This window comes from Trifolium pratense, linkage group LG4, assembly GCF_020283565.1.
Source record: "Trifolium pratense cultivar HEN17-A07 linkage group LG4, ARS_RC_1.1, whole genome shotgun sequence".
Lineage (NCBI taxonomy): Eukaryota > Viridiplantae > Streptophyta > Magnoliopsida > Fabales > Fabaceae > Trifolium > Trifolium pratense.
The window spans coordinates 19,569-91,446 of record NC_060062.1 but is presented as its reverse complement, the minus strand read 5'-3'; the positions used below and the strand labels follow the sequence as shown (position 1 = coordinate 91,446).

At 31.9% G+C, this 71,878-nt stretch overlaps 6 protein-coding genes, 1 long non-coding RNA gene and 1 pseudogene across 9 annotated transcripts; 1 reads left to right on the top strand and 7 right to left on the bottom strand.

Moving 5' to 3' along the window:
* Positions 1 to 1,269: 1,269 nt before the first annotated feature.
* LOC123919581 lies at positions 1,270 to 1,926 on the bottom strand. The gene is made up of 3 exons (XM_045971532.1): positions 1,859 to 1,926; positions 1,639 to 1,723; positions 1,270 to 1,535 (listed from the first exon to the last, which is right to left on the bottom strand). The coding sequence occupies exons 2-3, from the start codon at positions 1,708 to 1,710 to the stop codon at positions 1,275 to 1,277; spliced, it is 333 nt and encodes a 110-aa protein (XP_045827488.1). The 5' UTR covers positions 1,711 to 1,723; positions 1,859 to 1,926; the 3' UTR covers positions 1,270 to 1,274.
* Positions 1,927 to 4,867: 2,941 nt separating this feature from the next.
* On the bottom strand, positions 4,868 to 9,458 carry LOC123920486 (CCR4-NOT transcription complex subunit 9-like). The gene is made up of 9 exons (XM_045972750.1): positions 9,282 to 9,458; positions 8,463 to 8,534; positions 7,143 to 7,232; positions 6,933 to 6,975; positions 5,907 to 6,013; positions 5,571 to 5,666; positions 5,247 to 5,437; positions 5,098 to 5,167; positions 4,868 to 4,964 (listed from the first exon to the last, which is right to left on the bottom strand). Exons 1-9 carry the CDS (start codon positions 9,456 to 9,458, stop codon positions 4,896 to 4,898), a joined length of 915 nt encoding a protein of 304 aa, XP_045828706.1. The 3' UTR covers positions 4,868 to 4,895.
* An 8,972-nt stretch (positions 9,459 to 18,430) lies between these two features.
* Positions 18,431 to 28,178, bottom strand: LOC123920485. The gene is made up of 18 exons (XM_045972749.1): positions 28,101 to 28,178; positions 27,247 to 27,309; positions 26,816 to 26,905; positions 26,613 to 26,652; positions 25,984 to 26,090; positions 25,409 to 25,504; positions 25,088 to 25,278; positions 24,920 to 24,992; positions 24,468 to 24,580; positions 21,822 to 21,957; positions 20,816 to 20,878; positions 20,095 to 20,172; positions 19,841 to 19,883; positions 19,471 to 19,577; positions 19,094 to 19,189; positions 18,809 to 18,999; positions 18,645 to 18,714; positions 18,431 to 18,550 (listed from the first exon to the last, which is right to left on the bottom strand). The coding sequence occupies exons 1-18, from the start codon at positions 28,176 to 28,178 to the stop codon at positions 18,431 to 18,433; spliced, it is 1,755 nt and encodes a 584-aa protein (XP_045828705.1).
* Positions 28,179 to 31,367: 3,189 nt separating this feature from the next.
* On the top strand, positions 31,368 to 38,090 carry LOC123921683 (receptor-like protein kinase). 2 transcript variants are annotated; one of them, XM_045974327.1, is made up of 3 exons: positions 34,265 to 34,558; positions 34,740 to 36,940; positions 37,112 to 38,090. In XM_045974327.1, the coding sequence occupies exons 2-3, from the start codon at positions 35,080 to 35,082 to the stop codon at positions 37,747 to 37,749; spliced, it is 2,499 nt and encodes an 832-aa protein (XP_045830283.1). In that variant the 5' UTR covers positions 34,265 to 34,558; positions 34,740 to 35,079; the 3' UTR covers positions 37,750 to 38,090. The 2 variants fall into 2 exon arrangements, with proteins under 2 accessions (XP_045830282.1, XP_045830283.1); XM_045974326.1 differs by having other exon boundaries at positions 31,368 to 36,940.
* A 1,517-nt stretch (positions 38,091 to 39,607) lies between these two features.
* LOC123921684 lies at positions 39,608 to 41,360 on the bottom strand (annotated as a pseudogene).
* Positions 41,361 to 43,546: 2,186 nt separating this feature from the next.
* On the bottom strand, positions 43,547 to 46,945 carry LOC123882337 (receptor-like protein 36). Its single transcript, XM_045931184.1, has 2 exons — positions 45,289 to 46,945; positions 43,547 to 45,117 (listed from the first exon to the last, which is right to left on the bottom strand). Exons 1-2 carry the CDS (start codon positions 46,874 to 46,876, stop codon positions 43,709 to 43,711), a joined length of 2,997 nt encoding a protein of 998 aa, XP_045787140.1. The 5' UTR covers positions 46,877 to 46,945; the 3' UTR covers positions 43,547 to 43,708.
* A 1,192-nt stretch (positions 46,946 to 48,137) lies between these two features.
* On the bottom strand, positions 48,138 to 50,173 carry LOC123923446. Its single transcript, XR_006814403.1, has 6 exons — positions 50,114 to 50,173; positions 49,804 to 49,973; positions 49,441 to 49,591; positions 49,261 to 49,328; positions 48,920 to 49,182; positions 48,138 to 48,565 (listed from the first exon to the last, which is right to left on the bottom strand). It is a non-coding gene; the product is annotated as an uncharacterized LOC123923446 (long non-coding RNA).
* A 978-nt stretch (positions 50,174 to 51,151) lies between these two features.
* On the bottom strand, positions 51,152 to 67,970 carry LOC123881506 (uncharacterized protein At3g06530). Of its 2 annotated transcripts, none has more exons than XM_045930212.1 (39): positions 67,618 to 67,970; positions 67,304 to 67,517; positions 67,118 to 67,213; positions 66,901 to 67,018; positions 66,641 to 66,814; positions 65,188 to 65,355; positions 64,994 to 65,049; positions 64,805 to 64,894; positions 64,567 to 64,715; positions 64,176 to 64,258; positions 63,949 to 64,077; positions 63,752 to 63,826; positions 62,729 to 62,897; positions 61,438 to 61,577; positions 61,186 to 61,278; positions 60,578 to 60,761; positions 60,225 to 60,319; positions 59,986 to 60,129; positions 59,510 to 59,651; positions 59,193 to 59,326; positions 58,893 to 58,974; positions 58,645 to 58,807; positions 58,077 to 58,152; positions 57,716 to 57,883; positions 57,570 to 57,635; positions 57,380 to 57,484; positions 57,081 to 57,170; positions 56,174 to 56,358; positions 55,890 to 56,088; positions 55,595 to 55,780; positions 55,313 to 55,408; positions 55,146 to 55,213; positions 54,726 to 55,068; positions 54,076 to 54,291; positions 53,041 to 53,703; positions 52,549 to 52,952; positions 52,031 to 52,283; positions 51,701 to 51,871; positions 51,152 to 51,557 (listed from the first exon to the last, which is right to left on the bottom strand). In XM_045930212.1, exons 1-39 carry the CDS (start codon positions 67,775 to 67,777, stop codon positions 51,327 to 51,329), a joined length of 6,378 nt encoding a protein of 2,125 aa, XP_045786168.1. In that variant the 5' UTR covers positions 67,778 to 67,970; the 3' UTR covers positions 51,152 to 51,326. The 2 variants fall into 2 exon arrangements, with proteins under 2 accessions (XP_045786168.1, XP_045786169.1); XM_045930213.1 differs by having other exon boundaries at positions 57,722 to 57,883; positions 67,618 to 67,924.
* Positions 67,971 to 71,878: the final 3,908 nt, after the last annotated feature.

Sequence of the window (71,878 nt, the reverse complement as noted above, 5' to 3'; positions counted from 1 at the left end):
TTTTTATAACAATTTAGATGGTTAATATATTTTAATCAGCATGTGGTTAATTATATTCAGCATACTGTTGACTACACACACACAGTTTCACTAAAAATATCTCAGGTTCACTCTACAACACACGTGTACTAACTCATTCTAATTTCTAATCTATATAAAAAACATTTTTTTAATCGGTTAAAACCAATCTAGAGTTAACTATCACTACTTCAAACATACAATAATATTATTTTTATAATCATGTTGAAGTAGGATCAAATTTTGGCTCTTTATAAATAACCATCATTAAAATAAAAATTACTTAAATCAACTACTCCAAGTCTCCAATATTAATTTTTTAAATCCTATAAATCATTTTGGACCATAAAAAAGTAACTTAATTTACTTCACTAAAGATGCTCTTACACAACATAGTAGCACAGTACTCTATGAATAAAAAAAATGTGAATTATTTGCTTATAACTATTTTTTAAACAGCCTACTAATATCTCTCTCTTGTAGTCATATGTATGCATAGTCTATTCATAGACGACACTCCCGCGTTTTGTGCAGAAATAGGCCTGTGTGTCTACTTCTGGCCCATATATAGTATGCAATAAGACAAATAAAATGGATTTAGGTGAAGAAGATTCAAAAGATCTTGCTAAAAAGATTAATCCTCTGTACTACTATAAATAGAACTTGCCAGTGTCAGAGAAAGTAGCTTGTTTCCAACGCAAGCAATACAGATTTCAGGTTCACGCTGGTCTGGCTGAGCATGTACTACCTGACAATGTGTATGCTTTAGTCATCCATTTCAACTTTTACTAGCTGACATACTTGGCAGAGATGGAAGAGTGCAGACGAAGGTAGAAGATGAAGGTGCAAAAGGTAGATTTCACTTTCACGGACTAAAAGTAAATTTAAAATATTTATAAGGACTAAATATACAAAAAAAAAAAGAGATAATTACACTCACCTCTCCCGAGATTTATGTAAATATATTATGTGGTCGACCTATTTGTAACGACCGGCTATAAATTTGAGAAGAAGAAATGAGGCTTGAGTTTCATAATGTCAATTTCATAACTTGTCACAATATTACAAGAGAATATATAATATTATTTAATGGAATAAAATACTAATATAAAAAGTCCAATAACATAGGTCTAATTATCTAATATTCATCACCACTAGATTCAAAGCAATAACATGGGTGATCACTTCTTCTTAACACATGAAGAAGAAATAAAAAAACACTCAAACTAAAGTTTATTTATGCTAGATTATATCAACTAACGTGGGTGACTTCTACGTAAAATTTGAACTTGTAACACATTGTTGCCATCCGGAGCATTGAAAATAACCCTATCTTTGAACTTCAATTTGTTTTCTTTCACAAACTTCTTCCAGCAAGAATAAACATACTTGTCTTCATTATTTTTGGTGGACGTAATGATTGGAGACTTAAACACTTTTCCAGTAGCAATATCCAAAAGATGAATGGTAGATTCAGAGTTTGATAAACAATTTCTGGAGTATTCCCTTGGAAAATTCTATAATAAGAAAGCAACAAAAGAGTTTTATTAGTATCTACTCAAATATATATGAGCAAAATTAACATTAACGATTAGTAAAAAAAACAATTAAAATAAATACCAGAACATTTCTACCACTAGCCATTGAGGTTGTCACCGTTATTTCCCAATTGAATGAAAATTGAAATTGCATCTGAATAGAACTACTGCATATAGTTTAGATAGTGTAAAAATAATGAGGATATAGAAATAATACACACAAACATATAAATTTAAGACATCTTGGAACAAAATAATTAAGAACAAACCACATAAAAGATTATAAAAAAAAAATGAAGAACCTCAAAGAAGGGTATGGGATTGGAGACGAAGAAATGGCAATATAAGATATGGATGCAAGGAAAATAAAGATATAACAATGGTAATATATATTTCAGATTATCACCCCCTTTACCATGTATATGTATATATAGTAAAGTTGATACTAATGAAATTACCCCTTTGGCCTTTATTTCAATATAATTATGTGTCAAAAAAAATAAAATATAATTACTAATTAGCTACCTGATACTTGGCTTTGCTATACGATATTTTGTTTTGATTTGCAATATATATAATTTTCTATATTATTATTCTTTTGTCTTTATAAATATTTAAATTTATTTTTTAGTGTGTATGAATTTTTTAAAATTTTGTTAAAAATCGTAAATTTTTGTGGGAGAAATTCTTATAATATAATGAACATAAATATAAAAACTCATTAAAAAATGTGAAGAGTGCACATAAAATGCTTACAAAATCGGGACTAAAATTGTGACTTCATGTATTTTAGTAGACCAAACCTTAATGAATTTTTTTTATAAGGACTAAAACGAAACTTGATATATTTATAGGGCTCAAAAACTCATTTAACTCATACTAATATAACCACGAATTTGAGTTGTCAGATAAAATACTGCCTAATTTTTTTTGTTTAAATTAAAAGTTTCTTCAAAAACTTGTTCAAAAATAGTTTCTTAAAAATAAAAAAAGTATAATGTGATTTAATACAAACAAATACATTAATGGACTATGTTCGTAATTTTTTTTTGAATGACTTATTGTAAGTATAGATTGTTGATTATTATGTTAGCTTTTTTCATTATCAGGACTTACCCTAGAATCTCAAACTCTTTAACTCTTAGCTCAATCAGCTTAACCAGTTAAGTTATCCATCTCACCCATATTCTTAGTTGAGCTACCTAAGACTATGTTCGTCATTTATATATAAAAATAACATAGTACACTATTTGTCATTTATAATTACAAACAAACACATTTTTAATAATATTTTTTTGGAAGAAACATTTTTAATAATATTCATAGATAGGATAACTGTTTGACACTGATACATTCAAGGGTTCTTTTCTTTTAGGTTTAGCGATAACATTTTCTCTCTCAAACGGTAGCTATGTAGGCACTTCTCAATCCCTAGTTTGCACCCATACAGCCGCTGTTCAAATCCTTTATGGGTTTTCTCTTCACCTATGTATGCTAGGGATATTTCCTCTTAGTTGTGATTATGCTTTTCTCAATGGTGAAAATGTCTCAACCGCTCGTAATCTGCAGCTTGAAAACCCGTACCTACGGATAAAATCCGCCACAGGCATAAGACAAATAATTTAATGGATATTCTTGGATAAAATAAATAGATATTTTAATTAGGAAAATGCTTATGCGTACGACATATAAATTTGTCGAATCCGACGAGTGATTAATAACCATTCATTTTCTGCCTCTTAATTGGATCTTTCGTCCATTCATGCTGGTACATGGTAACGGTTGTGGTATGCATATAGCCATAATAATAAAGTAATTCTTCTTTGTTTTGAGGGAGAAAAAAATGGTTGAATATGTTTTTAATCCTTATATTTTGGCTTATAATTAAGATTAGTCCCTATGTTTTTCTTATGGTGAAAAATAATTGTACAATTTTTTCCATCATCAAAATTGGTCCTTGCCGTCTATTTTCTGCTTAGTCACGTGCCAAACGGAATGTTGATGTGACACATTGTGGGTAATATGCATGAAGTCTTAGGTTCAATTAAACCTGATTGACTCCATTTTAAATTATTATCTCCGTCTCTAAATATAAAACTCTTTTTAAGATTTTTTTTCTTGTCCCTTTTTATAAGATATCTTTCAAAAAATTAAAATTATTAATTATTTCTTTACCAATATATTTTTAATTATAGTGCATCTTTTTCTACATTTTAGAATAAATACTCTAAAGAAAACATAATGCATTATATCTTTTGATGAATAAAATTATAAAAATAATATCAATTATCAATAAATTAAATATCACAATTAACTTTTTTAATCTCCATAATTTTAACAAAGGAATCTTACATTTAGATACAGAAGTTGTAGAAAAAATGACATATTCATTGCTTTTATTGTAGTACGTATTTTACTAGCTCCTTATTTTTGTTTGAAAGAATACAATAAACATTATAAACATTATATATGTGAATTGAAAAGCTATAAGTAGTACTAATAAAAGTAGCGCTCGTGAAGATCCGACGAAATGGCATGTCGTGCCATATAGCATTGCTGTTTTAAATTGATACGTGGATGCGGGTTTAATACTACTCGTATATGCATATATCCAGACCCGTTAATAAATTAATAAAATTATTTAAAAATTTATACTTAAATATAAATTCTAGTATTTTTAACTTGTAAAAACAATAGTCATTTCATATTGTTAGATTTTCTTTTTAATCTTTTGAGACAACTTTTTTTTTTTTGGGTATAATGAGACTTCTTATTTTTCTGTCAATGCAACTTATTATATTATATTTGATAAAAATTCGATTTAGCAAATATTTATGTCTTTTAAAGAAGCTAAAAACATTTTTTTCCATCAATAAATTTTATTAAAAAAAGTCATCCATGAATATGTGTAATTATTCGTGGGTATTTCAATATCCGTGGATTACCCGTTTAGCAGATACCTGCGTGAATATGGAGAGGAAATAAATATTATATTTATCCAAATGAGCGGACATAGAAATCATACTATCCACCCTAATGGATATCCATTTACATCTCTACTACCATCTATTCTCATGTGCGACATAGGAAAAAAAATTAAAAAAATTAAAACAAAAACAATTTTGAAGAGTTTTCCGATATGAATATTCATACCGGAACATTCATCCAAAAGAAATGAAATTTGTTCAATTTGCTTTCCTAATATGAGGGTATCCTTCAGCCAAAACCCAAAAATGCCAAGGTTACTTCTGTTGTTTTACAAGAAGCACCACCACACAATTGTTGATCCTAGCTAGAGTTCCGGTACTCTAGTTTTCTTAGTTTACACCATCCAACATCTCATTTGCAATTGTTGATCCTAATATTTTCATACAATTGCTCCATCCACCTCCAAGTAGTTGGATCTTCCTGAAAACAATATCAAATAATGTAAACAAATTAAAAATGTGAATTACCTCATAAACTCATATGATAAGCATTTATATCATTAATCTGTTTATCCAAACAAATCATAATTATATTAATTATAAGAATTACTTACACGAAGGGAATTAATGAAAGCCGGGTTTGTAAACACACCCGGAAGAGAGCTTGTTAATGCAATTCCAGCCCTACTTTAATATGGAAGAATTTTTATTAAAAACTTTAAAAGCACTTAAGATTATGAAATATTGAAATTGCTCAACCAACCTGCGATTTTGAGACAAACGAGAATAACATGGAATTATAAGCTTCAAAAGCTGAGTTGAAGGTTGTCTCTCATGACTTTCCAACACCATGTCTAGAATTCGACGTACGGCAAGAAAACGGTCTGTTGTAGCACAAACATAAGCTAAACCATCATCATCCAGCAAAATCTTTTGAAGAATGAAAGTCGCAACCTGCATATATATATATATATATATACAACTTTCATTATGACATATTATATATAGTTGGTAAAAAGAAAATAGCAACTAAGTCCAATTCATATATATAATTAAACAATATATCCTGAAATAAGGGGTTACTCACATTTTTTGACAATTCGTTGCCAATTTCCATGCTGCGCAAGCATAATGGAATGATCTCAGTTGAAAGAAGAAAAAGTATAACTTCTTTGCTACTATCCTGTGAATAGTTGAGAAATATTATACTCATAATATGAGAATTATTGATACTCATAACTGTGAAACTTAAATAGATAGAATTCTTTAATATGAAAATGTTGTGTAATAAGCATGAAGTTAGAAGTTTAACATTATTAAAAAAAGTGAAACTTGAATAATATATAAGTGACGGGAGAAATAAATTTAATGTCTTTAAGATTTTAGATTAAAATTTGAAGTTCAACAAAGATGTAATTAATACCTTCACCAAGGCACCAATGACTCCGAGACTCGCAACCCTCAAATAGTGAAACTGTGGTAAGGTATTTATCATTTCAAGGAAAGGGTACACATAGTGAGGTATGCAAGCTGCAAATAAGAAAAGTAAGTGTAAATAATGGAAAAACTAATACACTTTTTTTTCCCCTCTTAAATGAGAAATATCCATGACGAAATAATACCAAACTTTTATTATATTATGTATTTGAAAAAATAAACACTAATATACATTTTAATTCAGCCACTTCTGAGTTGTCTGATCAAGATTAGAGGGTCAAGATTTTAACATTGGAATTTATAGTTAAAAGATTTAAAAGTACATCAAAATTTAGACCGTTTGATCTTAATCACACGACTCTGGAATGTGGCTGACTGCACCTAGTTCAACAAATACATCCTATTATGTAGACTTCTAGAGTAGTCTTTCACATTGATATTAAATACCAATGTAATTAATCGTCAATGCCTCCATAACATGCTCACAATAAAAACTATTATTCTAAACATGACATCGTATCTTGGGGGCTAGACTTGAAAAAAAGATCTCCAGAAAAGAGCTTCTATTGTATGAGAGCACAAAAGAGCTTCAATTCATTACGGTAACATTTGCTAATATCTCAGGACTATGCATGAGAGCAGTATTCACTAATGAAAATAATACTGAATAATCTAATGAAAATTTGAATGATGATAATATATCCAATCAATGACCATGATAATGTTCTTGATGCGTCAAAATGTTAAAAAAAAATAAAGGACTAAATTGTTACAATAAAAAGATAAAGGGTCAAAGTGTTATAATAAAATAAGATAAAGAACATGTAGTGTAATTTTGCCTTAATTAATAGTTAGGTCCAAATTTTAAGGTCGGCCATAGGCCACCAAAATTATATAAACGGGGCTGATGACATCAAGTTCTATCACTATCAAATGAACGTTTGTGAATGGCAAAGTACATAAGTGAATCGGAATTCAGAGTAATTAAAACGTATAAGAAATTTCACATTACCAGTGATGAGTGACATTCTTGTATTAGGGTGAGATGCGAGACACTATAATAAAAACATGAGAGAAAAGTGTTAGCGAAATTAAATTCATGTTTTACTTATATGAACTCATTTAATTCTAACATGATTGACTATAAGGTATTTTGGTGTATAATGAAAGTGTGCTTATGTTAAAAACAATGTCAAAACTTGTTAGGACAAACTCATTTCACCTGAAGTAGTGCAAGAACATTGCACACTCGAATTGATTGAGCGGGAGAAAGAGTTGGTGGTGAAAGATTACGATATATTGAAATTATTTCCTGAAAAGAGAAAAAAAGTTTAAACACATCGTAAGAGAGAGAAAGACTTTTCAAGTAATTTACACCCCCAACCTATCACATTCAAGAAGCAAATAATATTAGTAACATGGTAGAGTACTTTGAGAAACTTTAGAGTAAACTATTTGGAATAAGTTTTAAATTTTATCATATATCATATTCATATCATTGTCAAAAAAAAATATATCACAGTCATATACTTCTGACTCTCCCTCATAAGTCATACCCAAAAGAAACCAAAAAATCAATTAACTTCCCCCGCGATTCTGACAACGGCGATGAGAGGTTGCAACCGATACTATATATTGGTTAAAACATATTTTGGCAGACACAAGAGCTCGTGCAGATGGAGCAGACACGACGGAGGAGTGGCGGAGGAGCGATATGTTTTTGGTTACGGCAGAGGAGCGACGTGTTTTTGGTTACGGCAGAGGAACGAATTGCAGAGAAGAAGGAATGAAATTGATTTCTCTCTCTCTCTCTCTTTATTTTTTATTTTCCTTATAGGATTGTTGTTTTTCTCTTTCTACCCGCCGAACCGGTTACCGGGTAAAGTGAATTAAAAAAAGTGATGATGTGGACCGATAGAAAGCGGTGTGTCAAAAAGAGTGTGTTGATGAGTGTGACCATATTATTACTCAAAAAAATATTGTGTTTATGTTGAAAAATATATGTTTGGAAAAGTATAAACATAAATTTGAAAAACATAAATTGTTTTGTAGTTCCGTTTTTCCTGTTCTCTGTTCGTCTTGTGTAGAGACCGATTATTATATTATGATATATTTTTCCGTTCAAAAAATAGATAAATTGGTGAAAGATTTACGTGGTAGAAAAAAGCATATAAAAAGAGAGAGATAAATTCATAATCTAAACAATTTTTTTTAAAGAAGTTAATTTAGTCTACTTAAATTAATCTAAATAAATATTACAATCAAAGGAAGAAATTTGTAGAAATACTAAAGCAAAGAAAGCCAACTAACAAATATTTATTATATAAGTCTGTATTTAAATAATTGTGAGTAATTTATTCAACACTATTCAATAAAAGTTAATCACATTTGTAAGTGATGCCTACAAACTAATTTTTACTCAACTTACAGATTTCCAAGTGGCTAATATTTACTGAATGTTGGTTAAATTAGCAATATTTCTTCGAAAGCAACCTAATTATAAGAAAACCTTAATATATAATGCAAGTCACATATAGCATACCTGCAAAAGTACTGCGATAGTACCAAAAGAATTCCACAATAAAGGTGCAAGTTCATGAAATAACTCTTTCCGCTGAAATATAAGAAAATAAAAATAAATAAACAATCAAGAATTTCAATTAATCAAAAACACAACATAAAGAATGTTAATTAGAATTACAATAAAACATGGTTAAGTATAGTATAAGGGGTTAGTCTCACAATGCAATGTAACACAATTTAAACCTATGTTGATTATCCGTGGATTTTTGTGAAAAATATTAAAAATAGAAGAAAAAAAACTAAAAGATACGACAACGGTTAATTTTCCCACGGCTAGATTTGTTATTCTAGATAATAAAATACTGTGATACATGCATCACATGATAACCAAAATTTTAAAATGGAATTGATGTCGTCAATATCATTGTAGTTAATGATCTCAATCATTAAAGAAAATCAAACAATTGTGATATCGAGATCCCAATTTACCGAAGTAACAACATGAAACATCTAATTTTTATCGCACGACTTATAATGCCTAATTGTAGTGAATCCTTTCTAGGTTATTTCTCTCCCATATATCGTATCACCTTTTATGACATAACTATGACTAGAATCTCATCTTAATTCTCCAAAATACCGGAAAATTACAAAAAAACATTTGATTAAATCTAATAAAAAGGGCTAATATCACTATGCAATATATCATAGTTCAAATCTATGTTTGACATAGGAGCACATTAAATTTAATGCTAGACAACAACTCTAAGATTTTGATTACTTGTGTGTTCGAAGATGTTAAAAATAAACAAAAATTAAAAGATAGATTGATTAGAACCTTGGAGAGCACACAAATAGCATTTTCTCTGAGATTGGGATTGCTGAGTTCAATAACAAGGCGTTCCATGTACGCCGTCCAATCGATAGTGGAGCTAGATTGGGCAGAAACACAGAGAGGAGCTACAAACGATACACCGTTCGTCATTGAGAGCGATTGAGAAGGCAAATTGTCCATCAATCGGGTGTGAGTGATATGATACAATAAAAATTCGGTTTTATTAACTTTATATGGTAAAAGATACAATAAAAGATACTTGAACTCTGACCAAAATATTTTTTAATTTTTTTATATAGATTTTTTATTCTTTTTTAATTTAGGATGACCTATTTATAAAATATATTTTATATTTTTTTTGCAAATAGACGAAATTACAATAGCTATTGAAAACTCACACACAAGTGGAGGAGTCGGAGTTGAAACCGTTGAGAATAATGTCTAAATATCTTTTTGAAGATTTTAGATTTAAATATATTTTATATTTCAAATAAAATATATTAGGGTTTAAGATTAATATTCTTATTTTAAATATTTAAGATTTATTTAGAATTTATAGGAATAGTTTTTTATTTAAAATAAAATATATTTATAGATATATTTAGGATTTGTTCACGCTGGCCTGGTGGGCATGTATAGGTTGCAGTAAGTTACTAGCTGACAACGTCCATTTCAACTTTTACTAGCTGACATATAGGCCAACGCAGTTCAGACTATGGAACTTGGCAGAGATGGAAGAGTGCAGACGAAGCTGCAAAAAGTATATTTCAGATGAAGGTGCAAAAGGTAGTAGATTTCACTTTCAGGGACTACAAATAAATTTAAAATATTTATAGGACTAAATAAATATACTAACAAAAAAATAGTGGGAAATACCATCTTTTACTAGTAAAAGAAAGGTTGGGTTGCTCACAATCAAGCATTGTGATGATATGACACTCTATAAGAAAAGTTTACAATCTCTATTAAAAAACTTTTTCATCATCTCCTTTAATTAAATCATTTTAATTATCTTTAATTAAATCAATTTAATTTTAATTATCAAATTATCACTATATAACTTCTTACAAGGGACCAACTAACTAAAATGAAAAATTAAATTAAAAGGGACCAACTAATATATAAGATTTATATAACCACAAAATATTCATGACTATTGGAATTCTTTCAATACTAATAAAAAAAAGTGTGTCTAATACTATTGGAATTCTCTTCATTGTATAGTTAATAGTTAATTGGTTCCTAAATGAAAAATGAAAAATTTAATTAAAAGGGACCAACTAATATATAAGACTTATATAACCACAAAATATATTTTTTCAATACTAATAAAAAAAAATGTGTGTCTAAGACTATTGGAATTCTTTTCATTGCATAGTTAATTGGTCCCTAAATGAAAAATGAAAAATTTAATTAAAAGGGACCAACTAATATATAAGACTTATATAACCACAAAATATATTCTTTCAATACTAATAAAAACAAACGTTTGTCTAAGACTATTGGAATTCTCTTCATTGCATAGTTAATTGGTTCCTATATAAATGTGTCAATCCTTCTAGGCATTTCTTCACCTTTCACACCTGATAAATATTTTGATCAAGCATCTAAGAGTGTTACCACAATATGTCTGCTTCTCAGGATGGTGCCAACAAGTAAGTGTATTGCTTTTGCATTTCATACATTCATGTGCACTGTTTTTGTTTGCAATAGATTTAAGCTATTCTTTTCCTTACAGGGCAAGGAAAGCTGGAGATCATGCCGCATATAGTCTTTTAAACAAAGCAATGCGACAAATGATAGTAGTATTAAAGTGTGCATTGCTCGAATGTGGGACAATTTGCATGTATATGACAAAAAACAGTTGATTAGTATTGACATGGTGTTGATTGATGAAGAGGTATCACTTTGTATGGTATTTTCGTAAAAATTCTGTTTCTAAGTATAGTATCTTATAATAACTTATTGGTTTTCTTTACGGTACAATTGTATCCATGCAACGCTACCTAAGTCATTTGTAGCTGAGTTCAGGGAAAAAAAGTGCAACGAGGAAAGATATATGTCATCACGAAATTTGAGGTGTCGTCCAATAAAAAAAGGTATGCGGTGGTTGAAAAAAACTCTTCAATGTTGCATTTCAATGGTACTAGTGACCCAAATACACTAATTAGCGTTTTCCTTCCGAGATAATTAATTCCATGTCAACTTTCAACCAAACATCATGCCAAAATAGAAAAGATATTTAATGTATATTAAAATATTAAAGTGTATGGGAAAATACTTATATGTAAAAATATTTGCTTCTTATCTATATTAAATTCATATTATAAATTAGCATCAATTTTTTTCTATGTAGTCCAATTACATTAACGAGAGAGTACATTTTTAAAATAAAAAAAATGGTTATGAACAAACAAAAGAAGAATACGAAAAGGTGTTGACAAAGTTATAGTTTAACAGACAAATATTAATATATTACTCCTCCCGTTCTTTTTTAATTGTCGTTTGAGAATCATGCGCATTATTAATATATAAAAATAAATATTAGCATGTAAGATGTTGTTCTATTTTTCTCGACGAATATTTTCAAATTATAAATTTTCATAATTTTTTATAATAGATAATTAAATATATTAGTGATCAAAGTTGTGCATTGACATGTGTTCAGTAATCTAAAACGACACTTAAGAAAGGAACGAAAGGAATATTAGGTTAAACATTTTTACTCGAATTCGAACACAAAAACTTCAAAATTTATGTGAATTTCAATGGTATATACTACCTCCGTACCTAATTATAAGACGCTGTTTGACAAAAATATACTATTCAATTATCTTGTTTTGACCGTATTTTTTTTTAATAATATATAAATGTAAATATTAGCATATAAGATGTTGTTCAATTTGTTTTGATGAGTATGTTCAAAATATTAAACTTTTATAATTTTTACTAATAAACAATTAAAGATATTAGTGATCAAAATTGTGCATTGACGTACGTGCAGTGGTCCAACAAGGTCTTATAATTAGTGACGGAAGTAGTATTATTTTGTGTATATAAAAAGAAAGTGAAAGGTTATATATGACGTTTGAGTGTGTTGCATTTTGTTTTGTTGATAGTATGATTGTGTTGTATACTCCTTCCGCACCAATATATAAGAACTCATTGACTAATGCATATATGTCGATACATAATTTTGATTACGAATATCTTTAATTGTCTATTAGTAAAAATTATAGAAATTTGATATTTTGAAAATATTAATAGAAATAAATCAAACAATATGTTATATCAGTTATATGATAATATTTATATTTATATACTTTTAGAAAAATATAGTCAAAACAAGACATATTAATAATACATTTATTCAAAGTAGTACAGTATATCTTATAAAATGGGACGAGGAGAGAGTATATTATTAGAAAGAGAGACAACCACTTGTTTAATTAATTATATACACTTGTTTAATTATTTAATTAGAATGAGTTGCCAAACTCCTTTAGTTAATTATATACACTTATTAACTCACTTGGGTTGGTCTAGTGATGTTGGCTTGAGTTTTTGGAATATGCTCCTCTCAAGGTCTCAGGTTCGACCCCCCTAGTGCCAATTTTGGTGGGCTAAGTCCATACAGAGAAAAAATCTCTGGCTTTAAATGGGCTCTCGCAAGTGGGCAGTGAGATTGGTCTCATTGGATTAGTCGGTCATAGAGCCGGATACCAAGTTTTAAAAAAAAATTATATACACTTATTTAATTAGAATGAATTGCCAAACTCAAATAATTTATTACGATGAGTTGAAAATTCAGCCTCCTCTACTAAACAACCTTATTTTTTATTTATCAGAACTAAACAACCTTATTGGTACAATTTATATATTTTTTTTAAATCTTTATATATATGAGTAAAAAAAAAATCTTTATATATAATAACATTATTTTATGAATTTATTTTATTTGGTCCAATTATTCTGATAACTACTTGGTATGCACGCATATATGTATCCAAAAAAAAAAAAAAAAAACTTGGTAGGCACGCATAACTATACTACTTCACCTTGCTTCCCAAGAAGTTCTACTTCATTATATAATCACAATTCATTCATCTATTTTTCATCAATCTCTTTAGCCCAAACCCCAATTCAACAAAATGAAGAGAGAGGGTAAACAACATGGTATGGTGAGGACATATCAGATCCTACCAAACCCAATACCCGGTACCCGATTCATCAATCGGTTCGATTCACCTCCAACAGCTGGACTCTTCACAAAGGTACCTTCCAAGCCCACCAACCATTCCAAATTTACGGGTAAATGTTGCACGTCACGGTGCACCGGTTGCCGCCTCCATCCGGTCTCCAAGTCAAAAAACAAATCCAAAGGTAATTCCAAGCATATCCAGTTCATGGATCAATCCGATTCGAAGCTAGACGGGTTGTCCGCGACCAGGACCTTGAACCATATTAGTAATTGCTATATGGATGATGCGGAGGTGGAAGATGAAAAGGTTGACCATATTGATAATTATGTAAATTATTCATGCACTATAGATGAAAAAGAAGTGAAGATTCCATTGCCTGTTGAACAAATTAAAGAAGAAAAATATGAAGATGAAGATTGGTGTTTGGTGTAACGTTGTTCATGATTTGATTTTATATTGTTTATTTATCTCCACTTACAATTGCTTGAAAGGAGGGAGGGTTAATTTAATCCAAAATTAAGATCCAAAATTATATGTATGTCATCTTCTATTGACAATATTATGGTCATGAATAAAAAATTGGAATTATTTTTTTGGATACATAAACTGGAATTTGTTAATATATAACTTTTGTTGTTGTAGGAATAACAATAAAACAATCCTTTGAAATAAATATTACTCCTAATCGTCTCTTTCTCTTCAACAGCCGCCACTCTCCAACTTTAATTTTCTTGAGTTTTTTTTCTCTTCTTGTTAATGATAAATAATTGAGAAAAAACTGAATTGCACTATATTGACATTTTTGCGTTCAACTTTACTAAAAAATTCTCTGATAAACAAACAAAAAAAAATATCTTCCTTAGAAAAAAACATTAATAATAGGTAATTTTACTAAAGTTATTGTATAACTATGAATATAATTTTATATTTGATATCGGACTTTTTAGAAAAAAGAATTGATAAATACGATAACAATAACATGTCTATTATTAGTCCATAGAAGAAAAAATAATTGAAATCGGTTATGAGATTTATTTTATGCTTAATTGCAAATAATTGGAAACACAAATTAATAGTGTGACTTTTGATTATCTACAAAAGAAACGGCACACTAAAATGAAAAGAATAAAACTCCATGTGTTATTGTGGTTTTTGCATAAAGAGTTCTAATTTCTTATGCTATAAATTAACCTTTGCATAGTTAATTTGTAAAAATATAATGCAATGATAATTAAATACTCATTACGATTAAATCTTATGACTGTTGGAATACTTCTCAATGTAACCACGGTCCTTATGTAACTAATATCTATTCACTTGTATCACATACTTTTTGTTTAGTCATGCTCTCTCATTTTTTGTATTGCTCTTATGTCTCGATTTTGTTGATGTGCAGCCTCTAATAAGGCTTCATACAAATATATGCAATAATAATGCATAAAATTTTAAATTAGAAAACTTCTCATATTTTCTTATTCTTTTTTGACCAATAATATATTGAAGAGGAGTTAAATAAGTTATTTTAATATCTATCATTTAACTATATGATATTATTATATTTATAATAATTATTATTTTTTATTTATAAAAATATTTTAATTATATATTTAATGGAACCCGTGCAACGCACGGGTTTACCGCTAGTTAAAAATAAACACAAGATATGTTATATAAAATAATACGCGGTTGACCTATTTGTAATTGTAACCACAGGCGATCATTAATAATAGAGACACTATCTCCCTCCCAAAATAATTGTCATATTTTACTACTGCACACTTATCGATGCATAATTTTGATGATTAATATCTTTAGTTGTGTATTACTAAAAATTATGAAAAATTTATATTTCGATAGTACCCATCGAGACAAATCTAACAATATCCCATATGGTAATATTTATCTTTATACATTAATAAAAAAATATGGTCAAAATGGGAATGAATTCTCTTAAGTGTGATTTACACTTGAGAGAATAAAGTGTAATCTAACACCATCTAAATTCATTTTCTCTAAATTTTTATATGTTTTTCTCTCTTGATCAATGGTAACAAACCACACTTTATTCTCTCAAGTGTAAATTACACTTGAGAGAATCCATTCCCGGTCAAAATAGCTTGCATGAATAGTGCACATGGTCAAATTGTGACAATTATTTTGAGAGGTAAGGAGTATGTAAATTTAAGAAAAAGAAAGGAAGCTTGAGTTTCATAATGTCAATTTCATAACTTGTAACAATATTAAGAGAGAATATATAATATTATTTAATGGACTAAAATACTAATATAAAAAGTTCAATAACATAGGCCCAATTATCTAACATTCATCAACGCTAGATTCGAAGCAATAAAACATGGGTGACTTCTAAGTAACACATGAAGAAAAAATAAAACAACACTCAATCTAAAGTTTATTTATTCATGCTAGATATATAATATAACTAACATGAATGACTTCTACGTAAAATTTGAACTTCTAACACATTGTTCCCATCCGGAGCATTGAAAATAACCCTATCTTTGAACTTCAATTTGTTTTCTTTCACAAACTTCTTCCAACAAGAATAAACATACTTGTCTTCATTATTTTTGGTGGACGTAAAGATTGGAGGCTTAAACACTTTTTCGGTAGCAATATCCAAAAGATGAATGATAGATTTAGAGTTTGATAAACAATTTATGGAGTATTCTCTTGGAAAATTCTATAATGACAAAGCAATGAAGAAATTTTAATATCTGCTAAAATATATATAATAGCAAAATCAAAATTAACATTAACAATTAGTACAAAACAATTAAAATAAATACGAGGACATTTCTACCCTTAGCGGTTGAGGTTGTCACGGTCATTTCCCACTTGAATGAAAATTGAAATTGCATTTGAATAGAACTACTGCATATAATTTAGATAGCGGAAAAATAATGAGGATATAGAAATAATACACACATATAATGGAAAAAAATTAATAACAACAAACTACATAAAAGATTATAAAAAAAAATTAAGAACCTCAAAGACGGGTAATGGGAGACGAAGAAAATGGTAATGATGCAAGGCAAATAATGTATCAGGTTATTGGTCCCAGTCAGTCATGTATATATATAGTAAAGTTGATACTAATGAAATTACCCTTTTGGCCTTTATTTCACTATAATTACTTATTAGTCCCATATTTTGTTTTGATTTGCAATATATATAATTTTTATATTATTATTCTTTAGTCTTTATAAATGTATGCTGAACTGGCATTAGAGTAGTTAGAAATTAGTCAGCATTGAAGTAGAGTCCTGCAATGCTGAGCCAAAAGTAGGCCTGAGGATCGGTCGGTTTCGGTCGGGTTCGGGCCGAAAATCACTAAATCGATAAAAATCGCAACCATTTAATTTGGACCCAATTTCGACCGTCTATATCTTCAGTTTGTTCGGGTTCGGGTCATACGGGTGGCGGGTTGAACGGGTCGGTTATTACGGGTTATATCAAAACTTCGTTTACATCTAAAACTCATCCATTCTCCAAAAATTCCTAATTTTCGAATAGTTTAATACCTCGTCACAATGCAACAAAAGATAGACGAAGTAAATTAAAAAACAAAGAGGGTTAGATGCAGTTGCTTTCTTTCAATATGTAGATCTAAACACAATAAAATATCAAGTAAAAGAGACGTAGAAATTAAAATAGATCTAGAATATATATATTAGAATATTTTTCCCACCTTCTTCATCACCATATTATTAATTATAAGCTTTGTAAAATATAACATTTTTATTTTATATCAAAGATGGATAAAAATAACAAAGAGAAGAGTATATGAGATCGAGAGGGAGAGAAGGAAAAAAATTAATTTGCATCTAATGGTTGTTCGGTCGGTTTCGGTTATGGAGAAATTGAATTTTAGAGACCCGCACCCGCCCGTATGCAACCGTTCATGCCCGGTTTTTCGCAATTTGTTGACCCGTGACCCGACCCGCACCCGACCGAATGCTTCAATATGTTGTCGGTTATATCGGTTTCGAGTCGGGTCTCGGGTTCATGCTCACCGCTAGCCAAAAGTTAGTTTTTGCAATAATTCAACATTCATTCAAAAGAAATGAAATGTTGAATTTGCTTTCCTAATGGTCCTAGCTAGAGTTCCGGTACTCTAATTTTCTTAGTTTACACCATCCAAAACAGCTTAATACATAAGCAGAAACCTATGTTGCATGGGTACTCCATTTTAGACCGAGTACCGGTACCGGGTACGTACCGGGTACCGGTACGCGTATGGTACTCCCCCGGTACGTACCGACGCCGTACCTAATTTTTTTGTTTGTTTTTTGCAATGGGTACACGCGTGGTACACCTGTGGTACGCACGTGGTACACCAATCCAAAAAAACACGATTTTTTTTTCTCCTTTTTCTTTTATTATTAGTTTTCTTTTTATAGGAAGATTTACGATTTTTATTTGTTTATAATATATAGTTGATATTCGTAGAGATGAATGAGATTTATTTAATATATAGTTGATATTCTTGAAATTGCTAGTCTTACTCGCGGTGAACCTAACTAGAGGTCACTCTTTTTAGTGATGATGAAGAGGGAAATAATTGACTCTTTTTGAGCTAATTGGTTTTTAATTTCATATTTTGATGTTTCGAACAATTTAAATTACATTTAAAGTGTGGTGTGATCTTTTTTATGTTTAATTATTTGTTTTAACAATATAACTATATTATTTGATATATATAATTATATTTAAAAAAAATTATAGGGACGTACCCGTACCTTAATTTTTCTAAAAATAACGTACCCCGTACCGGTACCGGTACCGGGTACCGGTACCGTACCCGCACCCGGGCAACATACAGAAACCAAACAACATCTTGAAATTCAAACTAGATAAAACAGCTTAATACATAAGCATTTATTAACTTGTCTCAAGTTTTCAAATAGAAAGATAAGTAGCAAGAAATCAAACACATAATTTATCCACAATATCATCCATTTGTACTTCAGTTCGTGCTGACTGAACATGATTCTTCCTAATATTTTCATACAATTGCTCCATCCACCTCCAAGTTGTTGGATCTTCCTGAAAACAATATCAAATAATGTAAACAAATTAAAAATGTGAATTACCTCATAAACTCATATAATAAGTGTTTATCCAAACAAGAATTACTTACACGAAGGGAGTTAATGAAAGCGGGGTTTGCAAACACAACCGGAAGAGAGCTTGTTAATGCAATTCCAGCCCTGCTTTAATATGGAACAAGAGTTTTATTAGAAACTTTGAAAAGGTAAGAAACTTTGAAAGAACTTAATTAGATTATGAAATTGCTCAACCAACCTGCGATTTTGAGACAAACGAGAATAACATGGAATTATAAGCTTCAAAAGCTGAGTTGAAGGTTGCCTCTCATGACTTTCCAACACCATGTCCAAAATTCGACGTACAGCAAAAAATCGGTCTGTTGTTGCACATACATAAGCTAAACCATCATCATCCAGCAAAATTTTTTGAAGAATGAATGTCGCAACCTGCATATATATATATATACATATACAACTTTCATTATGACATATATATTAGTTGGTAAAAAGAAAATATATCCTGAAATAAGGGGTTACTCACATTTTTTGACAATTCTTTGCCAATTTCCATGCTGCGCAAGCATAATGGAATGATCTCAGTTGAAAGAAGAAAAAGTATAACTTCTTTGCTATTAGCCTGTCAATAGTACTCAGAAATATTAATTCTCTGATTGTGTATCTTAACAAGTTGATATTTGGACATCGCAAATACATAATATGAGAATTATTTATACTCATTATTGTGAAACTTAAATAGATAGAATTCTTTAATGATGAACATGTAGTAAACATGAAGTTAGAAGTTTGATATTAATTTAAAAATTGAAACTTGAATAATAATAATAATAATAATAATAATAATAATATATAAGTGACCGGAGAAATAAATTTAATGTTCAACAAAGATGTAATTAATACCTTCACTAAGGCACCGATGACTCCAAGACTCGCAACCCTCAAATAGTCAAACTGTGGTAAGATATTTGTCGTTTCAAGGAAAGGGTACACATACTGAGGTATGCAAGCTGCAAATAAGAAAAGGTAAATGTAAATAATGGAAAAACTAATATATTTTTTCTCTTAAATGAGAAATATCCATGATGACGAAATAATACCAAACTTTGATTGTATTCTGTATTTCAAAAAACAAACAGTAATACACCTTTTAATTCAGCCACTTTGAGTTGCCCGATCAAAATTTGAGAGTCCAGATTTTAACATTGGGATTTTATATTTAAAAATTTAAAAATTACATCAAATTTAGACCGTGTAAGAAATTTGACATTACCTATGATGAGTGACATCCTTGTATTGGGGTGAGATGCCACACACTGTAGTAAAAACATGAGAGAAAATTAAAGTGTTAGTGAAATTAATTTCATGTTTTTCTTATATGAAGAAAAGAAAAAGTACAACATTTGTTGATGAACTCGTTTCTAACATGATTGATTATAAGATATTTTGGTGTATAATGAAAGTGTCCATATGTTAAATACAACGTCAAAACTTGTTAGGACAAACTCATTTCACCTGAAGTAGTGCAAGAACATTGCACACTCGAGTTGATTGTGTTGGAGAAAGAGTTGGTGGTGAAAGATTAGGATATATTGAAATTATTTCCTGAAAAGAAAAAAAAAAGTTTAAACACATCATAAGAGAGAAAAACTTTTCAAGTAATTGACACCTCCCAACCGGTCACAATCAAGATGCAAATATTAAGGTACTTTGAGAAACTTTAGAGTAAAACAATTTGAAATAACTTCTAAATATAATCATTTAATTTACTTCTAACTCTCACTCCTAACTATGTCTCTTTTGTTTGAATTTTAAAAAGAAAATATTGTCTTCACATTGAAAAATAAAAGTTTGGAAATGTATAAACGTAAATTGGTGAAAGATTTACGTGGAAGAAAAAAGCTAGCATAAAAAGAGAGAGAGATAAGATAAGTTCATAATCTAAACAAATATTACAATATATCAAAGGAAGAAAACTTGTAGAAATACTAAATCAAAGAAAGCCAACTAACAAATAATATATGAGTCTCTATTTGAAGAAATTGTGAGTAACACTCATGAATGAAAATTAGTCACGTCAATAAATTTGTAAGTGACACCTATAAATTAATTTTTACTAAACTTACAAATTTACTCAAGTTGTTAATTTTTATTAGGTGCTGGTTAAATTAGCCATATTTCTTCTAAAACAACTTACAAAAACCTAATATACAATGCAACAATAGTCACATATATATAGCATATATACCTGTAAAAGTACTGCAATAGTACCAACAGAATTCCACAACAAAGGTGCAAGTTCATGAAATAACTCTTTCCTCTGAAATATAAGAAAATAATAAAATACAAAATCAAGAATTTTGATTATACAAAAACACAAGATAAAGATGTTAGAATTACAACAAAGTCAACATCATTGTAGTTAATTAATGATCTCAATCATTAAAGAAGATCAAACAATTGTGATATATTGAGATCCCAATTTACCAAAGTAAAAACATAAAACATCTGATTTTTTTTTCGCACGACTTATAAGGGCTAATTGTAGTGAAATCAGGTTCAATTTTCTAGATTATTTCTCTCTCATATATCGTATCGCCTTTTATACCACAACTATGACTAGAATCTCATCTTAATTCTTCAAAATACCGAAGAAAAAAAAGAAGAAATTAAAATTACAAAAAACATTTGATTAAATCTAGCAAAAAGGGCTAATATCACTATGCAATATATTAAAAATAAACAAAAATTAAAAGATAGATTGGTTAGAACCTTGGAGAGCACACGAATAGCATTTTCTCTAAGATCAGGTTTGCTGAGTTCAATAACAAGGCGTTCCATGTACGCCGTCCAATCGATAGCGGAGCTAGATTGAGAAGAAACATGGAGAGGAGCTACAAACGACACACTGTTCGTCATTGAGAGCGATTGAGGAGGCAAATTGTCCATTGATCGGGTGTGAGTGATACGATACAATAAAAATTCGGTTTTATTAACTTTATATCGGTAAAAGATACTTGAACTCTGACCAAATTATTTTTTAATATATATATATATATATATATATATATATATATATATATATATATTACATTTTTAAAAATTTATATAAATATATATTACATTTGATTAAAATTACATTTGATTAAATATATATTACATTTTTTAAAATTTATATAAATATATATTACATCTGATTAAAATTACAAAGATATTAAAAATAAACAAAAATTAAAAGATAGATTGGTTAGAACCTTGGAGAGCACACGAATAGCATTTTCTCTAAGATCAGGTTTGCTGAGTTCAATAACAAGGCGTTCCATGTACGCCGTCCAATCGATAGCGGAGCTAGATTGAGAAGAAACATGGAGAGGAGCTACAAACGACACACTGTTCGTCATTGAGAGCGATTGAGGAGGCAAATTGTCCATTGATCGGGTGTGAGTGATACGATACAATAAAAATTCGGTTTTATTAACTTTATATCGGTAAAAGATACTTGAACTCTGACCAAATTATTTTTTAATATATATATATATATATATATATATATATATATATATATATATATATATATATATATTACATTTTTAAAAATTTATATAAATATATATTACATTTTTTTAAAATTTATATAAATATATATTACATCTGATTAAAATTACAAAGATATTAAAAATAAACAAAAATTAAAAGATAGATTGGTTAGAACCTTGGAGAGCACACGAATAGCATTTTCTCTAAGATCAGGTTTGCTGAGTTCAATAACAAGGCGTTTCATGAATACAATAAATTTATCTTTTCTAAAATCTAAACATTGTAAACTAAGTGATTGAAATCAATTGATTAATAAGTTCCACCAAAAAACGAATCATAATTTGGGTAAACTCGAGTTAAATAAATGGATTGAATTTTTGTTTTTGGTTAAACTTATATGTCCTGGTCGAATTTGGGATTATCAAGATCATGCTCCTAAAAAACAACTCGGTGGTGATGGCTTAATTTTGTAACTTAGAGACATATGGTTTCCGTTTGGATTAATTTATTATTTTTGAGTTTAATTATGCAATATAAATTAAGTTTTATGCTATTTTATAAGTTCACACTAGTGATAATTGTATTTTTATAAGCTATTTTTATCATAAATTATCTTGACAAACTTATAATAATACATCAAAATTACATAAGCTATTTACACAAGCTCAAAAATAAGTTAATCCAAACAGGGCCAAAATCTCAAAAGTTGTAAAATGGCTGTTATTTATAACCATTTTAGATGTAATAATGATGCAAAAATAAAAGAGATGTATAATTCAATGATTTTTATTTTCATGAAATGAGGATTATTGATGAGGACATGAGGATTATTGATCTTGGTTCAACTTAGACACTTTAGATTAAAAGTTAATAAAAAACACCAATATAATATAACCCAGCAAAATGAAAGTTAAAGACTAAAATGGAACAAATGATATTTATGAAAGCAAAGTGAAACATCTTAGGCCTCAATTTTTTTTAAGCATTTATCAAAGTCAAGCTTAAAAATTTTATATTAGCACAACCCATCCAGCAACATCTTGAAATCTTGAAATTTAAAAAAAAAAAACAAAAAAAGCTTAATTGTATAAGCATTTATTAACCTGTCTCAAGTTTTCAAATAGAAAGATAAATGAACCAAAAAATCAAATCATATCAAAGACTATCGGTTATTTAACTACCCATTTATGGAATTTTTTTTTTCTACCCCAACAATTATACCTTTACCCCAACAAATAATTTTTTGTTCCAATTTTACCCTTTTTATCATTTGACTTAACCCTTACAAATTTTGTTCGGAACATCAAAATTTTTTGGTAGTCAAAATTTCAAACTGGAACACTTAAAGAAAAGAGATCCGGTATGTATGGAAAAGTATGGAAAAGAATTCCGAAAGGTTTGCCTCAAGTGCAGTTTCGCAGACCTCCTTCGATTACAAATTTTTGGATGCTTCTTATACCACAAAAGATTAAAAACCTATAACAACACAATTTTCCAGATTTAATAACAAATCGAGGGTGTATTGTCAGAGAAACAAACAAAGATTACAAACATGAGCTTAGTGGGTTTTGGTTAGTGTTTGTTACGAACAGGCTTTCTTGACATCGTTTAGAGAGCTTCAATCACAATCAGAGAACTTCAATTGAAGGATTGCACGATTCCTGGGTTTAATCACAACCAGAGATCTTCAATCGTCCTCGCTTCAACCGTGGGTTATTGGGTTATTAGGGGTTTGGCTTTCGTTGGAAGGAGATCTAGAGTTGCAACCATAGGAATTAATAATGGAATAAGAATGAATCGAAGGAAGCCAAATCTTCACTTCAATTTTAGCCAAAGTTTTAATGTGTTTAGCCACGGTTTAACCGTGGCAAAATTTCCGGATTTCTTTTTCGAACTTTTCCGGTAGTTATCTCCATTTGATTTGCTTTATAACATACCGGATCTCTTTCTTTATAACATACCGGAACTCTTACTGTGAAAAAAAAAATACCGGATCTCTTTTCATTTTGAATACCGAAAAACTTTGATAAAAAGATTAAGTCAAATGATAAAAAGGGTAAAATTGGAAATAAAAATTATTTGTTGGGGTAAAGGTATAATTGTTGGGGTAGAAAAAAAAAATTTCTCCATTTATTACTGTGAGCATAGCTCAGTCGATAGGAATATTATAATTTGCAAGTTTAAAAACACTTCAATATTCATCAAGAATTAAAAAAAAAAAAAAAAACATAATTGGTTCCACACAACCAAGAACATCTTGAAATTCCAACAAAAACAGCTTAATACATAAGCATTTATTAACTTGTCTCAAGTTTTCAAATAGAAAGATAAGTAGATAAATGAACACAAACAAACACATGATTTATCCTGATGATGATGTGGACCACACAATATCATACATTCGATCTGACTGAAAACGATTCTTCCTAATATTTTCATACAATTGCTCTGCCCACCTCCAAGTTGTTGGATCTTCCTGAAAACAATATCAAATAATGTAATGTGAACAAATTAAAAATTTGAATTACCACATAAACTCGTGATAAGCGTTTATATCAAAATTCGAAAATTAATTTGTTTATTCAAACAAGATCATAGTTATATTCTATGAAGCACGGACACAGACACGGACACCAGACACGACACGAATACTGACACTTTGACATCGATAAAAATTTGGAAAAATGACATAATTTAGTGTAATTATAAGTGTCGGTGTCGATGTCCCACACAAAAACCGACACGTGTCCGACATGGACACACATAATCTGAGAAGTGTCGGTGATTCCTAGATTATATTATAAGAATTACTTACACGAAGGGAATTAATGAAAGCGGGGTTTGCAAACACACCCGGAAGAGAGCTTGTTAATGCAATTCCAGCCCTACTTTAATATGGAAGAATTTTTTATCAGAAACTTTGAAAGAAGGTAAAAAGGTATATTCAAGAGAACTTATAAGATTATGAAATTGCTCAACCAACCCGCGATTTTCAGACAAGCGAGAATAACATGGAATTATAAGCTTCAAAAGCCGAGATGAAGGTTGTCTCTGAACATATTCCATCACCATGTCCAAAATTCGACTTACAGCAAAGAAGCGGTGTGCCGTGGCACACACATAAGCTAAACCATCTTCATCCATCAAAATTTTTTGTAGGATGAAAGTTGCAGCCTGCATTTACATATACAACTTTTATTATGACATACCCAACAAAAGTGGAGCAAAGAAAAATAAAGAAGAAAAAAGCAACTAAGTCCAATTCATATAATTAAATAATATGTATTGTAAGAAGGAAACTCACTGATTTTGACAATTCGTTGCCAATTTCCATGCTATGCAAACACAATGGAATAATTTCATTTGAAAGAAGAAAAGGTATAACTTCTTTGCTTCTGGCCTGTGAATATATCAAGTATTAGAATAGAAAATTATTACAATTGACAAAATAATAATAGTTGAGAAATATTAATTCTCTAATGGTGTATCTTAACAACTTGAAATATTTGTACATCACAAACACATAATATGAGAAATTTTTTGACTCAATATTGTGAAACTTAAATAGATAGAATTCTCTAAGGATTTGGATTCTCTCCTGTTGTCATCCTGCCTTGATCTCAGTCACTCATTCATTTTCTTTTCTCTCTCTTCTGTACGGTTTTTCTTTTTTTTACTTTATGGTTCAATTTACCATTGAATTAAGAAAATGAGAGAGCTGCACAAAAATAGTTGGAGAGGATCCAAATTCGTTCTCTAACATGAACAGTAAATGTCAACAAGAAAATTTGAATAGTACATATAAGTGATAGAACCAACAAAAATATGTCTTAAGATTTTAGATTAAAATTAAACGTTCAACAAAGATGTAATTAATACCTTTACCAAGACACCAATGACTCCAAGACTCGCAAGCCTCAACCAGTCAAATTGGGGTAAGGTATTTGTCGTTTGAAGGAAAGGGTACAGATACATAGGTATCATAGCTGTAAATAAGAAAAGGTAAGTGTACATAATGGAAAAACTAATATATTTTTTCTCTTACATGAGCAAAATCTAAGATGAAATAATGCCAAAGCAACGTCTCATGATTATATTCTATATTTCAAAAAAGAAATTGCAATACACCATTCAATTCAGCCACTCTAAGGTGTCTAATCAAGACTAGACAATTCAAATTTTAACATCTGCATTCTATATTTAAATTTTTTAAATTGTATCAAAATTTAAACTGTCTAATCTTAATCACACGACTTCGAAATGTAGCTAATTACACCTAATTCGAATTCATCGCTATTATGCAGAATACTCTTTCACATTGCCATTACTCATATGGTATCAAACAAATACCAATGAAATTATAGCCGTTCCATAACATGCTCACAATAACGACTTATTTTAAATATGACCTCTGGTTTTATCACTATCAAATCAACATTGTAACTTGTAAAGTACATGATTGAATCAGAATTCAGAGTAATTAAGAAGTATAAGAAACATGACATTACCCATGATGAGTGACATTGTATCAGGGTGAGATGCCAGACACTGTAGTAAAAACATAAGAGAAAAGGGTTATAGTAATTAATTTCATATTCTTCTTATATGAAGAAAATAAAAAGTACAACATTTGTAGATAAACTCGTTTCTAATCTGATTGATTACATAGTACTTTAGTGTATAAGGAAAGTGTTAGGACAAACTATCTCACCCGAAGTAGTGCAATAACATTGCACACTCGAGTTGATTGTGCATGAGAAAGAGTTGGCGGTGAAAGATTAGGATATATGGAAGTTATTTCCTGAAAAGAAAAGAAAAAAGTGTAAACATATCATAAGAGAGAAAGATTTTTCAAGTGGTTTGACACTCCAACCTGTCACAAAGAAATTTGTAGAAATACTAAAGCAAAGAAAGCCAACTAAAAAGTAATATATTAGTTTGTATTTGAAGAACCATGAGTAATTTATTCAACACTCAGTATAAATTTATCACATGAGTAAACTTGTTACAACTAATTTTTATGAAACTTATAAATTTTTCATGTGTCTAAATTTTTATTGGGTGTTGGTTAAATTAGCCATATTTCTTCAAAAGCAACCTAAGAAAAAACCTAACACATAATGCAAGTCACATATAGCATACCTGTAAAAGTACTTCAATAGTACCAACAGAATTCCACAATAAAGGTGCAAGTTCATGAAATAACTCAGTCCGCTAAAATATAGGAAAAATACAAAATCAAGAACTCTGAATATACAAAAACACAACATAAATATGTTGGAATTACAACAAAACATGATTAAGTGTAGTATACGGGGTTAGTCTCACAATACGGTGTAACACAATTAAAATCTATGTTGAGAGAGGAAAAACTTCTTCAACATTTGGATTATCCGTTAATTTTAATGAAAAATATTAAAAATAGAAGAAAAAACATTTAAAGATAGATTTGTAGGAACCTTTAAGAGAATACGACAAGAGTTTTCTAAGAGATTTGTTATTCTAGAGAATAAAATATTGTGATACACGCGTCACATAATAACTACAATTTTCAAATGGACTTGAGGCCGTCAAAATCATTGTAGTTAATGATCTCAATCATTAAAGAAGATCAAACAATCGTGATATCGAGATCCCAATTTTCCGAAGTAATTAACAATATGAAATATCTTATTTTTATCACGCAACTTATAATGACTAAATGTAGTGAATTCTAGGTTATTTCTCACATATCATATCACCTTTATGACACAATTATGACTAGAATCTCATCTTAATTCTCCAAAATACCAACAACAACAAAAAATTACAAAAAAACATTTGATTAAATCTAGCAAAAAGGGCTAATATCACTATGCAATATATCATAGTTCAAATCTATGTTTAACAGAGAAGCACATTAAATGCTAGACAACAATTCTAAAGATTTTTATTACTTGTGGTTCAATGAAAGATATTAAAAATAAACACAGATTAAAAGATAGATTGGTTAGAACCTTGGAGAGCACACGAATAGCATTTTCTCTGAGATCAGGTTTGCTGAGTTCAATAACAAGGCGTTTCATGTATGCCATCCTATCGACAGTGGAGCCAGAATGGGTAGAAACACGGAGAGGAGCAATAGACAACACACTGTTCATCATTGAGAGCGATTGAGGAGGCAAATTGTTCATCGATTGGGTGAGAGTGATATGATACAATAAAAATTTCGGTTTTATTAACTTTATATTGGTAAAAGATACTTGAACTCTGACCAATATTTTTTTTTTAATTTTATATATATTGATTTAATTTAGGATGACTATTTATAAAATATATTTTACTTTTTTTTTATAGATAGACGAAATGACAATAACCATTGGAAACTCACACATAAGTGGAGGAGTCGGAGAATTGGAACCTCACTCACGGCGTCCAAACTAAAAATTTCAGTATTTTTGTCAATTGAGTTAAGATTTGTGGACTATATTTTACTTTTTTAAAGGGATCCACTTATATTACATGACCACTCTCTAAATTTTAAATTTTTTCCTCATTTTTTAAACTTAATTATTTAATTAAGAAAACTAACGAATGAATGATATTTATTATTAAATTAAAAAAATTATAATGTATTTAATAAAATAATAGATATTTATTATTCAGTCAAAATAAATAAAATGAAAAATATTTAAAAGAACATTTTTTAAAATAAAAAGAAAAAGTTAATATGCAATGCAATAAATTTATAACATTAATCTTTTTAAAAATCTAAACATTGTAAACTAAGTGATTGAGCTCAATTAATCAATGAGTTTCGCTAAAGAACGATTATTTGGAGGAACTCGAGTTAAAGAAATGGTTGAATATATTTTTGATTAAAACTTCACTTGTCTTCAGATCGAACTCAAAATTTTCAGAATATCGTAAAAAAAAAAAAAACTTGATGGTGATGGATCTATTTTGTAACTTAAAGAGACATGGTTAAAATGTCAAAAAGTTGTAAACTGGTTGTAATTAATAATCATGTTAGATGATTAGAATGAAGAGAGGAGGAGGATGAAAGAAGAATAAAGGTGAAAAGAAATTAGTTATTGATGATGGTGCATATGTAATAGAGATGCAAAATCCATTGTACCAAAAATGATGTAATTGATCCAATGATTTTTATTTTGATAAACAAATCGAATGCTTAAAATAAAAATAAAATTAATAAGATCTTTTGAGAATCACTATGTTGGTTCATTTTAGACATTTTAAATTAAAAGTTAACGGAGAGTACCAATATAATCAACAAAATGAAAGTTAAAGGTTAAAATGGAACAAAAGATAGTTATGAAAGCAATGTGAAATAACAAAGTGATAAAATGTAAATTTACCCTTATTTTAGAACACATTTTTTTTTCCATTAGAGTAAAAATTACTTATGTAGTCCTTGATATAATTAGTAAGACTATGAGTGTAACTCAGTTGGTAGTAATAATATTATAATCAGCAAGTCATAAAACACTTATTCATCAAGAATTCAAAAATTCACATAATTGTATCCACATAAAATTTATTAGCACAACCAAACAACATCATGAAATATAGTACAAACTACGGTAGTAAAACAACTTAATACATAAGCATTTATTAACTTGTCTCAAATTTTCAAATACTACAAAGATAAGTAGATCAAAAAGTATTGTTTTAGCATGAAGACAAACACATCATTTATCCTGATGATGTGGACCCGACACTATCATGCATTTGTACTTCGGTTTTAGGTATTTCATCATAAAATTCATAACTTATCCACCGTAAAATACTTGATGAAGTATTTCACCATATACTTGACGATAATTGAAATTTCTCTGGCACTAAAAGTCTAAAATTGAATATTTGAAGAGACTAAATTTATCTTGCTACTATCAGTTTGAATTTGAATGAAAAGTGAAAAGTTTGTAAAGACCGAGAAATATGTGATTTCAAAGTATATGATGTGAAAAAGTCACATGTGTCAACTCATGTGACTTCCCTTTGGAACCGGAGTGTCATTGTCATGAATATGACATAATGGCTTGGTCCAAACTCAACTTTTATCTTTCCTTTCCACTCATAAAATGCAAAATGACTTAGATGACTTGATTTGTTTACCAAATAGTGTGTACTTTTAGTTCCATTACAAAAATTTTGGACACCAAATACCCTTACTTTAGACACATGTCACCAAATGAAGTGATGACAGTTTTGATCTTTAACCGACATACAACTTTCTAATATTGTATAGATTTCTCGAAGTAACTGAAATCTATTTAAGTGAAACTGAGGACGTATGGTTAAGTGACTTCATATTTATCTTTTTTGTCACATGTTAAGAACGTACTTCCTCCGATCTTATATATAAGGAACACATTGAGAAAAACACACATATAAAGAAGACTTATTTTTTTTATTAAAAATTCTAAAATGTTATGTGTTATTCCAAAACTAACCTTGAGATTGTGTTATGTAATTAATGCATAACATTAGAATATGTTGCATTTTATACAATTTAATAAGGGTATAAAAGAGATTATCTATTTAATAAAGAATAAATTTAAAAAGTGTTTCTTATAAAAATGACCAATTTTTTTTCCCAAATGTTCGTTATACATAGGACCGGAAAGAGTATTAGAGTTAGAAACTAGAAAGTAAAGAGAAATGTAGATAAGAAGTGGACTAGGATTCCTTTTGTCGTAAAAGCAGCATACTGTTTCACAGTGAAGCGCTTCAAGTCTTCAACACCAACGGCAATGTTAGTTCTAGGGTTTTTTCTTCCGCCATTGTTGACCTCATCTATCTCTTAGCTTGTCCATATTTCTATACATTGCTCTCTCATCATTTTAATTAGTTCCTAATTCTGATTCTGATTCCTTAAATTATTGTCTCTTTTTTAGGGTTCTCGTCACTTTCTCGCTGAATCCCCTACTTTATCAGATTGAGGTAATGTTCTGTTTTTATGCACCTTTCTAGAATTGCTTGTTTATTTTGAAAATGTCTACTATCTGTTTGATGTATGTTCAATGCTTCATTGTTCGGTATATTTCGCACTTCCTATTAGACATTTGTGTTTCGTTGTTGTTATTCAATGGTTATTGGTGTATGATCATTATTGAGATTGCAACTGAAGATATGCCGGGTCTGTTTCGTTCAACATAGTTAAGAGATAAATTCAATATAGAAGAGGCATTAACAATTGATAGTACATGGAAATGTTAAGACATTTTTTTTTTTGTTGTTGAAAACTTGGTATCTGGTCCAAGGACCGACTAATTCGAGAGAATCAATTCCACCGCCCACTTCGGGGGGGGGGCATTTAAATTCAAAGCAAAGCTCTATATGGACTAGCCCACCAAAATTGGCACCATAGAGAATCGAACTTGTGACCTTGAGAGGAGTACATTCTAAGATCCAAAGCTAACGCGCTACTAGACCATCCCAAGTGGGTTTGATAAGACTTACTTTGATAAAGTGCAGACAATACATTGTTTCTACTACCATTAGATTATAGTAGTAATATTTTTCTGGTGTTAGTTTATTATTAAAAGAATAGTGACTCATATATTTAAGAGCTTGTAAGTTGATGTTTATGCATATATTTCTCACGAGTTTATAAATTGTCAAATAGTAAATTGTCAAATAGCTCGTGAGTTATATATCTGCACAAGAACATATCGTGACAGACGCATACATAACTAGATTGAAACTGAAAGAAAAAACTTATCAACCTTAATATTCCTTCTTTGATTAACAAAGTGATGTTTAAACTTTAATTGGAAACAATTGAGAAATATTGAAGGAGTCAGTAATCAAAAAATTGGTACTAGTCCCATAAGGTGTAGCCTAATTGTATTGGTCGCGATGCTTATACAGAATTATAAAGGCGGTTCAGAGTTCGGTCTCTACTGCTAACAAATTCGGTCTCTACTGCTAACAAATTCGCCACCACCCATACAATAAATGAGAGTGAGCCAAGACTCTTGGCTACAACCAACCACCCCAAACCAAACTTCAAATATACATACTATACATATACCTGTACTTTTTGTCTTTTCTCTTTTGTCACAATTATTAGTATGGAATCCACGCCTTTTATTTTTGAATCCTCTTTTGTCTTTTCTTCCTTTTACTATAATTTTATGAAAATGACAAAATATTAATAAGTAAGACTGACAAGCCAAGTCGTTTGAAATTAGAATAAAAAACCCAATTAGCAATTAAAAAGTTGCAAGTTGTTGGTGAGAAGACCACTTTCATTTGCGAAATCAAAGTCTTTTATTAGATCAATCAAAATATCAAATATTAAAGTCTATACAATATTGCAATGTACCAAAAAAAAAAAACAAGTCTACACATTGCATCACATCTTGACTGAGCTTGTACTGCACTCAGTTATATCTGGACTGTTTGATTAAGATTAATTGGTGCAAAGTTTTAGTTTGAATATATTTAAAAACTATTAAAATCTGATCTTAAAATTTGGACCTCCTAATATTAATCAAACGGTCTAGATGTCATAATCCAATTTTGTACCTCAAGCTATGCAAAAACGAAATAAAGAAGGAACTAGGACGGTAAGATTAGGCAGGAAAAATTAATCAAAGTAGCTTAGGTCCCATTTCCATGGATGTCAACGTGATGGCCAGTGAAGAAGTCATTAGTATTACCGCTGATGAAGATCAACTCAACCTTCTGATGAGCTACGAGAGCTACGAATATGATGTTTTTTTGTGTTTTAGAGGTTTGGACACCAGACACACCTTCGCCGCAACTCTCCATAATGCTCTGCGCTGCAACAGATTCAAGACATTTATGGATGATGGCGGATTCAAGATAGGCGATAAAATCTCACTGCTCAAGTATCAAGGATTTCAATTGTTGTGTTCTCCAAAGAATTTGCAACTTCCGTTTATTGTCTTGAGGAACTGGCCAAGATACTGGAGTGTAAAAAGACAAAAAATCAACACATAATTCCAATATTTTATGACGTTGATCCTACCGAGGTAAGACTTCAGATAGGTGGGTATGGCAATTGGCAAATCCAGCATAACTGCTATCAGTGGTAAATGCATCCATGTATTGCAAACTTTTATCCTTCCCCAGTAGTGTAACATTCTTCATGGCCTCAAAATTTTTTAAATAGGCTTTTTGTAGTGGACCGCTAAAGTTATTTCCTGAGATATCAAAAATAACTAAACTGGGAAATGGATGTTTGATCTTCAGATTGGCAATAGGACCATGCAACTTATTGTCTCGCAAAATCAGCACATTTAAGTGTTGCAGAGTTTGCAGCCAGTCAGGAAAATTGTCTTTTATTTTGTTGTTGCCAAGGTTTAAAACCTCTAGGTTTTTGCAATGAGACAATGATTTAGGAAACTTCCCTTCTAATGGGACAATGTTCTTTGAAAAGTTATTTGGCAAAGTGCCATAAAATCTGTTCACTTGCAGGTCCAAAATGTAAAGGGGATGACAAATGTGAAAGACATTGTGGAATGATACTGATCAATTTGTTGTTCAAACTCAAATGAAATAGCTTTTGGAACCCAATACATAAACACACAATACATTCCAAGTACAAAATCTTACAACCCAAAATAAAACTAGCTAAACAAGAAACACTAGTGTTATTGTTCTGCATAAAACCTCTATTTCTAGATGAATTGAAACCAAGTACAATAAATTGTTGGTTATCATTTTTCAATTTTTACTGCACCTGTCTTTGACCTTTGCTTTCACATTTGCCAAAGTTTTCCAAAGCTTCCGACAATAGTTGAAATTAAACACCAAATAGAGAAAGAAACCATGTGTTTCTCATGGTAACTTTCACTCTCTCAAAGATTTCTATTGATTCAAAACAATTGATTACATAGTAACTTACAAATACATTTGACTCATATTTCACAAAATAAATTCTTCGATATCCAACTTACATTATTGAGGAATTTGGATCCTCTTCTGCTGGTTGTGTCAAATTACATTATTGGGTATCAATTATTTGGATAAAGCAAACAGTTAGCATAATCATTGACATGATAAGCTTTAGAAAAAAACTATTTTTTATTTTTTTTTTAAATATCAAAAAGAAAAACACAGGGCCCTACACTGAAAGAGAACTACAACCAATAAAATACTAATGGCATGCTAAAGGAATTATGACTGAAATTTCCTATTCAGCATCTTTAACATGAGAATTAAATGAACTAGAGAACAAAGGAGGAACATAATCATGATTCATGACACTGCTTTTGTTTTAATGGAAGTTTCAAAGAAATTCTCCTTAACTTTTTTATAAAAATAAAGAGGCATGCATGCACCAGAAATGAGTTTACCATGCAATTTCCTTTTCACTGGTTCAAGATAGCTCAGTTTAATTAAGTTTCATTTTAAACACCTCAAACAACAAAACAATTTCATTCATCAGTACTAAAATATATCTTTGGAAAGTGACAAGGTAAGTAAGTTCTTCTTATTCCGTTGCAAGTTGCAACCTACAAAGTTGTGTAATAAATGACTTATATAACTAGTTTTAGCAGTAGAATTGTTACATTCTTGTTGTTGACTACTCTTACCTCTGATGGTTTGACTCTGTTGTCACTCTTGACACACTGGACTTCTGTTCCTACCCTCATCAGGTCTAGCTGGAAGGCATCTGATTCGAATCCATGCTCATGGTTTGGTATTCAATGTGACCATGCCCAAAATGTCATTTCCATTAACCTAACTGGTCTTGGGATTTCTGGTCAAATTGGACATGAAATTGGAAACCTTTATCATTTGCAGACCCTTGTTTTGTTAGGTAATAGTTTCTCAGGGACTATTCCTTCATCTCTTGGTAATTGCAGCAAACTAGAGCACCTTGAATTGTCTTCCAACCATTTGAGAGGCGAAATTCCGATAAGTATTTGGAGAATACCAAGTCTTGTGAACATCTTGGTTCACAACAACAACCTCTCTGGGGAACTACCTTTCGAGATGACAAAGCTCAAGTATCTAAAAAATATCTCATTGTTTGATAATCAGTTCTCAGGAGTCATACCTCAAAGCTTGGGAATCAACAGTAGCATAGTAAAGTTGGACTGTACGAATAACAAGTTCAGTGGTAATATCCCGCCAAATCTTTGCTTTGGAAAGAATTTGAGTGAGCTCAATATGGGAAGCAATCAACTTCAAGGCGTCGTACCTTCTGATATAGGAAAATGTGAAACTCTAAGGAGGTTGTTTGTCGGTGATAATAATTTCACCGGATCTCTTCCTAAATTTGAAAGTAATCTGAACCTGAAATACATTGATATCAGCAAGAACAATATGGGTGGATCAATTCCATCAAGTTTGGGAAATTGCACAAATCTCACATATATTAATTTGTCATGGAACAAATTTGCCGGACTCGTACCATCAGAGCTTGGAAACCTTGTGAATCTTGTGATTTTGGATCTTTCTCACAACAACTTGCAAGGTTCTTTGCCACTTGAGCTGTCAAATTGTACTAAAATGGATCGTTTTGATGTGGGATTCAATTTCCTAAATGGCTCACTCCCTTCAAGTTTGAGAAGTTGGACAAATATAACCACATTGGTATTAAGTGAAAATCACTTCACAGGAGGTATCCCAGCGTTTTTGGCAGCACTTGGTAACCTTCGCGAGTTACAACTTGGTGGAAATTTGTTTGGAGGCACAATTCCTTCATGGATAGGAACATTGGATAATCTGTTCTATGGATTGAATCTGAGTGCTAATGGATTGATAGGTGATATTCCTTTTGAAATTAGGAAGCTAGAACTGCTGCAAAGTCTGGACATATCCTTGAACAATTTAACAGGAAGTATACATGCTCTTGGAGGTCTTGTTTCATTAACGGAGATCAATATTTCTTACAATTTCTTCACTGGTTCTGTACCAGAAACAATAATTCTCCAAAAGCTATTGAATTCCTCGCCTTCATCATTCATAGGTAATCCTCTCCTATGTGTTATATTTGGTTGCATTCACACTAATTCTTATTCGAAAGAACAACCTGTTTATGAGGGTTCTCACAAAGTTAGTAAAGTTCGAATAATTGTGCTGATGGAACTTGGACCCTCAATATTTATTTCTGCCATCTTGGTAATAATAATTCGAATTTATTGCATTAGAAAGGAATCAAGAAGGGCCTCTGATCTTCAGCTAATGTTTTTTAATGTAAGAGGAGAAGAAAGTTTTGAATTCACAAACGACAGTGATTACGAATTAAAGATCTCAACTGAAAAGGAGATGTCTTCCCTTCAAGAGCAAGTGCTGGAGGCCACAGAGAACTTAAAAGATGACTATATTATTGGAAGAGGAGCACATGGTATTGTGTACAAAGCCATAATAGGTCGACAAGTTTGTGCTGTAAAGAAGCTTGAATTTGGACGCAACAAGCAAAAGCGGTTACTTATCACGCGCAACGAAATTAAAGTCCTTAGGATCATTAAGCATCCAAATTTGATCAAATATGTTGACTACTGGATTGGAAAGGACTATGGTTTAGTCTTGTATGAATTCATGGAAAATGGAAGTCTTTATGAAATTTTGCATGAAAAGAAACCCGCCCCCTTAACATGGAATGTTCGGTGTAAGACAGCAGTTGGAATTGCTCAAGGACTAGCTTATCTTCATTATGATTGTATTCCACCAATAGTGCACCGAGACATCAAACCAAAGAATATACTTCTTGACAATAATATGGAGGCTGTTATAGCTGATTTTGGTACTGCCCTGTGCAAGAAGCTGTTTGAGGATTCTAATAGTCATTCTGAAACAAGGAAAATGCTTTCGTCACACGTTGTAGGTACCCCTGGCTATATTGCACCGGGTACGTAATTAACTCTTCATCCACAATTACTTTTGATTTTCAAACCCCTTTCATAGACCTTTGTAATTTGATTTCTAGGTTGTGATAACAACTTTATTTTCCAACACAGCTTGGAAGTAGAGTTTTGCCAGATAATATTCTCTAACATGTTTCAATTTTCATCTGCAACAGAGAATGCATATGATATAGTGCCTGGAAGAAAGTCTGATGTATATAGCTATGGAGTTGTCTTGCTCGAGCTAATAACCCGAAAGAAATTATTAGTTCCGTCTATAAATGATGAGGCGAACGAGATCCACATAGTGACCTGGGCTAGATCTGTAATGATGGAAACAGGCATGATTGAGAACATTGTTGATCCATACCTTGCAAGTGCATTTCCCAATTCAATAGCACTAACCATGCAAGTCACTGCAGTGCTTTCATTGGCATTACAATGCACAGAGAAGGATCCACAAAAGAGGCCGACCATGAAAGGTGTTATTGACTTTTATAATAAGAACTTGTTTAATCTGAGATGTGATGAGGTTCAATATGGTGCTGATGGACTTGTAATTAAATTGATGGGAAATGGTAAGATTCGGTATGAAATTGTTGTCGGCATTGCGAATCTAGTTGTTCCAAAAATAACCTATGCTTGGTCTAGTTTGATCTTTCTTCCCTCTACCACTGGTCCAATACTTACCAAACCTTTCAACTGGTTTTTCCTATCACGTTGGGGTCAATATAGACACCTGCAGATATCCTTGTATACACAGCCCAAATTATTGATGCGCGGTGTTTCTGGTGGATTGATTTCAAGACTTTGATCCATATTCACAATTTCGGAACATGTGAGTGAGTCTTAGACATTTTGTGCCTCCATTTTGAATTGAGTCTAGCATGTTATAATGTTTTATTTAATGGTTCTGAATTGAGTCTTAGTCATGTTTTCTAACAATTGTATGGTTCTTTCTCCGAAAATAGGATGAATCCTAGTTTGTATTTATTACCAATTGTATGGTTGCACAAGTGGTTGGTGCACAATGTGTGTGAATGTTGTAAATTTTAGGATGCCGAGTTCGATTCCTACTGATAAAAAAATAAAAAACTCATTGAATTACATTGACAAAAATGTATTTTACTTGTTTAAATTTATCCTTTTTAAAAACTCATCTTCTACTATCTTTCAATGTTTTTTTTGCTTTGTCTGGTACATGCAAAAGGGAATATATTAATGCAAAAGGGTTTAGTCTTGTATGAATTCATGGAAAATGGAAGTCTTTATGAAATTTTGCATGAAAAGAAACCCGCCCCCTTAACATGGAATGTTCGGCGTAAGACAGCAATTGGAATTGCTCAAGGACTTGCTTATCTTCATTATGATTGTATTCCACCAATAGTGCACTGAGACATCAAACCAAAGAATATACTTCTTGACAATAATATGGAGCCTGTTATAGCTGATTTTGGTACTGCCCTGTGCAAGAAGCTGTTTGAGGATTCTAATAGTCATTCTGAAACAAAGAAAATGCTTTCGTCACACGTTGTAGGTAATCTGAACCTGAAATACATGGACATGAGTGTTAAGAATAATGGAGATTAGTTAGTAGCTTCCATTAGTTAGTTAGAGTTTATATTAGTTTGTTAGAGTTTGTTATTAGGTGGTTAGTTAGTTAACCCCCAAATTGCTCTATATAAGAGCCATCATAGTACTATTTTCACTATCTTTTATCAAATATGAATCCTTATGATTTTTACTATCTTGAAGACTTGCTAAAGTTTTCTCCAGTTTTCCCAAACCATGGAAATCTTAACAATGAGCAAGAACAAAAATATTTGACGGCTTTCCCCGAATATCTTTTTGATTCAGCACTTGATATTCGAAGCTGAATTCAAGAGTCAATGAGATGTGAAGGAAGCCGTACATGGGGGGAGTTCAAATGCAATATCGATGTTTCCATGTTTCAATCGCAAAGGAAATACGGTATTGGTATGTGTTTATGAAATGATAAAGGAGAATTAGTTCAAGCCAACACATTCTTCAAGTCTGCAATTTTGTCACCAAAAGAGGCTTTTGGTTTAGTGAAGGCTATTTCTTGGTTCCCAAGTTTTTGATCGGGATGTATTACTCACATTATTATGAATGAAATAAGTTTGTTATTGTCACAATTAAAAAAATAATTCTCATTAATTTGTATGAATTAAGTCAATTGACCTAAACAATCTATGAATGCTACATTACAAAGACTCATTGGTACTTCCACCAGTAGCATATTACAATTCCAAATAGTTGCCTCATTGGCATCTGTAGCTATGCAGTAGAATTTTCATGACTGCACAATTTCATTTTTTATGCATCGTCCATTGGATAAACAAAAGGCAAAAACTTAATTTTAAGTGAAGCACAAGTTCTACTACCAATCAATGATTGATCTCCTCTCTATGTTGTAACCAGAACACACTGAAAACACAAAAGAAAGGATCAATTTTAAAGCTTTTGATGGCATAGAATTCCTCCATAAATATTTTAGAGCTTTTAACTGTAGCCTACTTGGTTGCTGATTTCTTAGATTTCTTAGAGCTCACCAAATATGCACACTTCTTAAATGTTGATTTCTTACAAACACTTTCTGTAGTGTACTACTATGCTCATAAACATTCAGACAGTAAATATATAGCTACAAACATATAGACTTTGAATTTTATTAAATAACACATGTTACGACAGGCACATATGAAGGAGAACTAACTGAAGAGTACAAACTTACAATTCAAAATCAAACTAGCTAGATGAAATAAGAGTGGAAAGATTGTCACACTCACATCGAACTTATTTTAAACAGAATGTAAAAACTAACACACAATACAGAAAATAAGCACAACAATGAAACTATGACATTTGAACCATCTGAGTAGAACCATTGGTCCTCCTCATTCTAGTCCTTCTCATGTTCACTCTTCTCTTAGGCTGACCACCAAATATCATCACAAGCCATCTAGGCTTTCCAATCAAAAACACAAAATATCCAATGCCTATTCCAATCACAAATCCACATCCATATCCAATTGCCACTGATTTCCCTCCAAATCCAAATTTCTCTTCACTCCTAAAGTTGTTGGCTGGAGGTGGAGGCGGAGAATGAGGTTCAGGTCCACATTTCTTTGACAATGGAAATCCACATAGCCCCAAGTTTCCTTCGTATGAATCATTTGTAAATGTATTGAACTGCCTTCCTTGAGGTATTTCTCCCACTAGATGGTTATTGGAAAGATTCAAGACTTCAATACTATTCAGATTAGTTAATTCTGTAGGAATGACACCGGTTAACATATTTGAGGAAAGATCCAAAGATTCCAAGTATGTCAAGTTTCCGATGGATTGGGGAATATGACCGATGAGTCTATTATGGGAAAGGTTAAGGCCTTTGAGTGCATGAAGCTCTCCAATAACATTTGGAATCTCTCCTTCAAATTTATTTCTTGAGAAATCAATACTTACAAACAATTTTGGAATTCTCACCAGTGTCATTTTGATCCCTTTTGTTGTCAGAGTCACAGAATTCGTACATTTTGTTCCTTGGTATGGCATATCACAGGAGGATCCTTGTAACATGTTGTTATTTAGATACAGTAACTCTAAAGAATTTGATGAGAATGCGTCATCGATATGCCCTGTAAGTCGATTGTTTGATAGATCTATTGCTGTCAAAGATGGCAAGGAAAAACACAAAGAAGGAATTGTTCCATTTAGTAAGTTGTTATTCAAGATCCAAGATTATGAGAGAAGTGCTGCAACTCAATTCTGGAAGTTGGCCTTCAAGGTTGTCATTTCCTGACATATCTAGCTCTTGAATATTTGGTAAACAAATAAGGCTCTTTTTCAATTTTCCACTTAATTTTGTGTTTTCAAGATTAAGAGTGACCAGAGAGGAAGATTGATTGAAGATCATCAATTCCATGGAGTTTGGTCTTATAGAAGACATATTTGTGTCCTGCAAAACAAGCTTCTTCAAGGTAGTCTCTTTCCAAACTAACTTATAATTCCATGACAGATGAAGTGATTTTAATTTGGAAAGATGTGAGATTTGAAGAGGAACTTCACCTTCAAAGTTACACTCAGACAAGTCAAGATGTGTGAGACTTGGAAACCTACCAAACTTAAAATGAAAATGAGAGTCAGAGAAATCGTTATAAGAAAGCTTAAGTGATTGGAGGTGAGCAAGATGGAAAAGGGTACTGTTAGGATGTAATTCACCTGCAAGGCCTTCACAGCCAAGGTTGAGGCCAACCACGTGACCAGAGATGGTGTCACATATGATATGACACCATGCCACCAACAACAATCGGTCCCATTTTTCCATGTTGCTGTTTTCTGAGGTTCGCCACAATCAGGAGAGATGGATGGAAAATGGAAGACCAACATTTGACCTCAAATTACTCCAAAAGAAATATATGAAACTGTTTTCCTAAGTAATATCTTTACAATCATAGATGCCGCCACATGAAAAAAGGGAGAACCAAAACATTCAAAAGTGTATGAACTAAGACTGTAGGAAAAAGTGTATGAACTAAGACTTTTTTTTGAATAAATTGTTTCCCTAAAGAGTATGAACTAAACTGTCAGCAATCTTATCCATTTGGTAGAAGCCAAGACTGCATGAACTAAACTGTCAGCAAACCTATATATATGGTACCAATTTTTCATTTAATTCCAATTTATTTAACAAACTAAAACAAAATCACGAATTGGTCCAAGTGGCAAGTGTCATGGTCTCAAAGTCTTGGTCCCTTAAGAAAGTGGCGGTCACGTAAGCACATAAGTGGAAAATCGGATGCATGAAAAATTGATAATTGAGATTCTTTTTTCAAAGATATAATTACTTTTACATAATTGAAAACTATAATTGGGAAGCTTGAAAAGTAAAAATTCTATCTTGTATTCTGTTATGCAATCATAGAAAGTTAACAGCAGTATATTTTGTTCAAAAGAGAAGTATAAACTGTATTTTTACAGGTTTTGGATAAAAAGTGAATTCAAGCTACATACAAACATATGGATAAACTTGCAATGTTATTATTAAATAAAAACAAAGAATACATTCAGATTACAAACTTACAACCCAAAATCAAACTAGCAGCTATATTAAACAAGAGTGATATGATTGTCACACTAAGAAAGTAAAAAGTAACACACACATTAGAAAAAATAACCACAAAAGTGAAACTAGGACATTTGCACCATCTGAGTTGAACCATTAGTCCTCCTCCCTCTAGTCCTTCTTCTGTTCACTCTTCTCTTAGGCTGACCACCAAATATCATCACAAGCCATCTAGGAAACAGATGAATAAACTTGGACTAGTAGTGTTAGTCCAAGTTCTTTCATATTTCCGTATTTTTTTTCCTTCCACTTTCTTTCCTAAAAATTAGGTTACAATTACATATATCTTATTGACACGTTACAAGCATAACTAAAGTTGGGGAATATTTTAAGTTTGGAAAAACTTTTTGATGGTTTCTCTCCCAACCCCCCTCAATTCTTTTCTACCCCCTGAATTTCCGTTTTTGCCCCTGGGGGTACTGCGGTTTATACGAACCGAAATAAGCTGACATTCTGATAAATTTCGGTAACCACTTACCGAAATCTGGGACATTTCGGTTCGCAGGTACCGAAATAATTATTTCGGTAAACTTCTACCGAAAATGGCCTAATTCCAGCGACCAACGTACCGAAATCTATGACATTTCGGTTCGCAGATACCGAACAAACTGACGTTCGTTTTTTGTGTACCGAAAACGCTAATGTTCGGTTTGCAGTTACCGAAATGGTCTAATATTTGGCTTCGGTGAATACGAACCGAAGTTTTTTGGCAAAAATGTTTCAAACTGCAAGGGGAAACTTGGATTTTTGGGGGGTAGAAAAGAATTGAGGGGGGTTGGGAGAGAAACCATCAAACTTTTTTTCATTTTCAAGCCCGCCCATTAAGTTATGGTGGTGGTGGGTGGTGCTCGATACTGACTTTTAATTTTCAAAGATGTCTACACTACACATTGACTTGAAAAAGGTAAAAATATTCTTTCTTAATTGTATTTTTTTTTAAAACAGCCAATTAGTTTTAATATTAATATTTTCTATTTCACCAAAATTTTGAATTATAATCCTTCATACACTTCAAATTTCTAGATTTTTTGTCCTCATATTTCTAATTTTACTATGTTATATCTCTATTTATTTGAATATCTAAAATTAGATTTTACACCCAAATTTTTGATGAAGTGGAATGTTTTAACTTACATCACAATAAGTGGGTTGTAGATGTGGATCTCACATCAATATCCAAGAACCACACTACAACATCATCATTAGCAGCAACATTGGACCATCATCATCAAGAACATAAGAATCCAGTCTCCCTCAATAACAGTATTGTAAGTTTGTAACCATTGTCGCAGATATAAAGTTATGGCATATCTATAATCAGGTAGTGCCGGTCTTGACTATTTGAAGGTCCAGTTTAAATATTAAAAATAGATTCCTAATAAATGTTAAAAAATTAAAAAGAATTATCCTCACTACTAGAAATTTGCTTCTGAAAATGACAAAAATTCCGCTGCAAAATTACATATGTATAAACTTGCAATTTTATTAATTAAAAACACAAAATACATTCAAAGTACAAACTTACAGCCCAAAATCAAACTAGCTATATTAAACCAGAGTGATGTGATTGTAACACTAAGAAAGTAAAAAGTAACACACAATACAGAAAATAACCACAAAAATGAAACTATGACATTTGCACCATCTGAGTTGAAACATTGGTCCTCCTCAGCCTTGTCCTTCTCCTATTCACTCTTCTCTTAGGCTGCCCACCAAATATCATCACAAGCCATCTTGGCTTTCCAATTAAAAACACAAAATATCCAATGCCTATTCCAATCACAAATCCACATCCATATCCAATTGCCACTGCTTTCCATCCAAATCCAAATTTCTCTTCACTCCAAAACTTGTTGGCTGAAGGTGGAGAATGTTGTTCAGGTCCACATTTCTTTGATAATGGAATTCCACATAACCCCAAGTTTCCTTCATATGAATCATTTGTAAATGTGTTGAATTGCTTTCCTTGAGGTATTTCTCCCACAAGATGGTTATTGGAAAGATCCAAGACTTCAAGACTGTTAAGATTCGTTAATTCCGAAGGAATCACACCGGTGAGCATATTTGACGAGAGATCCAGCGATTCCAAGTTTGTCAAGTTTCCTATGGATTGAGGAATAGGACCATTGAGTCTGTTATGGGAAAGGTTAAGCCCTTTGAGTGCACCAAGCTCTCCAATAACATATGGTATCTCTCCTTCAAATTTGTTTCTTGACAAATCAATACTTACAAAGATTGTTGGAATTTTCACTAGTGTTATATTGATCCCTTTTGTTGCAATAGTCACAGAATCATAGTAATCAGTAGAATTCAACCTGTACATGTCCATGTATTGCAAATTGGTCTTCTCTCCGACTTGTGGAACAATCATCATGGCTTCATAATTTTTTAAATAAGCTTTTGGTAGTGGACCACTAAAGTTATTGCCTGAGATATAAAAAATGATTAAATTTGGAAATGGATGCTTGATCTTTATATTTGCAATGGGACCGTACAACTTATTGTCTCGAAAAACCAGTACATTCAAATATGGCAGAGTTTGAAGCCAGTCAGGAAATTTGTCTTGTATTTTGTTGTTGCCAAGATTTAATAATTCCAGATATGTGCAGTTGGATAAAGAATTAGGCAATGTCCCTTCTAATTGATTGCCATAGAGATTCAAAGTGCGAAGCATACTTTCTTTTGAAAAGTTACTTGGCAAAGTTCCATGAAATTTGTTCATTTGTAGATCCAAAATGTTAAGGGAGGGTAAATTTGAAAGACATTGTGGAATGTTACCATTCAACTGATTGTGTGCCAAATTGAGTAATTGAAGGGAAGTTGTATTACAAATTGACATAGAGAGTTCACCATGCAGTAAGTTAAAACTAAGATCAAGGACTGCAAGGCGGTCAATATTCCTTGAGATTTGGTCAATTGAAGTGAAACAATTCTGAGAGAGGTTCAAAGATGCCGATGTTTCGATCAACCAACTGGGCACCCTTCCATTAAGTTTGTTATTGGACAAATCAAGAGAAACCAAATTTGAGAATTTTCCTGATAATTGGAAAAATTCAGTCAAACTCAAAGAAGACAAATACAATTCCTTAAGTTGAGAAAATTTGTAATGGACATTGGATTCAAATTTTAATGATAATTGGCTATTATGTGAAAGAGACAGAAACTCCAAATTCATAAGTTTGGAAAAGTGTCGAAAATCAACAATACCACTCAAGTTGTTTGATGATAGACATAGTGTATATAGGTTTGCAAGGTTGAAAATTGAATCTGGAATATTGCCTTGTAGCTGGTTGCCGCATAGAGATAGTGTCTCTAACGAATACGATGAGATTGCACTGATATGTCCTGTTAGTCGATTATTTGTTAGATTTAAATCTACCAAAGAAGGCAAAGATAAAAAGGAGGGAGGAATTGTTCCATTTAGCAAGTTGTCATTTAATTTCAACCTAATTAGCTTTCGAAACCCTGTAATTTTGCTGGGCAGGGGGCCCTCTAATTTGTTATAAGAACAGTCTAATGTATCAAGTTGAGTCAGAGTGAATAATGAAGATGGAATTTGTCCTTCTAAATTGTTTGAATCTAGAGAGAGGTATTGAAGTTCAGTCATCCTACCAAACACATCTGGGATTTTACCGGAAAAAAAATTGTTTGAAAGGCTAAAGTCAGTAAGTTGTTGCAGGTTTGAAAGTGACGTTGGAATTAGACCTCCGATTTTGTTGTTATGCAAGTATAAATATTGAAATCTATTTGACTTAGGAAATACATTTGGGATTTGACCATTAAGATCATTGTCATAAACACTAAGATAAGTTAGACGTGGAAGAGTTAAAAGTGACGATGGGATTGAACCATTAAGATTATTGTTTGAAATAGATAAGGAAGTAAGGTGTGTGAAGTTAGAAAAAGATACAGGAATTGGCCCTTTGAATAGACAATCTGAGAGACTCAAGATTCTTAGAGAAATGCTGCAACTCAATTCTAGAAGTTGGCCTTTAAGGTTATCATTTTCTGACATATCTAGCTCCTGAATATTTGGTAAACAAAGAAGACTCTTTTTCAATTTTCCACTTAATCCTGATTGTTGAAGATTAAGAGTAACCAAAGAGGAAGATTGATTAAAGAGAAATTCCATGGAATTTGGTCTTATTGAAGACATGTTTGTTTGATCCAAATATAGCTCTTTTAAATTTGTTGCATTTTGTACAAGTCTCTTCAAGGTAGTCTCTCTCCAAACTAACTCGACATTCCCAGAGAGACGAAGTGATTCTAATTTGGAAAGATGTGAGATTTGAATAGGAACTTCACCTTGAAAGTAACAAGCAGATAAGTCAAGATGTGTAAGACTTAGAAACCTACCAAACTTAAAATGAAGATGAGATTGAAATTGAGAGTCGGTGAAATCAATGTTAGAAAGGTCGAGTGTTCGAAGGTGAGTAAGATAGAAAAGAGTACTGTTAGGATGTAATATACCTTGAATGCCTTCGCAGCCAAGGTTGAGACCAACCACGTGACCGGAGATGGTGTCACATGTGACACCATTCCATGAACAACAATCACTTCCATTTTTCCATGTTGCTGTTTTCAGATGATAATAAGAACAACAATCATCGCCAAAACAACCGAATCCAAAATCATAATCAGGTAATAAAGTGAAGGAGGATTTGAACTGAAGCAAAGCATCACTCTCATCATGATGACATAAGAAATTGAAAGAGGAAGAAAAGGATGGAAATTGGAAAAACAAAAGATGGATACAAAGAAGCAACCAACTCATGAATAATTGATTTTGCTTCATCAATACAATGCAGAATTTGTGGAAAGTGTTAATGGTTTGTTTATCTTTAAGAAAGAAAAGAAAGTGTGATTGTATGAAATGGTAAGGAATGTAACATTAATATTTATAGCCAAATTGAATATACAATAAATAATATGATACAAATTTTTTTAAGGCATAATTTAGTTTTGGATGTCCTAAATTCAGTGAACTTGATCGTTTAACATACTTCAGTTGAAAATTACAAATTTACAGTTAACTTCATTCTCTTAATATACATAATTTATAATTTTAATCATTTTAAAATAATAAATAATCACCCAAGAGCGTTTAGATGAGATGACACGAGTCTCTTTTAGTTTAATCAAGGTCCTGAGTTTGATCCCTAGTTTGGGCATATGACAGCCCTAAAGTTTTCCGCCCATTTGGTTCCTACAAGGCTCAAGGGATTAGTCTTTGCAAGGTTCGATAACTGATTTAGGCATGCAGCATTCCTAAAACTCTTAGGGAGAGTTTGCCGCCCATTTGAGTCCTACTAAAGCTCAAGTTTACATTAAAAAGAATAAATAAGCATACAAAATTTATAATCATAAAAATATTGTTCTAATTTTATATATCATTATTTTATAGTTTTTATGTAGAAATAATATAAATGTATTGAATTGATGTGTTTTTCAAGCTTACTATGTAGTCAAGTATTAGTGTACGGTGCATGTATGAAAATTAGTTGATGAATGTGTTTTTTTCCTTCTAAATATGCTGTTTAATTGTCAATGGTTAACTACTTTCACATTACTCTATAATTCAGTAATTTTACACAGTAATTGTACACTATATCTAAAATAAAAATTATTTTAGATAATATATATGCTTGTCACTTGGACATAATTTATATTTTTTGATAAGGAAAGTAAAGACTTTGGAAGTCCTATATATGAAAAAATGGGACCGGCGGTGAGGCACATTAATATGGTTTGAATTTTCCTCTCAAAAATTTCCACAAATCATTATGATCATTTGTAATCTTTTTCCACAAATCATTATGATCATTCTGACTTATAGACTTATAGTGGCTTAAACCGATCCTGGCTTGAAAAAGTCATGATCCAAAAAGTTGCTTTACTAGTGATTCTTATATTATTATCAAATTTATTAGAGTAAAATAATTATCAAACGGTGTAAACCTATAAAGTGTTGTTGATGTTGAAGTAGTGCTCAAGTCAGGACATTAAGTCTCACATGAAGAAACAGGTAAAACCATTTTCGGAGAACGAGCATGACCCCTATCAAGTGCATTAGTTTATCTTCGAGTAATAAAATTTATAAAGATTCATCTTCACAGGGATTGTCGAAGACTGACAAGTGTTTATTTAGGAAATGAAAGTAAAAGTAGAAGTCACAGCCATGTTATGAGATGTAATGCATCTTGTAATAGATCCAAGGCATACACCGAAGATGGAACTATTCGAAGGGAACCTTTCTGCAAGAACTTCCAACGCTGAAACTGCTAACACTTTCAAGGAGGTATTTGATGAATCATCAAGTACTCTAAGAATTTCTAAACACATTTTATTAAGTGATTCTTGAGAGCCTTCATCCATATGAAGCCAAGGAAAACTTGATCTTGACCTTGAAGCTTTCTTGTCTTTAAGCATTAATTAAGCTGACTTTTTCAAGATTTCTTGCAGCATCACATAACAGCCCAAGAGCCTGGAGCAAAAGTGATGCAGTATCAGATAACAGTTATCAATGTCTCGCTTCCACACGCTTAGTTTGTTTACCAAGACATGTATCTATTACAAACCAACAAAAAAAGAGCTTTTTCTAGATGTAGTAGAATCAATAGCATGTGTAAAATATGTGCGTAATGAGTCGTTATTACAAATCATTAAATGAATATACAATATATGTCTAAGTGAATAACCCCAAACCAATATCCTAATCTCTAAAACTAGCAGGGAGAATAAAGACCAACAAATTATGGCCCATATATTATATAAAAAAAAAATGCAAGATTCTAATAAAAATTTCTTATATTTGAAAGAATCTTATAAAAAATCATACCTTTTGAATAATATGAATCCTTGTTGGGATAAACAGAAGTGTTTACAGACTAATCAAATAAAAGTATGCTAGACCAGTGACATCACACTGAGAAACCAAAATGTTCACAAATCTGCACTGCTAATTTATATTCCCACTCTTTAGTAAAAAATGTTAACGCATCTGGCGTCTGAATATTGACGAAACAGGTGGCTTTCCTTGAAACTAACTAAGAGAACAACAAGATAAGTAACGAGGCCAAGCTTTTACCCTCACCCAAAGTTCTGCAAAATATTCGGTCATTATAAGATGAAGATCATAAACCAATGGCTAAGTTACAATATTAAGATCATGGAAAGTACCGTAGGAGATATAGAACAATTGATAGCCTTCTGTGCTCAACTACTTCAGGAAAAACATCTATGAAAACCTGAAGAAAGAAAAAAATATCAGATGATTGATCTACTAAGAGTTACTTCAAATCATGTAGGAGAGACATGAACGCACAAAAGTAGCTTAATCATTAACCTCAAAATCACAACCTTTGCTATTTCGCGCCTCTTTGTCTTCTCGCGCTGGTTATGCTGCTGAAACTTTTCCATACGAAGAACCCTCGAAAGCAGTGAATAGTGATGATGGTCTTGAGATCAAGAAACTTGGAATTTCTAAGAAACTCGAAAGCATCCTTTCCATCTGCCAAAATTACAGAATATCAGTCTTAGATATGAAACACCATCTTTTAGGTTGCATAAATATTCATAAAAGACAGAAAAACCATTGTTTTGTTTTATATTTTAAAAGAGTGTCTAGAGGGCAAGTCAATCACTTCGAATTTGATCACACAGGCACAAAGACTTAGTGATGTATGTGTTAAAATATATTCGATTAAAAAACGTATATATAACCTTGACCGCACAATCCAAGTCTGCCTACAACAGCTTTAACACTTGAAGCCAGTTCTTGCGCCGATTCTAGCAAGATCTTGTATGCAACCTCATCCCCGGCCTCTGCACAGGATACTACAACTGGAATGAGAGCTGCAATGCGAGCCCAAGATGGATCTGCGTAGGTCCACCTGATTTTCAATGAGACAAACAAATGACTGAGACACTATATCCTTGCTCAAAAAGGCATTAAATTGTAGGATTTCAAAATTCTAGTTATTTACTTCGCAACTATATATGGCGTCAACAATTATAGAGCTAGAATGTATACCCAATCAATTCTTCTGCAGAAGAAAGACCAAGTGCTTGTAAAATACTACTTGTCAGCAGTGTACTTGGACCGCAACCATCGTGCGCTCTTATTGCCGCAGTTAATGCATGCGCAGATATTCCATATCACTGCAAATATAAAAGCAAAAATATCAACAAAAAATGGATAGGATCAATTTTGACATCACATGAAAGACATTCCGTCCTGTATGTATAAACACCTGTGAGGAGCTTATAGAAACAACTTATGACATCTCCATGAACTGTTTTCAGCTTAAATCTATAAGCTCTCCATAATTGCTTATGAAAACAACTTATAGCTTATATAAAAACAGTTTGACTTTATTAAAGCTTTTGTTATAGAAATAACTTATACATAAGACTTATATAATAAGAGTTCATGCTATAAGTGCTTAATTAAGTTGTTTATCCAAATAGAGCCAAAATGTAGAGGGGTGTAAAAGAGATCGAGAGGGAGAGAGAAAGGGGGCGATGGGTGGAAGATTTTTTTGAATAAGCCAAAATGAGATTTTTTTGGAACACATTTTTTTAAAAATATGGTACCTAATTACCTGTCATTGCAAGTTGATCAGATTGCGTGCACACCCCGAGGTATGCGGAAAATATTTATAAAAAAACGGCTAAAAGATATGAGACCATGTTGTTTATACAGTGGATCATATCCTTCTCTTTTCTCTCCTTCCCTCTCTTAACTTTCTATCTCTCTTAATCTCACTCTATCTCTTGGTTATCTTTTAAATTTTCAATGAAGAGAGAAAGTAGAATTAAGAGAAAGATAGAGAGCTAGGAATGAGAACGAGTTAATACGGAAATGAGAGGATCCATATGATCTTATTATTCCACATTTAGTGGTAAGAAGTAAGGAATATGGGATTCTTTTTGTTTTATTTAACATAATATTTCATCTTATTTATTGTTATGAATACTACTTTTTAAAAGAATTCATCTTGTCAAAAAAAAGGATTCATCTTTTTAATGATTGGCACTTGTGAAAGAAAGAAAAAATACAGCTTGAAAATACACAAGAAAATAATTGGATTAACACTTATCAGTATAAAAAATGCCATCTTTCCTTTAAATGGCCACAATTTACATGTCTACAAAACAAATTTCCTATATTTGACTGATTACACATTTCTAGCTCAAACATATCATGATACCGTGAAAATATTACCCTCCTAATCTTAACTTCATCATAGGTATTGTTGAAGGCTCTCCCCACTCATAGACTCCATTTCCGTCAAAATTTCTTGAGCAAGTGATTTAACTGAAAGCTCCACATCTTCAAGCAGTTCGCCGAGGAAGGGGATTGTTTCCGCTAATAACACTAAATATTCTTCTTTCAAGTTATCTACAAAATATTTAACAATTCTCAGGCCCAATATTCTAGTTCGCATCTTCTCACTGCGTGTCTGCATCAAAACCTACAAAACAACCAAATTACGACAACAAAATAGTCAGCTGCAAGATGAGGAAAATTTGACACAGTTACTTTAGTTTTACTCAAAATAGCAGAATAGGTGGTCTATAAAATTGCATGAGAGAAATAGAAAATCACAAAATATACCTCATGGTTCAGAGGCTTCCACAAAAGGTCAGAGCCAGCTGTGACCGCCATTTGACCGATGCACACAACAAGTAGGTCATCAAATTCCTTCACGCTAGGTACATTCATGTTGTCATCTGGCAAAGCAGGTGGATCTATGACAAGTTGAGAAACAATAGGTTTCAACAACAACTGCAACAAGCATCATATGAAAGTCAGTGAAGGAGGCTCAATGGAAAATTTCCCAAACTTATTACAGAATGTGCCATTCAAACAATAAGATGGAAAAAAAACTTCATAAACTTTTTCATAACAATTTCATATTGTGAAAAGTTTTAAAAAAATACTAGCCTGGAAATTTGAGGACTCGAGAAACTTCAAGCTCCCAGTGTCATAGAGAAAACACTTGTGTAAGGATGACAAGACTAGTGTCCTGAGATGCCATCCCTTAATAGACAAGCTACCTGTTTCTTTTACATCGCCGTCATCCAAAATCTTAGCCTTCTTTTTCTTCCTCAGACTAGACACATTAAAGTCTTCACCATCACCAAGATGATGAACACAGCTACCGATCAAGTATTTGAAGTAAGGAACAAACAAAGACCTAGAAATATGAAAAGGATGTCAATTGTTAATTATATAAGAAAAAACAATCATAATTTATTATATACCCATAAGTCAAAATTTTAAATATAATATTATAAACAAATTGCATCTATTTCATATTGCATCTTGAACAAAATTGATATAATTATGAAGTTCAACTCAATACGCTACTTTATTAACTCTTCTCCCAAAAAACATGTTTATTTTTAAGAGGATTATCTATGAAGGAATATAAAAAGTAAAAACATTAGGCAATGACTTACCTATGGTTCTCAGCAAGCTTATTTATCATGCCAAAGAAAGATATGGCCCTATCCATGCTTCCTCCGGATGCAGTTTCATCCACTACAGATTCTGCCCACTCAATACTCTTTACGAAAAGAGGCTTGAACATGCTCTCAGTTAGTTTTAGGGTCAGCGCAAGCATAGAATTCAGCACACCTTTTTCCACTAAATCAACGTTTTGAACTGAAAGAGGACTTTGACGGCGAAGATCAAGAGCAACCAAGAAAAAGTCAAAAATCTTTCCATGGAATGCCACAATTGATGATCTGTCCATAATACCAATAAATGTTGCCAACATATCAAACACAATTGTTAAGCTTTTATCCCCAGCCTCAACAGCAGCAGGGTACAGTTTTAACAGTGGCGGCAAGGCAAGTCGTACCTGTAACAAAATGATGTTTAGTTAGAAAAAACATGTACTCATCTGGCACTACCATGGTCAAACAATGCTTATGATTAGCAAGCCTTACTGGAATTTTTTCCGCAAGAAGCTTTCGTAATCCATGAGCTCGGGTTTCCACTTTGGAATCCATTCCTGAGACATATTCGGGATGAAGCACCAGAAGCTCCATGATATTTGTGAGATATGGGTTTAGGAATCCACCAAGCTTGTCAACAACCGCCTCCAAAGTAATGAGCACGGAAATAAAATGGGGTTCATTTGAGGCTGATAAAACCTCGTTAGCTTTTGGTTTCAACTCCTGATTGGATATTACAATACGAGAGGATTTCATCACGTTGTCCATAATTTGAGGAAGTTCAGCCAGTGCTTTTGGACCAAGAACGTTGATCAGCGCAGCAGATGTTCGAAGGCAGCTAGAAGTCACAGCCATGTTATGAGATGTAATGCATCTTGTAATAGACCCAAGGCATACACCGAAGATGGAACTATTCGAAGGGAACCTTTCTGCAAGAACTTCCAACGCTGAAACTGCTGCCACTTTCAAGGAGGTATTTGATGAATCATCAAGTATACTAAGAATTTCTAAACACATTTTATTAAGTGATTCGTGAGAGCTTTCATCCATATGAAGCCAAGGAAAACTTGATCTTGACCTTGAAGCTTTCTTGTCTTTAAGCATTAAGCTGACTTTTTCATGATTTCTTGCAGCATCACATAACAGCCCAAGAGCCTGGAGCAAAAGTGTTGCAGTATCAGATAACAGTTATCAATGTCTCGCTTCCACACGCTTAGTTTGTTTACCAAGCATGTGTATTTATTACAAACCAACAAAAAAAGAGCTTTTTCTAGATGTAGTAGAATCAATAGCATGTGTAAAATATGTGCATAATGAGTCGTTATTACAAATCATCAAATGAATATACAATATATGTCTAAGGGAATAACCCCAAACCAATATCCTAATCTCTAAACGATGGTCCTAATCTCTAAAACTAGCAGGGAGAATAAAGACCAACAAATTATGGCCCACATATTATATTAAAAAAATGCAAGATTCCAATAAAATTTCTTAAACTTGAAAGAATCTTCTAAAAAATCATACCTTTTTTCCAACACTTTTATCTGAATGATGGAGCAACTTAATTATGCTCTTAAAGTATACTGAAGGTAGCATGACCATTGTAATATTCTTCACAACAGCACGCGTAGTTCCCTTCAACTCTTTCCTCATAATGACAGGGAAATTCAGTTGCTTTTTTTTTGCATCTACAAGATGCAAGAGGAAAACAACATATTCCATAAGCTCTCCAAGTGCACTCTGCAATATTGACAGCCCATCACATATTTTGAATAATATGAATCTTTGTTGGGATAAACAGAAGTGTTTACAGACTAATCAAAGAATAGAACACTCAATCAAATAAAAGTATGCTAGACCAGTGACTGCTTCAGTATTAAGCAAAAGATTTGTACCACACTATAACTGAGGAAATTGCTGATTAATTGAAAGCTAACAATTTCACCGTGCAATACATCACATTAATTCATCAACTACGAGATATCAATCTCTCAATTATGGCATTGATATTTGATACCCCATCTGTTGCCATTACTTTGCAATGGTCATTCAACACTGACGCTTTTGAAAAATCATTATATAAATTATCAAGACTTTGCACTATACTAGTAGAATTGAACAAAGACATTAAAAGGCATAAAACTTTGTTGCATCATTTGTGATCAGGATTATACCTGAATGACAACTGTGTCTTCTCCTGATTCTAGCTTGAACAACAATTCAGGATCTTGCAATTTTTGCAAAGAAAATTGCATTGCCAGAAACAACTCCAGAAACATTGACTGGTCAATATTTTTATTTACTCTCTGTTTAAGGATAATAACTAAAGATGGAAGCCAAATCATACTTGTCAAATGTTCACAAATCTGCACTGCTAATTTATATTCCCACTCTTTAGTAAAAAATGTTAAGGCATCTGGCGTCTGAATATTGATGAAACAGGTGGCTTTCCTTGAAACTAATGAAGAGAACAACAAGATAAGTAACGAGGCCAAGCTTTTACCCTCACCCAAAGTTCTGCAAAATATTCGCCATTATAAGATGAAGATCATAAACCAATGGCTAAGTTACAATATTAAGATCATGGAAAGTACCGTAGGAGATATAGAACAATTGATAGCCTTCTGTGCTCAACTACTTCAGGAAAAACATCTATGAAAACCTGAAGAAAAAAAATATCAGAAGATTGATCTACTAAGAGTTACTTCAAATCATGTAGGAGAGACATGAAAGCACAAAAGTATTCTCATGAAATACCAACCTTCAGTAATTTCTCCACATCATCTGTCTTGGACAGCCAACAAGGAACAATCGCCGATATAAGATCCTCAAAAACATGCTTTGAATGACTGTCAATCTACTCGTACATGGACACAGAAATGGTGACACGTGGTTATTTGGAATATTGGAATCATATTCTCAAAAATTTGTAAGTAAAAGCTTTTACATAAGTTGGAAGATTTAATATGGATTGAATCATCAAAATCAAGGATTGAAGAAAAACAGGGAAACCAAAAGAGGGGGAAAGCCAGAATTTACGAACCTGTGTGACAGCTGATTCTCCAATAACTGGGAGAATATCAAGTATATGCCCAAAGACTTTTCCTGGTAAGACCCTAATAACAGCAGAAAGCAGAGAAAATATATGGTTGCGGGTGACCAAAACATTGGTAGTCCGGGCACACTCTATCAGTAGCTTAATGTTAATCTCATTCGTCATTTTTTTTTCCTGTCATGAGTGATGAAAATTAATAAAAGGAAGCAGAAAAAACAGTGAAGAGGTAGTTTAAATTTTCTATTATAATATAAATTGCCAGCTTCACAATTAGAAAGCATACGTTTAACACATCCATGCTTTTAAGAGAGATGATTATATCCTCCAGGATAATCAACAGAGTCTGTTGAATATGATTTACTGTTTCAGAAGGACTTGATGATGTTTGGCTTGATTCTTCCTCAAGGGAAAGAGTACCATTTACCCATTCTTCTGAAAATACCTTGCTAAGAAGTTTAAATAAGGGATCTAAAAGAAAATGCCTGCAAGAATCAAACAGCAAATTTAGCACGATGAAATTCTTTGTGCAACTATTTGGTCATGGTACTAAGGAAATAATCAAATCACCTGTTTGTTATGTCTTTCTTCAATAACAAAACATCAAGAAGGGGACTAAGAATGTAGGCCGGATTATCTTCTTGATCTGTTGTCAATTTCTGCCTCTTTTTTGTCTTTTCATTTGCTGACTTAATTATGCCACATTTTGTTGCAAGTATGATATCAAGTATGTGAGCAACAGTTGAGAAATTTATCTGCAATTCAATAAAAGCCATAAATTATTCTCAGTTTCAATTTTCCATTCTTTGAAATGGAAGCTGGAACAAAATCCTAATATACATAAACAGAAAAATAATACAAAAACAAACAGAAAATAACATGCATAATGCAAAGACAAAAACAAACAGAAAAAAATGCATAACGCAAATAAACCATTGATCCAAAATGTTATGGTCAGTGATCAAACACAGATTTCAAATCTTACTGTTAAGATTTTCAAAAGAAAATGTGTATCCTAATATTTCATTTTAAAAAAAAATTTAATAGTCGACAGTTGCCACAAGGAATGATGTAATATATTTATCACATTTAAAATATATCATAATAATAAATTATACTTATTCAACTGTGCATAAACAGAAAAACAGGCATTGTCCAAAAAGAAAACTACGATCCTAATATTGTGGCAATTTTTCGTCTCAGTCAGTTAGCACCCTAAGTGCATTGCTTGAAGCGCTTATCTGGAATTGGCTTATTTCAGGGTAGGATTATGTCTATGGCGATATTGTATAAAATGTGTTAAGCTAATGAGGTCAGTTTATGTGATGCCCAGTTTATGTGAGTGCCTCACTTTTTTATATTGCAAGGAAAAACTACAGAAATGCAAAACAGGCACCAAATTGAAAGACAAACAAAAGAACCTTAATTAAGACAATACATGTTTGACAAAAAAAATAACCAAAAGCAAGAAACTCACATCTATGCGCAATAAGGCCTCTCTAGTTGCACTTTGTACATCACCATTTGCATTACGGCACAAAAACACAAGCGCACGAAATAAAAGCTCCTGACATATAAGAAAAAACCAATAGTTTAGGTCGTAGTAGAGACTAGATTGGTAATGGTTTTTTTTCATATACCTAACAAAAATATTATCATAAGGAATCACACTTAGAAAGTGTACATGTAATGATTTAATAAATAGCACATGTCTATGTCTATTTATCATGAATGACAACAGACTCTAGAAATAAATAACTGTATTGCTAATAAGACCTGCACTTCATTCGGCAACCCCGTGTAGAACTGACTATTAAGTTTGTTCAAGACAGAAATACAGGGCTCTATGTAGGCAGGGTCATCAGAAGTCATGCCATCCAACTGAAAAAGGCAATGACCAAGGTCAGTAAATTCAAAATATCAAGCATGGCGGGACCTATGAAAAGAATGGATCTTGGTATCTCACCTGCAACGCTTTCAGTAAAGGATATTGAAGATCGTCTCCACCAGAGGAAGATGACATAGCACAGCTCTATACAAAGAAAAGAAATTAGCTAACCAAACCACAGATTGAAGGTTTCAACTGCTAAAACACAATATTAGAATACACACCTCCACCTCCAACAAAAGGCACATTATCCGAGTTTCAGTGTTTGAAAATTTCTGGGAAGACTTGCGACTCCTGTCATAGTATTGCTTCATAAAACGAGACAACATTGGCGCAACTTTAGGATGCATAATAGCATTCCCAATTCCCTTGAGCAGGGAGAGAATCATTAGCTGCCAAAGAAATCAATGTCCGAAAGTAAGTTATTGTCTTACAATGTTGGCTTTGAATAATAACAACCCACACATAACACTGTTAAATCTTATGAAACTGAAAACAAGAAACTTCAACCTATATCGCTATTGCCACAATTAAAATTATAGAGAGAGAAAATAGAATAAGAGAGTTAATATGAAGAAATCAAACCTTCCCATAATTGGAGAATTCCAGAGCAGAACCCAAAATGAACTCAATTATTCTTTCTTTTGTGGGCTGATCAAATCTGAAAAAATGACAAGTACAGAAATAAAGCGGGGGAGAATCTTGAAAGTAAATACAAATGAATATTCTTTTTGAATGAAGATAATGAACAATCTCGCAGGGAAAAAATTACACACAGGCAACAGCCAAAATGAAAAAGTATAATTAACATAGAGAAAATACCAAAAGACACATCATATAAATTTGCATCAACTAATACAGAGCCAATCACAACAGAATATCTCTAAAACCTAATATATCTCCTCTAAGAAGCTCAAATACTTGTGAGAAGCCAGGCCAAATAATCTATCTCGATATTTTACACATTGTAAGGAAATAAAAATAAAAGATCTATCCAGATTACCCTCTACACATTTGAAAGATCTGGCAAATTCCAACAACCAAAGCAGAAAACATGGAAATAAAGTTTATAAGCAGCTAAGACAATATATCAAATAGTTTTGTGGTGACAAAAGTGGAGCATAGATGAAATAGTCATAGTAACATTATATACCTGTTCTCCATATTTTGAGGTACTAAGATATTATGACAGGAAGAGCCTAGCGTGGATGCGAACAATGATGGAAGAAATTTCTTGTCTGACAGTATAAGTGTTTTTTGCTGATCCAACAGCAATAGAAGTTCACCCAGAAAATCGAACCATGTCGCATTATTCCCTGTTGTTACACAAGTTTAGGTACTTTGCAAGGTAAAATAATTAGGAATAAAGGATTAAATACAACTATTCTGACAATAAAGTACCGTTTATCTTGCCAGAACAATCGATGCGACGCCACAAGGCACGTAACTCATCGGTACAGTTCATGGAAGCAACCCTTACAGACTGCAAGGAATTTCAAAAGGTGTAAATATATCATTTGAGCCAATCACATTTCCTCAAAAATCAAGAGAACATCCAACATAAGAATAAATAGCATAAGCAATTTTAAAAATAAATTAAAAAAAACCCATTTGTCCATAACAATTAACCATATAAATGCAGCAAGCAGATAAGGAGAAATACACACAAAATCAGTAGGTAAATCTGAAAAATACTCATACCTGATTATCACCAGCCAATGGAACAAGAAGAGAAGGAAATTCGACCAAAAGTTCAGTTTGCCATCTATCTTGTGACATCCTACAAAGAAATGCATAACACTGGAGACTTTCAACCTGAACTGCAGCAGGAACGCCTACACAATAAAAGATCCAACAAAGAATCAAGCAAATGTAACTATGCATAATGTGAGATTTTGACTTTTACAAAGAAACTGTATATTCTATCTTAGAAGTAGGAATTTCACAGTACAACCAACACAGTATTTTCCATTTAAGATAAGGAGTAAATCAAGCAACAGGGATAACGTAGAGTGTACCTTCGTCTGTGAAAAACTTAGATAATAGCCGGGCAGGTGATACACTGCAATGTGCTGCTAAGAAATGGAGGTGTTTACTGAATACATGTTTGAACTTTGAGGAAGCAAAAAATACAAACAAATCCTTTATCTTGCTATCATCCTGCATATTGCAAAAGGTTCATTCATCCAACCAGTCAACAAGTGAACAGTGGAAGGCTAACAACAGTTGAAGAACATAAAAGGATATTTGAGAAAGAAAAAAATTCTTGAGGCTTGAGTTATTTACACTCAGTTGACTTGATCCTCTATTTATTCACTTTTAGCAATAAACATAACATAATTTAAATTCACAACGAAGTTATTGATATGACTACTACCTAAGTGCATAACTACGTGCTATAACTCCAATACTAACATCAATTCCAAAAGAAGGAAACCTAGTTAATAAGACAAAACTGAATACAGGCATAACAAATACAGAAGAAATTACTAACCAGCAGATTGCCTGAAGAATCGGCTGACATTATCAGCTTCCAAAATATGCAAACCATAACTTTTGCATTTAGGGATCTGAGGTTGGCATACAAAAGTTGATCAAAGAATGCACTACAGTCCCAGTCTAACACTTCAGAATTGAACTGCAAACAATTACAAAATAAACATAAAAAGTTGGTTTATCACAAGAAAAAATAAGACAAATAAAAGCAGCCATATGAGAGTAAAACCCTCGTACCTCATCCAAAAGAACATCACCAGCATTCACTAAAGATTCCCACTCAGCCTTCAGAATAGGAAACACACTTCCAAACAGTGCAGAAAATTCATCACCTTTGATCAAAATAGAAAGTCAACATCCATCATTCTCTAACCCCGTTTTTAAATTTTTTGACAAAGAAATCTAATACACAGAAAGAGAATTGAAACTTGGGAGCAATAAAATATACTCTGAATAAGCACTTCTAAAATACTTGCTAAAATGATATTTTTTAGTCATGAAATAATTAAGATATAACATATCTATTTGTTTTTTTTATTATGTACTATTTGAGAAAAAATGGGATTCAAAAAGACAAAAGGAAAACAAACCTTTTGGTTTTATCAGCAGAAGAGACTGAAGTAGAACAAAAAAAAAGAGTGTCTTTGACAATTCTGAATCATTGCAGCTTTCAACAAACCAAGAAATATTATCTTCAGGGTGGGCCATGAAATTGCCAGCCAAGCTATTGATAACTTTCAAGTTAATTGAAGATAAACTTCCAGGTATCGATGTCTGCAATTGAACTTTAAGAATTAGTAAAGTGAAAGATGATTGATGACTGGTTGTGGTTAACAATTTTGAAGTTCGATGAAGCCAAAATATATCCATGAGAAAACACCCAACTGCGACACAAACTATCAGTAAAACATCAAGATACTCATACACAGGGTACTATTTGCCCATTCCTAAAGTCAAACTTAAAGTAATGTCAAGAAGAAGAAAAAATTGAACTTTAAAATTTTGAAGTTTTGTTTTTCCAAAGTTAAAGGGACTTCATGACTGATTCTATATTCTTAGTTCACCTTGGCCGATTCTATGTAGGATCATGAGTTTTACAAACTTGCCTTTTTGAACAACAGACTTTGGTTTCTTCAATATTTAAGTATAAATTACAATACAAAAATATGGACAAACTGAATCCCATGTAGTTATTTACCGCTTCATCAGAGCTAGAAACAGCAATATTCTGATAAACTGGCCAGTTAATTTTGTTGACTAGTACTAGAGCTTTTAAATTTAAACCCTGTGTCTGCAACAAGAAAGATAAGTAATCAACAGAAAATAATCACCAAGACGAGGCAGAAATCTGAATGCAACAATTAAGTAACTAGTAAGAACACACAAAGTCAGGAGTATATTAAATCTTTATATTTAAAAAGTAAATGTTAAATCTGAAGTCCAATGCAACCTGTGGCATAACAAGTAGTAATGGGAAAATCATGGCAGCAATGTTCTTCAAGTAATCAGAATGATCATGGAAGTACGATATGGCTTTCTTTAGACAAGTGATAGCAACTTCTCCAGTTACACTAACATTATCGGTTGAACCTGCACAATAGAATTTGAAAAACAAATCAACAATCATATGCCGGGCATATATATAGTCCTAAATTCCTTACCCAAAAAAAAATATAGTCCTAAATCAAAATCTAAACTGAGGCTTTCCTTTTCCAAAGTAATTTCAAAAATTGCAAATTATAATTGAGATTTAGCAAAAATAAATAAAAGATTTCTCTACTACATGTCAATTTATTAGTGACTTCCTTTTAGTTTTTGATAGGAAACGTTAATAAAAATAAAAAATTTGGAAGCAGAAAGCAAGAGCTTTACTAGATTGGGCCTTGGTCCAACAAATCATTTATTTATCCTCATTGGGCAGATGTGTGGTCCTTGAACGAATAACTACTAAGAAACAAAGGCAAGAACACTCGTTTAAAGAATTTCTAACACTTCTTTTGGAAATAAATATGAACTTATCCAGAGACATAATGTAACAATAAGTTTTACTTAACATTAAACAAACTAGCTCTGGACTTCGGTGAGGAAATTTATACTCGTCTCCCACAACTTCACATTAAACAAACTATCTCTGTACAAGTTAGAGGCTTAGAGCTCCTCTCCCAATCCCTCTTGACCACCAAGTCGCTATTTCTTCCTATCTAATGAAGGGACTACCTCTCTTTATAATCAACTGTAAAATCTAAGATTGGTTTAATTGAACACCGTAGTCATCAATTTATCACGAATGAAACAACAGGTTATCTCAGCAAAAAAATGGAAATGTATGTTGAAGGTTATACATTCACGACAAGACATCCATCAAAAAGATAAAGAATGTAAGCATATTCAGAGATAAGCATGAAGGAGACTTCAACTCTTATTTAATTGTAATGCATTTGAAGGCCAAATCTATGTTATCTGCACAGGACTCCACCACACCAACTACTGGCTTATCATCCAACAAGAATGCATTCAGAGGAAAAAAAATCCCGACAGCTGGTCAGAAGCCAGTCGGTAAGTGTACCATCTATCATCTTTATTACAAAATGCATGTCTTTTCTCATAATATCATTTACTGGTCGCATATTTTATATAATCATTTAACAGATGTGGGCACATTTGTTAGTGCTTTAATGTAGCATTTAAACAAACGAGGAAAATGAATTCCAACCAAATTATTTTTAATATACCACACTTACCAGACAGCAGCTTGCCAACACATCTTCGTAACACATTCTGCAGTGCCTCGAGAAGCTTAGAAAAACCTAGTACATTTTGCAAGCCATCAACATTTAAAGCTGCTTGAACAACTGTTAAATCTTTATCATCAAGCTGTCTCAATATGGCCTCTCGAATGTCAATTAGACCCTGATCAACAAAACATTTTGGGTAGAATGGTATAATTAAAAGGTTGAGGGTTATGGAATATGAATCACCTATGTGCACAGTATATTTGGAAAAAAATTCATACCGGAAGAGATTTCTCATATTCTCATATGTACATGAACTGATGCACACACAACTAGCCACATCAACCCAACTCAACTAACACTTTGACCAAGTTATAATGATTACCCCAAGTCAACTTCAAATCAGCTCAGATTTTCATATAAAAAAAACACACTCTAAAAAATATATTAAAACTCCCAGATTTTCATAATGTTATTTATTATAATAAAAAAATATATAAAAAATAAAACAAAACTCTCAAAAAATGTTGTTTTAGTGCTATTCTTAAACGAAAATACAGCTACAAAAAAAGTTACATCACAAATACAAATATTTAAAACTTGAACAAGTCCATAATCCCCCTACCTTGTAAACCTCCTAATCAAGTCCTCTATCAAAATCAACAAATCCCCCACCCACCAATTATGTGTAATATTGATGGCCGTACAACTCTCTTGCGTCAACAATGCATATATTATATTAGATTACAAATATAATCAGTTCAAATCATTTTTAATGGAACACATCATATAAAACATTTCCAAACAAAACCAGTTTGACAGTAAAAAATATGTTAAGCAACCTTTTCAGAAAAAATATAAATAAAAAATAGACAAAAACTTTAATCAATATGCCATAATGATCGGAGATTTTTTAAAATATCAATAATATAGTAATTAACCACATTGAGCAATAAATTAGTGTCAGATGAAAATATAAATTATTATAAACATATTGTTTTTGGAGGACAGGGTAAGAGTAGCAGAGCATACCTCTGAAACAAATGCCTCGCTGTTCAGGATGCCAGAAGAATTTATATCACGCAGTGTAGTACGTCTAACATCAGCCTATACCATAACAAATAAGAATGAAGCTAGTACGTGCAAACAGAAAATTGATGACCATTGAACAAGAGAATACACGCTTTAGGATTATAGACAGTGAACAACAGAAAGTAAATTGGTGGTACCTTTGGATGATACAAGGCAAACCAAAGTTTTGACTCTGAGATATCAGATGATGAATCCAAATTCCCATCCAACATCTTGCATAAAATCTTATACAGTGAATTATCTTTCTTAGATTGGGCTTTGTTATGCTGTCGAAGTTGAACAAGTTCAAAGTTAAACCATCAAGACTTTCCGAAATTCTAACAATAATTGCTAACAAAGAAAAGCATAAAATTCTTCAGCACACCTGAAGGAAATGATGAACGGCTCCACGGAGTTCAGAAGGATACTTTGTATTGACAATTATCAGAGTCTTTTTTGCCCAGCCAGCTAATTGACATTTAAAAAACAAAATTGTGAGGATAATATCCAGGCATCAAATGATAATTGAATAGATGACTGCTGCAACTATTGTATTAGCTATATAGTTTAGTCATTAAGCCAAGAGCTGAGCTGTGTTCAGCTGTCAAATCTCAACTAATTCTGTTGTTTGTTAGAGCAGTTATACTAGTATAAAAAAATAGTCCATTTATCGGATCCATTTGGAGATTCAATAGAGAAATTCATTTTGGTCCTTTTTAAATTTTCTCTCATTCTAGAATTCTTTAAAATCTTATATTCATAATCATAATACACACCTGACTTCAAAGATGTTGAGTCGTCAACTTTTTGTGATAGTTTCACACAATTTGATAGGATTTTGGTGACCACCTGATGAACAGAATCATTCATGGGGACCTTTTCTATCAAGGACAGCAAAGCCTGCTGGCAGTATTCATCTTTAGAACTGCACATTTGTAAAAATCAGCACAAAACACAAGATTGTAATAGTATGGTAAGCATAGATTGCCAGAAATAAAATCGTGAAATTCTCACCTGCAGTCAATGAGGGAGTCCAAGAGAACAACAAGAAACTTTTCAATGTTGAACTCCTTAGAAAATTCTAATAAAACCCTTGGCAAATCCCTATAACAAAAAGGATTGTATAAATCATAAATAGAATGCAAATGGCAACAGCCGAACAACATGAATCATTAACAAGCTGAGCAGTTTGAGGTAGACTACCTTAGTTCCTTTAAAACCTCCAAGGCCTTTATTGGAAGTATTCCAACATTTTGGGACTAGGAAAATTCAAACAAAACAAAGTAAGAATGAAAGTATAGCCAAGTTAAAAAAATAGGCTAGCACAACAGGAAGAAAATAGGGTCAATAACGTTTATCAAAGAGAAAAGATAAACAATTATGTCACCCCATAGTACCTGGACAAGATTGATTAAGGCAATAAGGGACAGCCGAAACCATTGAAGATCCAACTCATTAGCCTCCTCGCGAGCAACCTCGGCAACTGAATTTATCAATCTATTCAAAAGTTTGGGAGCTAATGCAGCTTTACTTCCAAGCAAGCTAACTATCATCAAGGAACTGGCCTGCAAATGGCAAAAGTACATCACAAGGTGTCGAAAAATAAAATAAAACAAATATATACATGGCAGTGGCGGATCATGGCGGAGAGCCATAATATTGGTGAAAATTGGTCATGGCAGAGATCCCAAAACCCACAACCGATATCTGCCATCACCGATATTTGATAACACTATGTGGCATCAAGTACTGATATATAGACTTATCAAAAAAGAAAGAAAAAAGTACCGATATATATATATATATAAAAGAAACCATAAGATCTGAAACAAAATCTAAGAAAAAGAATATTGATCCTGATTCCTGATTGAATAAAGAACAATACAGAGAACGCACTCTTTTTAAAGTTTAAACTACTAAAAATATGAGGCCAGGTCCTCCACGGCAATCAACTGGCTACAAAAAGTTGCTTGTTCTCACCAAACTTACCACTTTTATTCCCCTTTTCACAATCCATTCCCTATATCTGAACCTATATTTAAATCAGTTAGACAGTTATGTCTAACTATCCCTCTTAGCCTGCCTAACATAGACACTCCAAATAGGAAGATTGCTAGCAGAAACTGAGCCCTAAAAGTAAGGTGATACATATAGAACTATATTTTTAAAGTGGTACACAATGTACGTTGTTCTTTGGTCTATTTGACAGGAGCAAAATCTTAAATGGAATATATTTCCTTAGACTTGTGTGATTGAGAGAGAGAGTTGGTCCATGGTCTTTTTTTGATACTTTGTTGATCAATGCATGTTACTATAGAGTTCACAATTACAAATATGGAGATTGGAGAGATCTTTAATAATAATGGTTAAATTTATATTTCTATTTCTATTGTAAATTAAAAATAAGGGTACCAACCACTCAGCCCTATCCAACTATATACTAGGGTAATATTGCTAATCCGAAGTTTGAGGAATTTAAAAATCATATAAGGAGACACAAAATCATGCGATTAATTGATTGAACAAATCACATGTTATAACATGAGCTAGTCCAAGCATATTCTAGATTTATCGAAACTGAGTGATTACGGTGAATAGCACTTCTTAACAAAAATGTTATGGCCAACTTATGCTACAAGAGAATGCATTACTATTTGTGATGAATAATAATATGTTAATGGATCTTGACAAGTTGACATGAAGGGGGAAATGCAAATTCATTTCAAATGGTCTGCCCATTTCAGAGTATGTGCATTGCCAACTAGCCAAAGGGTCGTCACAAAAATTACTAAATGATGGCTGATGCCCACAAATATTATAATCAGTTTTAGTGAATTAAAACAATCTAACCTTGTGATCTGAAACCCGACTAATACCATGCTGAAGACCAGAGCTCACAAAAGGAAGTATTCTCTTGACGATATCATCATCAACCGTCACAATGGTACCCAAAACTTCAATGAAAACAGCAGTACAAAAGCCAATTACATTCTTTGAAGGTTGAAACTTTTTAGATGGAGATGCCTGCAACCAAAACCATAGTCATCTTATTATTTAATTCTCTTGCACAACTATCAAATTCACAGCTAAACACGGGTATTTTTACTCACATAGTTGCATAGAACTTCTAATACGCCCTTATCACGAAGGCATTGCTGCACTATAACCATTCTAGGTGGCGGTGCACCAGAAACTTTCACACCCTCGAGAAACCCCCATGTACCATTCCTTCACAGAAACCAATAAAAACATCAGAAACCATTCCAACTCCAATTAGTAATCTATATCACAATTCACAACAGAACCAAACAATCATATTTTTCTAACCTTATATTGAGTATCTGTACTATCCGAACAAATGCATGTGTGTCATGATACGGCAATGCACACAAAATCAAATATTCATAGTTGTGCACATGAATCCTGAAACTCAAAACAAATCACATTAAAAATCACAAAACATAATCATCACCGTACCCAAAAAAAAAATCTGAATTTAAACCGAATGCTCACTTGTGTCTACGTATCAAATACTCGAGCGTTTTAAGTGCGGACGGAAGATTAAAGTATCCAGAAAGTAATTTCAAATACGAATTAATTAAGACATCAAGTTTATCATTCTCTTCTCTCCCCATTAACTCTCTATCCATCTCTTTACTTCTGTGACTGAACAAATCATTCTTATAATTCCTAAACCTTTCATCATTGCTAATAAGAACCTCCAAACCTGTAACATAAACAAAACTTCAAATTCAATTAAATTCATTCAAGTAAGGTTATGAAAAATAGCAAAAAATTGAAAAAATTGAAAAGTGAAGTTATACTACCTTGAATAGCGATATTGAAAATGGATTCGATATCAATATCAGCAGCTTCTTTAGGATCGAATAAGATTGAAGGACGAGTAAATGGTCTTTTTTGAGGAGCGGAATCAACAAGTGCTTTGGATCTGATAGAAGCTAATTGGGAAGCTATGGAAGTTGCCATAGCTATGGTTTTGTGATGAAAAGAGGATTGAGAGGTTAGGGTTAGGGTTTTGGTGCTTCGTTTTGTTCTTATTTGGTTTGGTTCTCGCAGTAATGTCGAAGAGAGGCAGAGAAGAAGAGAGAAGTGTGTAATGTGGCGCAGTAGGGTTTAGGGGTTAGTCTTTCTAACCGCCAACGACGTCGTTTCGTCTCACAAATTATTTCGACCCAATAAATAATTAAAATATTTAAATTCTTTTTAGTTTGAAAAGAATTTGGGTATTTTTTTTTTTTTTGGTAATAAGAATTTGGGTTTTTGGTTGAAAAATAAAAACACCTCAATTCATTTTATAATTTGTTTTATAATAAACTACGCACCTGTATGTGTATAACTTATGTCCAAAAATATATATAGCTTATGTTATGGTCAGTTTGTTAATAAAAGATTTTTGCTCCTAAAAAAAATGTGTCTTATATTATGGTGAGTTTGTTAATAAAATATTTTTGTTGCTACTAAAAAAAATCAAGGATATTGTTGGCATTGTGAAAAGTTCACATCAAAATTCATGTATTCTCTTTATATATAGTAGGCTTTAATGCATTTTTGGTCCCCTTATTTTGAAAAACTTGAACTTTTCATCCCCTATTATTTGGTCAATTTTATGTTGATGTGGCAAGTTATATGATGATGTGGCAATGTTAATGTGGACAAATCATGTTCCATATCATTAATTTTTTTAAAATTAAATATTATGTTTTTTTACTATTAAAAATTTGTATATATTTATTTTTAAAAAAATTTTTTTTAATAAAATTAAACAAATTCAGAATTTTGATGAACATACTCATCATGTTCATCAATCTTCCCCAAATCTCAAAATAAAAAAATAAATAATAACTTAACAATATTCATCTTTCTTCATCATCTTCAACCTAAAAAAAAGTCATACTCAAAATAAAATCCTAACTCTATTATCAGGAACACGCAATTTGGTATCCATTTTTCTGACGCAAGTAACAATATCCATAAAATAACCATTATTAACAAAACTCATCTTTCAAGAACAAACAATTTCCAAAACTCTTACTCCATTATCAACAAAGAGATCTGAAAATTTAGAATCAAGAGCAAACGAGATCCAGAATAAAAAAACTGTTTTGGTTGCTGAAATTTGTTTTTCTCTTATGTCTTGCGTATTGGTCATGAAACAACATTTAGTAGGTCCTAAATTTTTGTGGTTTTGAATGAAATTTATAGAAATAAACATTAACACCATGAAAAGCGAGTGGATTGATTGAGTGGATTGGATTTTGAAAACATAAGAAGAATTGAAAAATGATTGGAATGATTGAATTGATTGGATTTTTATGATTTTTAATTTATGGGATTTTAGGTTTGAGTTTGTGGGTAGAAGATGAAGATGGAGAGAGAAAAAGAAGAACATTGTTTGAGTTTTTATTTTTATTTTTTAAAATATAATATTAAAAATCCATAATATTTTTATTTTTACTTTTAAAATATAATATTTGATTTAAAGAAAAACATTAATTACATGTAATATGATATGTTCACATGATCATTGCCACGACATCAATGAGTTTGCCACATAAGCAAAAATTTGACCAAATTGAGTTGGGGGATCAAAAGTTCAAGTTTTTCAAAATAGGGGATCAAAAAGTTGGCTTTTAAAATAGGGGATCAAAAATTCAAGTTTTTCAAAATAGGGGGACAAAAAATGCATTAAAGCCTATATAGTATAGATAAAATGAGGGGGACAAAAAAAAAGTTAAGGATATTTTGTCAGCAGTACAAAGTTTGTATCCTTAACTTTTGTTCTAATTTCTATTATCCTTTGTAAACAAAAGTTCTTAAATGAGAGAAAATATCCTGAGTAAACAAAAGTTAAGGATGGAATTGAAAAAACGCAACCCTGGTTTTGTCAAAATATCCTTAAATTGACAAAATTAGGGGTGCGTTTTTTCTCTGCTACCTATTTTTATAGTACGAAGTTTGTAAGCTGGATATTTTTGCTCTGTTGCATTTATGTTGTTGTGGTGCGAAGTTTGTAGGTTGGATTATTCTCTTTGTTGTGTCTTTCTCATTTCTATGGTTTTGATAGTTTAGCATTTTGCGCATGTTTAGTGTATAGTAGTTTATGTTTAAATTCCCCAACACACGCACCATGCACAATCAACTTGCGCACATTAGACAACACGTTAAATAAAGGTGATCTTTATAATTATGATTATGAAGGGAATAACAAAATACTAATATATATATATAAACATGTACAAACACGTGCACACGTTAATTATAAACATGATGTCTCTTTCATCTCTTCCACAAAAATCTACTTATATTTGATCATTTCAAGGAGATATGTTGCAGTATATTTTGTTGGAGGGTGGTGAAGAGCCTGCATCGAGGTGTCAAACCTTCACAAGATAAAAGTAAAGGAATTCCGCCCTTTTGATCGGGGCCAGTCACTCGATCTACAAAATATAGGCCATCAACCAACTCAATGCGAGCTCTTGGGGAAGATCAGCATGTTGTTCCTAGAGTAATTTGTATCCGTTGTGGGACGACCCTTCCGCTCGGCACCATCGAATCGCTAAGACGACTTTCGTCCCTACTCAACGGGTGGATTTTGCAATCAAGCTCTCTTTGCCTTTTGCACTTGAGATTCAATATCTTAAAATTTTGGTCCCTTTACCTTACCACACCTATTTCATGCAATACACTTAGCTCACCTTTCATGCAATGTGTACTTATGTAATACCCATACCTCACCTCTTTCATGCAATGTGTACTTATGCAATACCCTTACCTCACTAACTTCATATGCAATACCCTAAAAATGAGATTTAGTCTAAAGTCGTTGATATCTAAAGCATTCACTCTAAAAAACATTGTACAAGTAGGGTGCCTAAAATGGTGATTTTTAGCCTACATATAAGTTATTTTTTACCACAAAAATGGTAAAAAAAATTCAAATTAAAAAATTGTAGCAACAAATAAATTACTTTTGGGTTAAAAATCATTGATTTTAGAGGCTAAAAATATGAATTGAAATAAAAATTTAGAGGCTAAAAACATGAATTGAATCAAAATTATACTAAATGTGATACTTTAGAACGAAAAATGCAATTAATACAAAAGTGTTATTATTTGTCATAACCAGTAAACTTAACTCAATTAGTATCGCATTATATGCATGAACATAGATTGAAGGTGTGGATACTCCACCCATTCATGTGAGATTTCTAACCATCATACTATATAAAAAAAATAGTAATTTTTTTTGACTAAATAAAAAAATACTACTATTTGGGCCCGTTTAGATATCGCTTATTTTTTAGCTTAGAAAACAACTTATTGCATTTGTCAAAAAAAACAACTTATTGCAAATAAGTAAATTTTTATACTAATTCGTAAATTTTCACTAACAAAAATTATAATTATAAGTTATTTTCTCACAAACTATCTTGAAAAAATTACAATAACATATAAAAAATTATTTATTTACATAAATTATTTCTTATAAGAATCCAACATAGTCTTTGTCAATAAAAAAAATAAAGTACTATAGTCAAAAAAATGAATAAAGTACTTACTGTACTACTTAGTGGTTGTTTGGTTCAGCGGTAGAAAGCACCAAACGTGCGTTTTGAACGTGAAACGCGGATTGAGCAAAAAAATTGATGTTTGGATAATTGCAAACGTGAATTTGCAAAACGTGATTTTAGTCTCAAACTCACGTTCACTAAGAAGCTACAAACTAAAGCTTCTGCGTCTGGCAAAATCGATTCTCCACTAAAATGAATTTGATTTATCAATTTTGCCCTCCTCTTACAACAAACACAGTGACCATTTTGCAAGTTCTGGTTTTTTTGTTTTTCATCGCCGTCTGCTATTCATGCTAAAGGGATTGTCTCTAGGTTAGAGATGAAGTAGGATTTGGGCCTAAAAAGCCATATGTTTATGTTGACCCGAGCCCATTAGTTTATGTTACAAATTGATTTTTTTTTTAATAAAAATAACTAGACCCACATGTTTTCTTCCATACAAAAGCCTCTTTTTAGATACCAAACTATCATTTGAAATTAATTCTTATTTTTTATT

Bases quoted from the DNA above. Each gene is read 5' to 3' on its own strand.
- LOC123919581 (XM_045971532.1), bottom strand. From the start codon at position 1,710: ATGCAATTTCAATTTTCATTCAATTGGGAAATAACGGTGACAACCTCA. The intron at 1,536-1,638 runs GTATTTATTTTA...TTCTTATTATAG, and splicing joins CTAGTGGTAGAAATGTTCTG to AATTTTCCAAGGGAATACTC.
- LOC123920486 (XM_045972750.1), bottom strand. From the start codon at position 9,458: ATGGACAATTTGCCTTCTCAATCGCTCTCAATGACGAACGGTGTATCG. The intron at 8,535-9,281 runs GTTCTAATCAAT...CTTATATTTCAG, and splicing joins CTATTTGTGTGCTCTCCAAG to CGGAAAGAGTTATTTCATGA. The intron at 6,976-7,142 runs GTGAAATGAGTT...TTTTTATTATAG, and splicing joins ATGTTCTTGCACTACTTCAG to TGTCTCGCATCTCACCCTAA.
- LOC123882337 (XM_045931184.1), bottom strand. From the start codon at position 46,876: ATGAAGCAAAATCAATTATTCATGAGTTGGTTGCTTCTTTGTATCCAT. The intron at 45,118-45,288 runs GTATTGTTGATT...TCCAATTATCAG, and splicing joins ATCATCAAACAACTTGAGTG to GAAAATTCTCAAATTTGGTT.
- LOC123920485 (XM_045972749.1), bottom strand. From the start codon at position 28,178: ATGGCATACATGAAACGCCTTGTTATTGAACTCAGCAAACCTGATCTC. The intron at 24,993-25,087 runs GTTGGTTGAGCA...TCCATATTAAAG, and splicing joins CGCTTGTCTGAAAATCGCGG to TAGGGCTGGAATTGCATTAA. The intron at 19,190-19,470 runs GTATTAATTACA...TACTATTGACAG, and splicing joins TCATCGGTGCCTTAGTGAAG to GCTAATAGCAAAGAAGTTAT.
- LOC123921683 (XM_045974326.1), top strand. From the start codon at position 34,615: ATGACTTATATAACTAGTTTTAGCAGTAGAATTGTTACATTCTTGTTG. The intron at 36,941-37,111 runs GTACGTAATTAA...CATCTGCAACAG, and splicing joins CCCTGGCTATATTGCACCGG to AGAATGCATATGATATAGTG.
- LOC123881506 (XM_045930212.1), bottom strand. From the start codon at position 67,777: ATGGCAACTTCCATAGCTTCCCAATTAGCTTCTATCAGATCCAAAGCA. The intron at 60,762-61,185 runs GTAAATAACTAC...GTTCAATTGCAG, and splicing joins TTTCTAGCTCTGATGAAGCG to ACATCGATACCTGGAAGTTT. The intron at 51,872-52,030 runs GCTAGTATTTTT...TGCTTGTTGCAG, and splicing joins TCGAGTCCTCAAATTTCCAG to TTGTTGTTGAAACCTATTGT.